The sequence below is a fragment of the Heterocephalus glaber genome, unplaced genomic scaffold (assembly GCF_053883595.1).
Source record: "Heterocephalus glaber isolate CG9 unplaced genomic scaffold, H.glaber_assembly_v1.0 deba00001831, whole genome shotgun sequence".
NCBI classification, from domain to species: domain Eukaryota; kingdom Metazoa; phylum Chordata; class Mammalia; order Rodentia; family Bathyergidae; genus Heterocephalus; species Heterocephalus glaber.
The window spans coordinates 923,433-995,521 of NW_028258491.1; the positions used below are offsets into that span (position 1 = coordinate 923,433).

Sequence of the window (72,089 nt, forward strand, 5' to 3'; positions counted from 1 at the left end):
TCATTGAAGCCAAGAGTTGGTTCTTTGAAAGAATCAACAAAATTAATAAACCTTTAGTCAACCTTGTCAGAAAAAGGAAAGAAGAGGGCCAAATCCATGCAATTAGGAATGAAAAGGGTGAAATGACAACAGACCCAGAAGAAATCCAGATGATCATCAATACCTACTTCCAGAACCTATATACCAATAAGATGGACAACACAGAAGAAATGGACAGATTCCTAGATACATATGAATTACCAAAGTTGAATGAAGAAGACCCAAAAATTCTGAACAACCCAATATCAACCAATGAAATTGAAAATGGAATTAAAAACTTATCACCTAAGAAAAGCCTGGGCCCCGAGGGCTTCACTGCTGAATTCTACAAGACATTTAGAGAGGAACTGCTGCCACTACTGTTTAAACTCTTCAGTGAAATTGAAAGGGAAGCAATACTCCCAAATTCATTCCTGGAAGCAAGCATCACCTTGAGCCCCAAAGCAGAGAAAGACCCAACCGAAAAAGAGAACTATAGGCCAATCTCACTAATGAACATAGATGCAAAAATCCTTAATAAGATACTGGCAAACAGAATGCAGAAGATCATCAAGAAGATCATACACCCTGATCAAGTGGGATTCATTCCAGGGATGCAGGGATGGTTCAATATATGAAAATCAATTCATGTAATACACTATATCAATAGAGCCAAGGACAAAAACCATATGATTGTCTCCATAGACGTAGAAAAAGCATTTGACAAAATCCAACATGCATTTATGATAAAAACCCTACAAAAAATTGGAATAGATGGTCTCTACCTCAAACTGATAGAAGCCACCTATGAAAAACCAACATAAGAATGGCAATCTTATTTGCAGACAAAGTAGATTTTAAACCAAAACTAATTAAGAGAGACAAAGATGATCACTACATGCTTAAGAAAGAAACAATCCAAGAGGAAGAGATTAGAATCCTAAATATGTATGCCTCAAATATGAATGCTCCCAACAATACAAAACAAATATTAATGGACATGAAAAACCAAATAAGCACTAATACAATTGTAGTGGAGGGCCTCAACACCCCTCTATCACAAATAGACAGATCAACTAGAAAAAAATTTAACAATGAAATTCTAGAACTAAATGAAGCTATTGAACAAATTGACTTAATAGATGTTTACAGAGTGTTCCACCCCACAAAATCAGAATACACATTCTTTTCAGCTGCACATGGGTCATTCTCCAAAATAGATCATATCCTAGCTCATAGGACATATCTAAGTAAATGTAAAAAGTCGAAGTTATCTTCTGTATATTATCAGACCATAGTGCAGTACAATTGGAAATCAAAATCATAAGAAACTGCAAAACACCCACAAACACATGGAAATTGAACAACACACTCCTGAACAACCAATGGGTGATAGAGAAAATTAAAGAAGAAATTAGACAGTTTCTACAAGTAAATGATAATGCCAGCACAACATACAGGAATCTGTGGGACACAATGAAAGCAGTTCTATGCAGGAAATTCAGAGCAGTGAATGCCCATATTAGGACAACAGAGAGAACTCAGTTAAATAACTTAATGCAGAACCTCAAGTTCCTAGAAAAAGAAGAGCATAACAAATCCAAAACTCATACAAGAGAGGAAATTATAAAGATCCAAGCAGAAATCAATGCAATGGAGACTAAGAGAATGATACAAAAAACTCAATGAATCAAAGAGTTGGTTTTTTGAAAGAATAAATAAAATTGATAAACCTTTAGCCAACCTTATCAAAAAAAGGAAAGAAAAGTCTCAAATCGATGCAATTAAGAATGAAAAAGGTGAAGCCACAACAAATCCAGCAGAAATCCAAAGAATCATCAATACCTACTTCAAGAACCTGTACTTTAATAAAATGGAAAACACAGAAGAAACAGATTCCTAGATACACACGAATTGCCAAAATTAAACGAAGAATATATAGAAATTCTAAACATGCCAATAAAAATGAGTGAAATTGAAAATGTAATAAAAAGCTTACCAACAAAGAAAAGCCTAGGTCCTGATGGCTTCACTGCTGAATTCTACAAGATATTTAAAGAAGAACGTTCACCATTACTCTTTAAACTCATCAAGGAAATTGAAAGGGAAGCAAGGCTTCTCAATTCATTCTTGGAAGCAAGTGTTACTTTGATCCCCAAACCAGGGAAAGAGCCAACTCAAAAAGAGAACTACAGACCAATCTTCCTAATGAATATAGATGCAAAAATCCTCAGCAAGATACTGGCAAAAAGAATACAGAGTGTCATCAAGAAGATCATACTCCCTGACCAAGTCAGATTTATCCCAGGGATGCAAGGATGGTTCAAAATCCATAAATCTATAAATGTAATACACTATATTAACAGAACCAAGGACAAAAACCACATGATCATCTCAATAGATGCAGAAAAAGCATTTGACAAAATCCAACACCCATTCATGATAAAAACGCTACAGAAAATTGGAATAGAAGGTCTTTATCTCAACCTGATTAAGGCTATCTATGAGAAACTAACAGCCAACATCATACTACATGGTCAAAAACTGAAAACTTCCCTGCTAAAATCAGGAACAAGACAAGGATGCCCACTATCACCACTGCTGTTCAATATTGTTCTGGAAACATTAGCCATAGCAATTAGGAAAGAGAAAGAAATAAAAGGAATAAAGATAGGAAAGAAAAAAGTGAAACTGTCATTATTTGCTGATGATATGATACTTTATATAGAAGACCCAAAAAACTCAGTCACAAGTCTTCTAGACCTAATTGACAGATTCAGTAGAGTAGCTGGATACAAGATCAACACTCAAAAACAATAGCCCTCTTATACACAAATAGCAGACCCACTGAGAGAGAAATTTGGGAAATAATTCCTTTTACAGTAGCATCTAAAAAAATGAAACATCTAGGAATCAACCTAACAAAGGAAGCAAAAGACCTCTACACTGAAAACTACAGCACTCTGAAGAAGGAGATTGAAGAGAATATAAGAAAATGGAAAGATATCCCTTGTTTCTGGGTAGGAAGAACCAATATAGTGAAAATGGCCATACTTCCAAAACTACTATATAGCTTCAATGCAATGCCAATTGAAATTCCAACAACATCCTTCACAGAACTAGAGAAAACAATCCAAAAATTCATTTGGAAACAGAAGAAACCTAGCATAGCAAAAGCAATTCTAGCAACAGAGATATGGCTGGGGGCATCAGAATCCCCAATTTGAAACTATACTACAAAGCTACTGTGATAAAAACAGCATGGTACTGGCAAAGAAACAGATCTAAAGATCAGTGGAATAGATTAGAAGATACAGAAACAACTCTAAACATACTCAGTCACCTCATCTTTGACAAAGGAGCCAACCACTCTCATTGGAGGAAAGATAGCCTATTTAATAAATGGTGTGGGAAAAACTGGATTTCAACCTGTCAGAGATTAAAACTAAACCCATACCTATCACCGCACACTAAATTAAGATTGAAGTGGATTAAAGATATAAATATTAAGTCAGAAACACTAAACTTGCTGGAAGATAAGTTAAGTAGAACTCTTGATGATATTGGCATAGGAAAAGATTTCATGAACAAATCTTCAGTAGCATGGGAGCTAGCACAAAGTATCAACAACTGGGATCTGATCATATTAAAAAGCTTCTGCACTGCAAGAGAAACTACCAACATAGCTAAGAGACAACCTACAATGTGTGAAGAAATATTTAGCAGCTGTAGCTCAGACAAAGGTCTACTATCAAGAATATATAAAGAACTGAAAAAAATCAGACCTCTCAAATTTAAAGACCCAATTCAAAAATGAGCATCTGAAATGAACAGACATTTCTCAGACAAAGAAGTAAAAACAGCAAATAAATATATGAAAAAATGTTCAGCATCACTGGTCATTCAAGAGATGCAGATGAAAACAACACTGAGATTCCACCTCACCCCACAAAGAATGGTGGCTATCAGGAAATGAACCAGTAACAAATGCTGGTGGGGGTGTGGAGAGAAAGGAACCCTTCTCCATTGTTGGTAGGAAATTCGATTGGTGCAACCACTGTAGAAATCAGTATGGAGATACCTCAAAGAACTAGGACTGCAGGTCCCATTTGACCCAGGTATTCCCGTACTGGGAATTTTCCTCAAAGAATTAAAAGTATCATACCACAGCAATATATGTGCACCTATGTTTATAGCAGCACAGTGTGTAATATCTAAAGCTTGGAAAAAGCCCAAGTGCCCATCAACTGGAAACTGGATAAAGAAGATTTTTTTTTAATAAAATGAAATACTACTCAGCCATAAAGAACAAGAAACTAGAGATATTTATAGCTAAATGGATGCATATTGAGGCCATACTCTTAAGTGAAATAAATAGGGCACACATGTGTAAATACTGAATAATTTCTCTAGTATGAGAAATTGAAAGTGTAAATAAGGATGAAAATGATTAAAATGAATAATTGATAATTTGAAATAAGAAAAGGTCCAAGGGTTTGGGGATGGTGGAAGGGAAAGGGGAAAGAGAAGAAGGGAAAGAAAAAATTATGAGAAAAAAATGGAATCAAACTCTGTAAATAGGGAAGGGTGGAGGGGTGAAGGGTGCACAGGTAATGGGAGAAAAAATAAAAACTAAGATATATCATGTCCTTGTACAAACACCCAATGATAAATGTAAATGTATTTTATACCTAAAATGTACCAATAAATATATATCCTTAAAAAAAGCAGTTTGGGGAAAAAAACTGAAATAGAAACACATACATTCACTGGATTTCAAAATGTTTATTGTATTTACTTTTTTCTACCCTGAGTTCCTTATTAGAGCCCACATTGTAGTTCTAATAGGTCCTCTGCATTCTGCTTGTAGCATCCTTTGCTCACTTTAATCTCTGACTCTGCAGAGACCACAGCAGAGGGGCAGACATGGACAAACTCACTGTCTTCACAGAATTCCTCCTCGTGGATGTCACAAGCTCCCAGGAGCTCTAGGTTTTGCAAGGTGTGCTGTTCCTACTGATTTATCTGGGAGTACTAAAGGGAATCTTGTGACTGTCACTATCATCATGACAGACTCACATCTGGACTCTCCCATGTACTTTTTTATAAGCAATGTGGCCCTCCTATACCTTGGCAGCATCTCAGTTATTGTTTGCAGAGCATGGTGAATTCCATGATGGGCAGTAAGACCATGTCCCTGACAGAGTGTGCTGCACATATTTTCCTGGTCATAATGTGTGTAGCTACAGAATTTCCCTTCCTGGTGGTCACGTCCTATGACTGCTGTGTGGCCATTTGCCACCCTCTGCACTATGGGCTCATAATCACCCTGAGTCTGTGCTCCCAGGCTGCAGCTGGCTCCTGGGCCTCTGGTCTGGTCTACTCTGCTATACACACAGGTGCTTTGTTCAGGCTTCCCTTCACCAAAACCAATGTGATCCAGCAATATTTCTGTGATATTCCTCAAATCCTGAGGATTTCATCCTCAGATATTCAGTTTTGTGAATTTGTACTACTTGCTGTAACTGTTTGCCTTGTCTCAGTGTGTTTTCCCTTAAAGTTTGTGTATATGTTAATATATTTTCAACTGTGCTTAAAATGCATTCAAGGGCAGCCCACAACAAGGCCATATCCACCTGTACCCCACAGCTGGCCATTCTCCTTTTGTTTCTCATTCCTGGGTTGGTGGTTCTCTTGGGTCCCATTGCAAAGAAACCATCCATTAAGAATCTGCTGACTGCTATGTTCTACTGCATGGTGCCCCCATTCGGGAACCACATCATCTACTGTCTACACAAAAGGGAGATCAATGCTGCTCTGAGAAGAATGTTCAGCAGATAATCTGAGCTGCCACTCAAGGGTTCCCTGGACTAAAACAAAAATCTCAAATATCATTTAAAGTTGTTTAATTCATATTTGATGTATATTCTTAATTGGGATCTACACCTGTGGATTATCTCTTTCTAATTGTCTATATTTTTGTTGTTTGTACTTGTTTTGATTGAGTACATGTCTAGCTCTGAAATATATTGTGCAGTTTTTGTGTGTCTTATACATAAAATGTGAAATACCACACATCTGGTTTACATTGGTAAAATGTTTTGAAAATATTTGAGACAATATTGAGCTAAAAATAGTCTGACATCATGAGGAGCAAGGCATGAATTTTGTCCTCCACCTTACTGGAAGGCTGTGCTGATGAGACAACCTCAAGTCTGGATCTATCCATCCTGGAGAAGCGCACTGAGTGGTCCTGTGAGAGGACCCTGCTGTCTGCACTGTGCTCTTTGCACTCACTCTTCCACTCAGGCTGGGATAAGTGACAAGGAGATTAGACAGGGGAACAACTCAGGCCTGAGGACACAGTGGGGCAATAAATAGTGGGACAATTGCCAGCCCCTTTGCTAAATCTGATAAACCCTTTCTTCATTCAGTAAAAATAAGACACAAAAAAGCTGACTTTCCAAAAGATTGTAACTTGGAAGTGTTGGTTTATCCCTGTAATCCAGTTGAAAACATGCAGGCCATGCTAGATCAGTTCAAACTTTTTGTAACATGAAGAGCACGAATCAGACTGAAATATGGAGGAAGATAGAAAGATAAATGCTACTGGAGTTTTCCTGGAGAGTAACAGATAATGCTTGTACTGTGGGGTGCATTTTTCTCATCAAACAGCGCATACAAATTGATTCACTCAAAATGGGGTGTATTATTTTTCTGACTCTCAAGACCTGTATCTGAATCCTGGTGGATAAAATGCATTTTGTGTGTTTCACAACTAAATCCAAATTTCCCTTCTTTTTCATCTAGAAGCCCTGTCTAGGAAAACCTAAGCATCGAGGCACTGGTGCCCATTTATCCCCAGTCCAGCCCTGGAACAACAGGTGCATCAGGCTCCTTGTATGCAGAAGCAAGTTGTGTCTGACCCCATGGGCCTCCTGTCATCCAGAGCTCATGTCCTGCTGAAGGTCTGGACCTGGCTCACCCTCCTCAGATGCCCAAGATACCTCAACTTTCAATATTTCATCTGCAAGGAGGCTACATCTGTTCTTCTCCTGCTTTAAGTATAGGTGGTAGTTAAAATTGTATGTATGTAAGTTGCAAATCTTGATGTGATTTTTGTATTCGTTGAAATATTTGCCCCAACCAAGGTAATACATCCACAGATTTTTTTCAAAATATGTCTCTACCTGGGTCATGTACCTGTTTTCAAAGAAAAAAAATTACTCTTCAATCATATATAACTAACAGCCTTGCAAAGGTAAAAGGTTAACATTTCTGAACCTTTGAATGTTTTTGTATGAGTTAATTTTGTCATATTGTTTATTTCCATTGCAATTTATATGTAAACTTTCTGTCCAGGTTTGTTTTTCTGCAGATATTTGAATGAACAAGTAGACTGATTTTTTTTCCATGGTTAATTAATGAAGTTATTTCACTCTGGTTCTTAGTTGTTTTGACTTTACTAAATATCAAATTTTATGTAAATATATAATTTCCTACTTTTCTTTCTGAAAGATAGCAGATAGAAAAATATTAACATTAGGTTTAGTGAGATTTATAGCTCATGCATTATAAGCTTTATTTTAACTGAAAAAATATTCTAGCCATATTTAGGTCAAAAATAAACTTACTGAGAATATAACTTCATTATTTCTAAAGGCTAGATGCAAGAATGCTAATTGTTTTCCTAAGTGGAATACATGCCAGAAAACTTATAGCAGTTATTTGATAGGAATGGATACATTCAAAAAATACTAGATAATCTGTGGAGAATTTCATATTTGCTTATTTCCTCCATTTGATAAGGCTTTGGTATAGGTGATTCCCAGCACTTCCATTTATCTTTCTTCTTTGCTTATTTCTTCTCATCCTTCTGTCTTTTCATTTATGTATTTGATGTTCTTTCTTTATCTTCCTTCTGAGAATTATCAGTTATTTGATAATCCTCAAGGACTTTTTGTCGTTTGTTTTGCAGTTTTCTTCACCACTGCTTTGATACCAATGTTGTCAATATTGTAGGCAGTGACACCAACATTGATGACACAATCCACTGCATGGTGTGTAGATTCTCTTGCATTATGCTCATATCTGTATCTGACAGTTTGTACAATTTCCACTAAAACATTGTCAACAATGGATTTAGCTGCACATTCCAATCCCTACTAGACAGCTGAAAAATCCTTGAACACTACTTGCTGCAACAACCATAGCACCATCCAGGGTAGACTTTCCATCTTCATCTCTTTTAGGAGATTCTGGAACAAATTTGCTTCCATGCTTCTTAACATGTGGACCTAATTCTTTTCAAACATAATTTGATACAGTGCAAACTCCATAAACCAAGAACTGGCTTACTTTGGCTGCTCCTCCTGTAGCCTGCTTGGCCATATAAAGTCCCTTGCTGACAGCTGGACTAACTTCCACTGGTTTTTCTTCTGGCTGAATCCATTCTCAGCGTTTAGAAGCATCTTTTTAGATTGTTGTGCCAGTAAATTCAGCACCTTTGACTAAACCCCAACTCACACAGGAAGCACCTGACAAAATATTTTGAGCCATTTTCTCACTCCACTCAGGTAATTCTTTGGCTTTTTCTTCTGAAACTGGCTCACAGGATGCCATGTGACTCAGATTAACTTCTTCATTTGAAGTATCTTTGGTCTTTTTCTTATATTTTCTTTTATGATGCACATCTTTGTTGCCTTGGCCTAATGAAGGGTCTAAATGACTCACACCACTACAAGAGGCTTCTTTCACTTGGTCAAAGGGGTATCTTGTTCTTCTAGGGATTTGAAATTCATTTTCTTCTTCTGCTCTGTTCCAGTTGGCCTGGAGTCGAGGTCAGACATTTGTCTTAAAAAATCCTCAAAGAGTTCTGTATCATCTTCTGGTAGCTCAGAGGATAAGACCACATCCACAAAGCATCCTGCTGCTTGTAAAATTGTATAAGGAAACATGTAGACTCTGACAGAACATTTGAGAACTGGAAATCTATCAGGAACCAGAGGATACAACCAGTCACAAACCTGAAGAAACCCAGGAGGGTGGTTTAGAACTGTATCAAGAGAAGTATCCAAGAACCTCCCAATTTGAAGGTACTCAGGATATGAAGGTGGACTGAACTCCCCAGAAGGATTTACAAAAAAATCTGTACTCCATTTGGTATCAAAATCAATTCATCTGCATCCATCCCTAAAGTTTCAAGAGGAGTTGGCTGAGAATGAGTCCTATAGAAATCTTCTACAAATGATGAAACTTCACCAGAATCTGTTCCAGAATATCCAGACATTCTTTCAGTAGACTGATTTCAGTGATTTTGGAAACACACCCAGTGATGGTATTCTTCTGTAACAGTTTTTATGTTTTTATGTTCTGAGAGATCTTCACGCATTTCTTCATGCTGGTTGTGCTAATTCATAATGTGGCCCAGGGTGATTTTACTCTGCACCTCATCCACACTGTCACCTTTTGACTTTTTGGCAATTGACATCCTAACAAATGTGAGGTGCTGTCTCCTCCTACTTTTTATTGCATTTCTTGATGACTGATGCTAGTGATAAGTTTTTATATATTCATTGGCAAATTTTTGTTTCTTTTGAGAAATGTCTATGTAGGTACTCTGCCTATTGGATTGAATTATCTGTTTTGTTTGTATTGAGTTGTTTCACTCTCTTATATATTTGCATATTAGTCACACATCAGTATATTTTTTGCAAATATTTTCTCCCAGTCTATTAGTTATCTCTTCACTCTTTGAATTTTTTCGTCTTGTGCTGTTAAAAAAAAATTGATTTAATACAGTCTCACGTGAGTTCCTGTCTGTTTGTGTGATTCACTTTTTGGCCAGTGCTTTAGGAGTGCTATACGAAGGGATTTGCCCAGCTGAATGATGGGCTCAGTTTCCCCCTATTCCCTTCCAGTGCTGCACAGTACAAAGACTTAGGTAAAGTTCTTAGGTTCATTTTTGCATATGATATCAGATAAAGATGCTGTTTCATTCTTCTAGTTGTGAATATGAAATGCTTCAGTATAATTCTTGAAGAGATTATCTTTTCTTTCTCTGTCTTCTGTCCTCAAAACTTCATACAGCATCAATTAATTTTTAATGAGGGTTTATTTCTGGGCTCTCTCTCCTGAATTATGTACCAATGTGTCTGTCTTCTATGCTACTCTCAGGGTAATTTGATCACAAAAAATTTTAAGACTTAAAAGTCAAGTAATATGATGATTCCAGCTCTGTCACTTTTCTTCAAGATTGCTTTGAATAGTCACAACCTTTTATTGTTACATAGAAATCTTAGCATTTTCCTCATGAAAATTAATGAAGAAATTTTGAAAAGAATTGCACCGAATCTGTAGATACTTTTGGTATGATGGAATCTTAACAATATTGATACTTCCAAACCAAGAACTCAGATACTTTTTCATGTATTCATGTACTATTTCATTGATATTTTACTGCTTTCAGTATTCACATCTTTCACTACTTTGAATTTACACAAATCTACTTTATGCTAATATGCATAGGATTTGTATGTGGTTTCTGTTAAGATATTTTTATTAGTGTACAAAAATACAATTGCATTTTTCTGTTTATTTAAAACGTTAAAAAAAGAGGTGGATCATTTCTAACAGTCCTGTGATTGACTCTTTGGGATGTGCTCCATGAGAGCATGTCATCAGCAAACAGAGTTTCACTTCTTCCTTTCTTTACTTGGATGGCTTTTACTCTATTTTCCAATCGCTTTCATAGGGTTCCCAGTGCTGCCTTGACTGGAAGCGGACAGTGCACATCCTTCCATTTCCTCAGATCTTGATGAAAACTTTCCAGGTTTTCATCGGTGACTGGAGGTTTGCTGTGGACTTTCATGTATGTCATTGTTGCACTAAGGTACACTTCCTATGCCAAAATCGTTGAGAGTTTTTATCATGAAAATATGTTGAATTGTGTGAAATGACATTCTGAATCTCTTGAGATTATCTATGAATTTCCTTCCTGTTGTTAATTTTGTGTATCGCACATTGTTTTGCATAAAATCAACCAAATTTGCCACCCAAGGATAAATCCCACTTGATTATGGTGAATGTTGTCTTTAATTCAGTTGGAATTCAATTTGCCAGTACTTTGATCAAGATATTTGTACATGTGTTCATGAAAAATATTGGTAGGCAATTTTGTGCTGTACTGACCTTGCTTGTCTTTTGCATCAGTATAATGGTGGACACATGAATTTGAAGGGATTCCTCCACATCCTACTGTGCCAGCCCAAAGGAAGTCTAGAGATGGGCTACAGCCCTAGTTATATCAGCCCCACAGTACCAGCCCAAGGAACAACCCATGCTTTTCATAATCTGTAGAGCAGGGTCAGTTTTACTGTGGAAGTGGCTTCTTCCATGAGGCAGGCTAGATTTGGAGAAGAAATTCACTTCAGTGCCCCATGTGTAGAAGTGGTACAGTCAAGGACCATTCGAAAAAGCTGCATATTGGATAAGACTGAGACACTGTGGGAGTCAGAAATCTCAGAACACCTCCACTACAGTGTCATGGTCACTCTGCCCCAGTGACTTGGTAGGAGATGATGAAACAGATCAGGAGACAAGCTTAGAGGACCTGAGCTGTGGAGCAGCTAGGACCTCAGGCTGTGGAGGACACTGTGGTGAGGTCCCCCATGGGGTGAGGAACCAGCTTGTTCCATGGGGGCTGTGAGGCTGCTGGATCTGAAAATGCTGGGGCTGATGTTCTCCTGACACCAACTCCAGAGCCAGTGTTGGCAGCTTCACTCCCAGGCTGCCTCTATACCACACAGAACTCAGGTATGTCTGTGCAGTGTCTGCCTGAATTTTTTATTCATTGTTATTACAAAAGAAAACACTAAGAAATCTGCATGAAAGTGAATGGGATACAGTGCCCAAGATCCTTCTGAAATGGAAGGAATCCAGAGACGGAGGTCTGGGTAGGGAGAAGAGGGAAAAGGGCATGGAAGAAGGCTTTGAGCTATGCTATGCACATGCACCAGGTACAGGCTTCACAAAAAGAATGTGAACATTATATACAGCAAATGTGTTATAAGAAAGAAATCACATCTCTGTAGTTCATTGACTAATTTGATTATTTAAAAATGCTAATAGGTGAAATTTTACACATACCAATGAAACATGAAAATATATCAGATACACACAAAAAGCACCCTTGTACCCATCTCTAACACACACACACACACACACACACACACACACACAAAGATGTGGTAAACAATGCCTCCTTGGTGATCCTTTCAGTTCCTACTACAGACTTTTGACTCAGTTCACACAGGAAGAGTGGCCCCTGTGATGGGGGCTCATTCAACTCTGAGCAGCTGTGTCACAGCTCTGTGACCACATCACAACTCCACTGTGGTTCAGACCTAAAATGCCCCTCACAGCCTCCCGAGTGTGATGGTGATGGATCTCGGTGTTGCACTCAGAGTGGGTTCACTCACTGAAGAGCTTGGGAGCCCACTGTGCTGTTTGGAGGCCACCTGGATATAGGAGATTGCTGAGGAATGAACTGCAAGGGTGGATTCTTCTCCCTGGCTCTTCCTCCTGCCTGTATGGGGTGCACACTTTCCTCTGCCATGGCTTCTGCCTGTCCCTTGATTCAGTGCATCAACTCACTGTGTACAGGGTCATCTAAAAACCGTAAGTTGTGGGTATTGGGTATTTGGTCCAGTGATGGAAAAAATGACTAATGTACCTTCTCTGAGAAACTCTCTGGTATTTCTTTTAACCAAGTATGATTGCCTTAGAAGTTAAACTCCTAACAGGTAACAATTATAAAGTTTTATAGAGAAAATTTGAGGTCAAGAACATAAAACATTATCATAACCATCATGATGATGTTATTCTATTAAATGATGTGAAGAAATTTTACCCAAAATTGTAGTCTTTCAATAAAGTATCACCTGAAAAGGACACATCTGTTCAAAGATGTATTTTATGTGACATTGTTTGGACCATATAATGTTTGAGCATTTTTTAAGTATTGTAAAATAAATATTTAAGATATATATATATATATATAATCATTTAAGCATGTCTTGAAAATGTATATGTATCTTTGAAGACCTGTAGATTTGGAAAACAATATTTAATATATTTTATACATCATGACGCTAGCAATAATGAGTGTCACAAATTAGGTTGAAACTGCCCCAGGAGGCAGCTTTCTCTTATTTTTTGTCATTGCTTAGTCTGGGTGTTTCTGCTAGTCATGCACAAAAGTTCATTTTTAGTATTAATTGTAGAAATGAGAGCTATAGCCTGTAAGCCAGGGAGGGGAGGTGAGACTTATGAGAGTTAGGGCTATAGACCCTCATCTTCCTTGAGCAACAAGGAGCCTTCAGAATGAATAGTCTGAGCTCCACCCAACCAACAAGCAAACATACATATTTCTTTTTATAGACTTCATCCTCCACAATCTTTTCCTCAACATGCTTGAGCTTTGCAGTTCTTACATGTACTCCCTCTTTATCTTTCTAGCAGGGCAAAACTTTTATCATACAAAATCCTCTCATATCAAAAGGATATCTTATAGCCTCCTTTATATATTTTTCACTATCCTACTTACTATAAACTTTTTATAATAAACTTTGTTGTGGTTCCCTGGATTTTAAAGTGTCCTTCTGTCTCTGTTTTTCCTTTGGTCTCAGACTTTTACATTTCTAAGCTTGACTGACTGCCAGCAGACTTTCACATAACCTTGAGTTGGTCCTCTTGTCACAAGCAGAAAGCAGAGAGAAGAGCAAGTTAACTCCATAAATGTAATTTAAGAATTTATAATGCACAAGAAATGTTTGAAGCATATTAATTAAACAAAAATACCAACTTAAACTGGAAGCTAAGAGTTAATTTATCAAGTAGCTAACATTCACAACAATGAGCTCCTCTTGTGATGCTGGACTTGGCCTTACACCAGAGCAGGGGCATTTAGGGTTAAGTTAATTTTTGTTGGGACTCAGGTACTTGCACCTTCCTTTCTGCTTGTTGCAATAAGGTTTCCCTCATAATCAAATTTGGAGCAGCACTGATTAGTCCAGTTATATCTATCTTTTTTTATATTAGGGCATTTTTGCTTTGGTTCTTTCTCTTTATCTTGGTTATTGTCTTTAAAATCCTTTAAAAATGTGTCCATTTGCCACAATTTTAATATTTTTTTAGGCTTTAATGCAGCAGCAAGCACTGTGCCTTATAGAACCCTATTCCAACAGTACAAAAAAATTCATCACTCAATCTGAAGAGATGCTGCAAAGCACAAGAATTCTCTTCACTTTTAAAAACCTTTTTCAAACAAAGATCAAATAAATCACATACAACTCCAATTACAAAGGTAGAAAGGCTCCTTATCTTTCTGAGTTTGCTGGCATATACACCTCAAGTAAGTGACATGGTTTATGGGACTCATGTTCTTACCTCACCTGTCTTAGATATAGTTAAATGGGAAAATCCAAGACCACCACTTTCTAATAATAACACCCCACAAACAGACAAAATTTAACTGCACCTCCTGGTGCTGTAAGGAATATAGAAGGGTCAAAACCACTCTGGCTATTCCAGTGGGTGGCACTGGTAATCCTACAAATGGTACTTCCTGACAAAACGAAAATCTGGCTCAAGAAGCATCCACAAGCTTTTTAGATACACAGTCAACTTAGTTTTAATGAGTTATTGTTTTATGTGCATCACATCTATCACATTTAGCCATTTAGAGTCCTAAGAGGAAGTCCAACACCTTTTCTGTTTCCATTCCTACAGAGCTTGATGAAGATATTACTAATCTCCAGGGTTGGCCACAGGCCAAGAATTGAACATCACAATGGGAGCAGGCAATGTCTTCTTAAGTCACCTTAATAATATTGCCTACTGGATCAACTCTGAGACTTGGTTTTCTGGCCTCAACCTTCATGTTGGATTCTTATTACTACTGGAATTATCTTTTTGCTGTTTTTCCTTACAGTTCTCAAGGCCTTTTGTTTGCTGTTCCAGTGGACACTTTGTGCTGAGGCCATGATGACCTTCCTGCATAAGGCTCAGTACCCATCACACTATGTTTCTCTTTTCCTCCCCATGACTGATTTTATAAAGCAAAAAGGGGGAAATGTGGGGGACCATGGCAGGAGTGAATGATTAAACTGAAAGGTAAAATGTGGGACAAAAGTGCACAGGCTCTATGAGGAGGGAATGGTTAAAATATGGGACAAAAGCACACAAATAATTTCACTGCAAGGCAAAAGCACACATGCTGTGTGAGATTTGAATGGTTAAACAAGAAGTTTAAATCATTATAGCATGTTGTCTCTGTCCATATCCTTCACCTTCCCCCAAGGAAACTGCCCAGCCTTGAGCCAGCTCCTGGCCCAAACTGCTTTTCTCCTGTTCTTTCTCTTACACGAAGATTCTAAATAAAAGCTGGAGCATTCTTCACAGTGTGCTCTTCTTTCTCCCAGAGTCTCCCTGATGGCTGGGCTCTCTCTCTGTCAAGAAACAGCCCCTCTGGGCTTCCTAGTGACTGAACCAATTCTTGTCACCCAGTAATCTTCTCATCCTCCATGCTGCCAATGGATGATCACTGTGGCAGATGGTCTTATGTGGCAGAGGACCCAGGAAGTCTGTAACTCAAATACACAGCTTGCACTATATGCTATTTTACTTTTCCAGTCCCTGTTTATGAAAAAAGTCAATTTTCTACAGTCCCAACAATATCACATTGAGTTTGAATGTTTTGCATCATTACATTGATGACACTTATTCCAGGTTCTGGGAAATTGTATTTAAACACTCACTTTAGTATATTTGGAGATTTGTACCAGAGACATTCTCATACATCTTCCTTTCCAAAGTTTTCATCCTCCCAACTGAAATTTGATACTCAGGAAACACTAACTTCACATTCCCTTAACCCTAATACAGAGATTATTAATTCCTAATTTACTTTTATGCAACATTTTTGAATACACACTGTTCTGGCAGTTTGTATAAATAAGAATATAGGTTAACAGCATTTATCTGACTTGTACACTATGGGCAATCAGGAGATCTACCAGAACAAAACATCAGGATATGGTTTAGTGCACAAATAAGGAAAGCAGTGAAACACATCCAATGGTTTCTTAAGTGCTGAAGTCAGTATGATTTAGCTAAACTTAGCAGTATATTTATATGATACCATTGCTTCTTATATAATAAAAGTCATGCTTCATTTCAGGAATGACATTTCAAATATATTACAATGTTTTATAATCTTCCAATTTTGTGAAAAACACAGATGTTATTCCTATTATGCATTTTAAAGAACTGAAATTCAGGATAATTAAGCAGTTCCTAACTAGTCTTGCTATTGATGTTCAGGGCCAAAATAAAACAAATTTTCTGATGTAGTTATTATTGTAGCTTGCTTGGCAAAAAAGAAACTGTGTGTAAAACTGACATGAGATTGTGGAATAATATGGCCAAGAAATGTGCACTACACACAGCACAGGGGCACTTGTCAGCCACCTATGTATACTTATCTAACTTATCAGCAATAAATTAATATCAGTGAACTAGCAATACCTTGTTCCACAGGGACATTTTCTGGTGTGTATTCTACAAAATTTCACTTTGACAAAGCCAAACATTTTGATTGATTGAGTCACCGAATGTTTTAATTAATTAATTAATCAAAAATTGTAATTTTTCCCAGCATATTAATCTATTTATGTAGAGATTCTACAGCCTTTTCTTTCATAAATATGTATTATTGATTTTCCAACTTTTAATCATATGTGTACAAATCACTAAATTTTAGTTATACCACATGCATTGCAGATTTTTTTTCCCAATTCGTGTCTCTTAACTAGTTTAATTTAAATACATTTAAAATTTTCAGGTTCCTCCTTTATGGTTTGCTCTTTTTTAATGTATTTTCTGTTTGTGAGCACATTCAATAAATATCCCTTGTAACTTCATGCCCAGCATCTGAGTAACATAGTGTAATATGTGAGTTCCAGAAGCCTTGGGCATCCCCTACTCCTGGCTCATATTTCCTACCTTGGTCAGCTTTCTCATCTATGCCAGTAAATATCTGCCTGCAACTTAAAAGAGTAGAGTTTTAATTTTGCTCTTGATTTCAAAGCATTCAGTCCTTTATCACCTAGCTGTAAGATAGGAACATCATTGCAAAAGGATGTGGAAAAACCAGGAAACAGTAAGAAAACAGCACAAGAGAAGAAGGGGTCAGGGACTGGACATAGACCTTGAGTCCATGTCTCCATGACCCTGACACACCCAAAAATGTACTTTACTAATCCTCTAGGTGGCTCCCCACACAGTCAGGACTTCACACTTCAAAGAATGGCAAAATACTGGAGCATGGATGCCACTATTAGAAACCACGATAATATATACTTATTTGGTCCAAGTATGGAAGTTACGACTGATAACATCCAGTTAGTTGGGTGATTCTTTACATTCTTATTTTGCTCACTATTCTAATCTTGGTGAAACCACCTGGCATGTACCAGATATATGAGCATGCAACACCTAGAGAGACAGGGTATAAGAGGAGACAATTAGAATGCTTAGGGAGAGGTAATAACTAAGCAACGGAACACACTCATCAAGAGCATTCATGATCAACCAAGCACATGGAAACATACCCTGAATGAGCCAGAAGAAGGACTTCCATTGTTGACAAAAGTAGCTGAGGTGTTGGTTTCTTTCAGCAGAGATTCTACCATTGGCTGCCACCCACTTTTGCCCTGTTTACCCAAAGATAGTGGGAAAAAGTCATGTTATCTAAAACAAATTTAGAGACAGAATTGGAGTTTTCTGGGCATCTGTAGTATTTGCAATAGATTTAGTGATAGTATCCAATGTTTGAGATAGATTTCTTTTTGTAAATTTTCTTAAATTTACTCCAAGTCAGTGTGGGAGCATTTACCAAAAGATGACCACTTGCATGTGCTAAACTATTCTTTACGCTTTAGTGCAAATTAAAAGTTATAGACAAATAATCAATTTCAATTAGCCATGGAGTTAAAATGGTACTGATAGAGTCTCTTTCCAGTCATTGCCCCATGAACTTGCCCACATGAATGATGTGTCATTACATCCCTCTCAGATAAAATGCATCCTGGGGGAGGCACAGAAGGGAGCTCCCTGTGGGATGCCTTGGGCCTTCATTTCCAGCTCTAGGGAAGCACTAGTAATATGCACATGTCAGGCTCCATTATCAAAATCTAAGATACACTTGAATGGTACTGAAGCTTATGACATCAGGGATATGAATTTTTCTCTAAACTACTGGATTATCTTTCATTTGGGTTTCTTATTCAATTTCTGGTATAATTTACTCATAAAGCCATCATATAAGTTCTGCCTGGTCCTAAACTAAAGCTAGCAATCTGAGTGTTTGGACATAAAAACCTAACCCTAAAGGATGAAATATTGCACTTTCTATATTGACGAAACTCATTAGATGTAAACCAGAGCATCTTTAAAATCAGGAAAATGCTTCTCTCTAACCTGGTGCGGGGGCTTGCATGCAGTCCATGCCCCAGTGTTTGTGTGCCCAGCTCCTCAGTGGAAACATAACAGCAGATGACAGAACCTATGGATGCGGGGCCTAGTGAGAGTTAAATAATTCATGGATAAAGTCCTCAGAAAAGAATAACAATCAATTGTTTACCAGAAGAGAGGGTTGTTTAAATAGACCACACTGGAGTCTTCACAAGTTCTCTTCTCTTTTGTTCTCTCTCCTCTCCCCTCCTCTTCTCTCCTGTCCTCTTCCCATTGCTCCCTCTCCCATCAGCTGCTCACAGCACCAATGCCAATGCTGTGCTCTCTGACCTCCAGAACTGTTTGCTAAAATGCATTTGAAAAATGAAGTACTCCCCACAGGTACTGTGCTGTGCTGAGCACAAAAGAGACCAAGACACAGAAGAGCTAAACTTCCTCAAGAACCTATGGATTATAAATTCCTACTGAACATTGTCTTTCCCTGTATAAACCAAGGACCAGGAACTTTCATGGACAGAGGACACAATTCTCCATCTCTAAGCTTGAGAGAGCTGTGCAGTGTCACCTGCTTCTGAGGAGAAACCTCCTGGCCAGTGCAGTTCATGGGTTCAGTTGAACAAGAAAAATATTGCCTTGCATTGATATAGGCTTACAATAGGAGTTTTATCATACATTTATATAATGTTTGGTGTTCTTCATTTAGTCCAAAGTAAATAAATATCTTACAGTTTTTTAAAGAATAATTCATTCTTGAAAACTGAATAGCTGTGAATGAATTTTTCATGCTCTGATTTTAATTGTTCTAGGCCTCTGTGTGGGTCATGCATGATTTTGTAACATTTTGTACTAGTTATTTGGAAAACACCAACCCACAGAGTGAAATTGCTCTCCCAATCATCACAGCACACTGTCCAAGGTCAAAATTTTAGGTGTTTACTTTGTACAATTATTATTACTCTCATAATCAGTTGTGAGCTTGGAAATTCATTGAATCTGGAGTCAGGTATGAAATATACTTTAGTGCTTCATTTTTATTAATGGTCACACACATAAACTACTTAAAACTCTATTGGAAATTTCATTAGTCTCAATGGTATGGCCAAAGAATCCTGGCCAATTTGAAGCTGTAGGAAATGTGGGCCCCTTGGAGCTGGGATCACCTGGTCCCTGGAGCTCATCAGAAGTGTGACACCAATGCGTCTTTGGTGAACACTTACCAGGGTCTCAGGTATTTTAGAAGCAGGGCTGTACACATGGTCCACACTGGGAATCTCAATGAGATGTGAGTTTGTATTTTCTAGCTGAAGAAAGAAGCAGGAGCAAGGATCTCATCAAGTCTCTTCACATTGAGCAAAAGCAACACTGATTTTGGTGAGGTTAGACTCACTGCCTCACTGCTCAGGTAAGTTTTTACATGTTAATTTATGTATTTCTATTAACATGAGTAATGCACAAGTCACATACAAGCACCTGTGAAATACTACACAATCTTAAACTAATGTTACTATGTCAGCCCAATATGACACATGTGTGTTGATAGGATAGACTGTTTCAGATTTTAGTGTTTATTAGTGGCAATTAGTTCTTAAAATGCTCTCCCAGATCTGTTTCAGATCAAACAGAAATTGTCCAGCTCAAAAAACAGAAATCATACTGATGGAAAATTAGCTTGGAATTGAGCACTGGGCCATGTGAATTTAAGCTGAATTTAAAGGGATAACTAAGAAGTCTATAAGAAAATGAAATTTATTAGGACATTTCATTAAAATCAAATGACATAAGCAAAAATAGTCTTCAAATTAGTAAAGAAAAAAGTTGAGATTTCTACTATGGCCATTATTATGGGCAAATTTGATAGTAGCTGGATTGTATAAGGGACTAGAATGATAAACCTGACCCTTTAGATATATTATTACACTTCCTGCATTTAATAATTTATGAGGAATTAGCAACCACACTCATTCTGTTTTCCATTGAACTGTTGTGAGCCAAATAATTTCAAAATGTCCCTGATGAAAAGAAGTAGTAGGAATCCCTGCATTCCCTGTCTGTGCAGGACTGAGATGCATGGTGAGGAACAGAAGTGAGGGATTAATTAGCACAGGGAAATGGGAGATTTTGTTTCCACTGAAGAGGAAGCACAGTCATCAGAAGAGATGGAGGTGACCAGGCTTATAATAACCCCTATTTGACTTTGGTAAAAGAAATTGAAAATAGCCACCAGTGTTTTTATCAGTAACTCACACCATATCAGTGTTATCAACTCAATCAACTAGTGTTACAGTTGATAGTCACATTCTGAGCTCAAAGGATTTCTCTTTATTAGGGAAATAAGACTGAAAGAGAGGCTTGGTGTCATCTAGATCAATACCATTGTTAAAGGAAGCTCAGGTTCATGTATTAGATCTGTTAGGGAAAACTGAGGAGAGCATCAGCCACAGAAGGACCATATCACAGTCATTCTCCAGGCCAGGACCTACAAAATGTGCAACAGATGAGGGATTTCCAAACCTGTAACGGTCAGTGCCATTGCAGAAGCTCACGTAGACAAGTCCTAGGAAAGCAACAGAAAACTGAAGCAAACGGGAAAAGCAGGTGTCCAACAGAATCAGAAAGAAATATTTTAAATGTACTGAATAAATGAATGATTGCTGAGAATTAATTTTACTTTAATACTATGAAACTAGAGATAGGTTATATATTAGGAACTTGGAAAAGGAAATTGAAATAGAAATATGCACATTCACTGGAAAAGGAAATAGAAATAGAAATATGCACATTTACTAGATTTCAAGGTACTTTATTTTATCCACTTATTGTCTCCTGAGTTCCTAGTTAGAAGCCACACTGTAGGTCTAATGGCTGCTCTGCATTCAGCTTGTAGCATCCTCTGCTCATTTTAACCTCTGACTCTGCAGAGACCACGACATGTGTGCAGACATAGACAGCTTCACCATCTTCACATAATTACTCCTCATGTTTGTTGCAGGCTCCCAGGAGCTCCAGGTTCTGCAAGTTTTGGTGTTCTTAGTGATTTATCTGGGAACACTAACAGGAAATATTGTGACTGTCACTGTCATCATGACAGATACACATCTGCACTCTCCCATGTACGTTTTTATAAGCAGTGTGTCCCTCCTAGACCTTGGCAGCATCTCAGTTATTGTTCCCAAGGCCATAGTGAATTCCATGACAAGCTGTAAGACTATATCCCTGACAGAGTGTGCTACACAGATTTTCTTCTATGTTCTTTTTGCAGCTGTGGAATTTCTCTTCCAGGTGTTCATTTCCTACGACCACTATGTGGCCATTTGCCACCCTCTGCACTACAGGCTCAACATCACCTTGAGTCTGGGTTCCCAGACCTGAGCTGGCTCCTGGGCCTCTGGTCTAGTCTACTCTGCTATCCACACAGGTGCTCTGTTCAGTTTTCCCTTCACCAAGAACAATGTGATCCAGCAATATTTCTGTGATATTCCTCAAATTTTGAGGATTTCATCTTCAGATATCCAGTTTTCTGAATTTCTACTCTTTGCTGTAAGTGTTTGCCTTGGCTCAGTGTGTTTTGCCTTTATGTTTGTGTCATATGTTAATATATTTTCAACTGTGCTTAAGACCTGTTCAGTGGAATCCCATAACAAAGCCATATCCACCTGTACTCTGCAGCTGTCCATTCTCCTTTCATTTCTCATCTCTAGGGCTGTGACTGTCTTAGGTCCCATTGCAAAGAAACCATCTCTTAAAAATCTGCTAATTTCTGTGTTCTACACCATGGTGCCCCAATTCCTGAACTCCATCATCTACTGTCTACACAACAGGGAGATCAATGCTGCTCTGTAAGGAATGTTCAACAGATATTCTCTGTTCACAGTCAATAATTCTCTTGACTAAAACTAAAATCTCAACTATCATTTACAGTATTTTGATATTTGATATTTGTTCTTAAATTGGGGTCTGTACTTTGAGTTATCTAATTTTATTTGTCTGTGTACATTTTTTTTTGTCTGCATGAATTACAAATCTATGTCTCAATTTTCTTGTTCAGTACTTTCATGTATTATAAATGTTTCTCAAAAGAGGAGAAGTATGATGTACATTGGTAAATTTTCTGGAAAATGATTGGGATGATTGATTTTGAGGTAAAAACAAAGACAGGAACCATAAAGAGCAGGGCATGAATTTTGTGCTCCACCCTAATGGATGGCTGTGCTGTTGACACAACCTCCGTTCTGGACCTCACCAACCTGGAGAAGCGCACTGAGTGGTCCTGTGAGAGGACCCTGCTGTCTGCTCTGTGCTCTTTGCACTCACTCTTCCAGTCAGGCTGGGATAAGTGACAAGGAGATAGACAAAGGGACAACTCCGGCCTGAGGACACAATAGGGCGATCAACACTGAGATCCTTCTTGGCCCCTTCTGGTGCATCTGATAAAATTATTTTTCTTCCATAAAAAAATCAAGACACAAAACACCTGACCTTCAGAAAAACTGTAGTTTGAAAGTTTTGGTTTCTCCTTGTACTCAGGATGGAAAAATTAAGGCTAGGGTTGATCCTTGAAAACTGAATGCAATGAAGAAAGCAAATCAGCATGAAGACAGATACAACGATGACGGCTGTTGGGATTTATCAGCAAAGCATCAGACAGTGCTTCCAACATGTGGCACACTTTTGTCATCAGATAGCAAACACAAATGGTTCACCCAAAATTGAGAGTTTTACTTTTCTAACTTTGAAAAGCTGAAACTGCATCCTGGTGGACGAACCACATGTTGGCAATATTTGTCTCAGCATTGAATCCAAATTTTCTACTTGATTGTGTCATCAAGCCACCCTATCTGGGAAAACCTCAGCAATGAGCCTCTGGTGCCCATTTAGCCCCAGTCCAGCCCAGGAACATCAGGCCCATCAGGCTCCCTGCACCTCCATACTTATTTCTGCTTGAAGAAGCAAGTGGTGTTTGGCACCATGGACCTGCTTTCATCCAGAGCTCATGTCCTGCTGATGGTCTGGACGTAGCTCACCCTCATCCAATCCCTGAGATACCTCAATGTTCAATGTTTCCTCACTGAGAAGGCTACATCTGTTCTCCAGCATTATCTAGTTATAGGTAACATTGATAATTGTGTGAGTTTAAGGTGTAATTCTTGATTTGATTTCTGCATTTGTTGTGAAATATTTGTCCCAACCAAGCTAAACAACATATCCGTATTTCTTTTGAAAGTATGTCTGTACCTGTCATTTTCATAGCTGTTTTCAAGGAAAAAATCACTTTAAAATTTATACTCAAATAACACACTTACAAACTTAGGGAGTTAACATTTTTTGAATCTTTGAAGGTTTTAATGAAATCATTTTGCCCTATTATTTCTATCTAAATATATACATAGACTTTCTGTCCAGATTTTTTTTTTCATTCCAAATACTTGAATAAACAAGTAGATTCATATGTAATTTCCAGTGTTTATTTATAAAATTCTGTCACTCTAGTTCTTGTTTTGATTTTCAACCTAGAACTTTGTTTTGTATTGTGACTTGAAAAATCCATATTATATTTCTGCTTGGGTATTTTCAGATAATATAGTATTATGAGTTAGACTCTCTCTATGTTGAAATTAGTGTCTTCTCTCCTGAGTAATTTTTATTTCTAGATTTTTTCTTTTTTATAGTTTTATTTATTTAGTCATTTACAAATAACGATTGTATCTATATACAGGATGTGGTGTGATTCTTTCATGTAAATTTTACATGGAATCCTTCAGTGAAGTGAATAATCAAATGTATCATTCATTATACTTATCCTTTGGGGGTGTAAAACAGTTAAAATCTCCCATTTTCCATTGTATGAAAAGTGTGCAATGCATTGCTGTCATAGGTAGCATTCTGTGCAACCACAGGTCTCCAAAGTTTGCTCTTTCTGCTTGATTGAGATGCTGTACACTCTGGTCACTATTTCCCCCTTGTCCACAGCCCCCCTCTGCAGGAAATGTCACAATTTTCCTTGATATATCTATGGACTCCACTTTTCTCAATTCCACATGAAAATGAGTCATGCAATGTTTGTTTTCAGTGCCTGGCTTACTTCACATAGCAGAATATGCACCCTCCAGGTGCAGCCATCCTGGTGCAAATGAAAGGACCTCTGCCATTTTTAGGACTGGTTAGTATTCCACCAAGTGTATACGGCACATTTTCTTAGGCCTTTTCTGAAGAGTGAGCCCATGTGACCTCCATATCTTCAGCTACGTAAGCAATGCTGCAAAGAAGAAGAGAATGCAGACATTATTTCACTAGATGGGTCCCAGTTCCTGGGATTCATACCCAGGGATGGGATTCCTCTTTCAGGAGGTAACTCTGATTTTATTGTTTCGAGGCACATTGTTGTGCTAATGTGAAAACCCCAAAATGGGGCCTGGGGTTGATTTTACTCTGCACCTTGCCCACACTGTCATCTTTCATCTTTTTGGCAATAGCCATCTTAACTAATATGAAGTGCTTTCTCCTTGTAGTTTTAATTTCATTTCCTGATGACTGATGGGAATGAGACTTTTCTCCAAAAAGAAAAAAAAAACTTTGTCTGAAAATATATGCATTTAACCACATAGGACAAAGGGTGCAAGCAAGATAGGTCTCACATGGGAAGGGATCCAGAGGTGCAGGGTGGGGGTGGGAGAAGATGGAAAGGGGGATGGAAGAAGGAAATGAGCTGTGTTATGTGCATGCTCCACACAAAGAATCTGAATATTATGTACTGCAAATATGTTCTAAGAAAGAAATCATGTCTTGCAGAGGACTGTAATATTGATTATGCCCAAAGAAATCTGTAGAGTTAACACAACAACTGGTATTTATTGAAGTGAGTCTAGCTGAAGCCTACATGCTGAGATCAGAGTAACTTGCACCCAAATTCTGTTCCCACAATGAAAACCTTCAGACTAGAAGGACAATGGTCCAATTACAATCATATATTTTTTCTGTTCTATTCCTAATTTGAGAATGCTTTGTCTTATCCTTTATGAGCCTTGTTTACATTAATTTCCATAGAAATCACATGTTGCCTTTACCCCAATTGATTGCTAATAAAAGTCAGTGCCTGGGACTGGCCAGACCCTTTGTCTGTTGCACCAGCATTTGTCATCCTGGCACCCTGCTTTCTCTCTTTTAGTTCTGTCTCCTAGTGCATTCTTTTTATCATGCCTGCATTACCCACTGAGCAGGTGGATACTGTAACCTGACTACAGAGGTCTCCAGCAATGTCTGTGTAGTTCACTGACTAATTTGGTTGTTTAAAAATACAAATAGGTAAAATTTTACATACAATTTTACATGAAAATGAAAGTACATCTGAGATACACAAAAAGGACCCTTGTGGGGCAAGTAGAAAGGGGAAAGGGACCCTGTGCCCCACACCAAGTTGGCCTTGTCTGCATGGTGAGGTGGGCAAGTGGTGGAGGTCTCTAGAGGGGATGCTGAGTAATGATTTAAGTGATAACAAGAATTCACAGGAAAAAAATGCATTCTTCAAAGTGTAAGAATTAAAGCAAGAATGGAACTTTGGGCTGGGGATTTAGCTCAGTGGTTTCAGTGCCTGCTGCACAAGTGCAAGGACTGGAGTTCGATCCCTGGTACCAAAAGGAAAAAAAAAAAAAAACAGAATGGGTTGGTCATACACATCAACGCAATGACAAAAATTAAAAAATGTTGGCAACGCAAGAACTGATAAGTATGGAAACTCTCATTCACTGCTGGTGGGAAGGCAAAATAATATGTCACATGAGGAAAAAAATGGCAATTTCTTTACAAAGTGGAATGCAGTCTTCATAGTGCTTCTGTGTATGGATTCTGCAGATCTGGAGCCCTGAGTTTATTTCTGGGTCCTTCATTTGCAAGCATGATTACTTCTGGAACTGAGCTTGTAAACCAAAGCACCTGTACATCAAAGCAAATTTCCCAATAAGAAATAGTGAAAACTAAGATGATTCATTCCATGACCCAAAAATATTCATCTAAAATGATTAAAATACTATAATAAGATGGAATATAGAAAACAAAATATAAAGAAAAATAAAGAAATTAACTCCTAGTTACCTTTGAAAACCTTTCTGGCTATTGTGAGGGAAGAAAGAGAGAGAAGAATTATTAAGTAGGACAACTTTCATTATCACTAATGGAATCACTGCTATCTACTGACTCAGTGGAGTCTTTTTCTTTTGCTACAACTTTAATGAGGACCTGTCTAATGGCACTTCCTTTTGCCTCCTTTTGATAATTTGGCAGAATTGTGACATTGCATTGTTGTTAAGCAGATTCATTGCTTGCAATTACACAGCCTTATTTGGCTGGTGCTTTTCTACAAAATTTTGGACTGTTTTCCACATTTTCCACATCTTCACAAATCTCATTTGAAGTGACTGATTCTGTCCTTTTTCTCTCCTCCTCTGCAGACTCAATCTCCTCCATAACCAGTGGGTGTTGGAAGACCATCACCCCCAATCTGACAGAGGGTGGGGGGGAGGAGAGAGAGAGGCAGAGACAGAGAGAGGCAGAGACAGAGAGAGACAGACAAAGAGAGAAAGGGAGAAGAGTCATTTACTCAGTTGTGATCATATGACGTTTGTTGTCATATACTACTCATATTCCAGGACATCACTCATTTATTAGAAATGTTTCCTTGTCTTGGGAACACTCAACAAGTTACTCACAATGCAAGATTATATATATATATACACACACATATTCTAGAAAATACATGAGCCTTGAGGACGTTATTCAAAGACAGGGAGAAAAGAACAATATTGTGTGATTTCACTTGTATAAATAATCTAGTACAGCCAAATTCATAGAGATAGAAAGCAGCATGGTGGTTGGCAGAAGCTTGACAAAGGCAAGAAGGGAAGTGGGAAAATGGGATGGAGAGATAAAGAGAGTTCTGGAGAGCAGTTTCCAGTGTGAATGTCTATAGAACTGCTGAGCTCTATACTTAAAAGTTATGAGGATGGGAGATTTTATCTTAGGTGCATTGAAGTGTAATTTTAAAATTATTAAACATTAAAAATAAACTCAAAACACAATCCACACAATCCACACAATGGAAGAAAATATTGGCAAAACACTTCTGGCCAGTGACAAACTTAGAATACATGGACCCTCCTGTAACTCAACAACATCATTGAAAGCATCCAGTAAGAAATAGGCAAAGATCTAAGCATACAGTTTCTAAAGTACTTAAAATGATGCTTCACATGATTTGGCAACAGAGTGCAAATGAAGGCCAGAGTGAGGTAACAGTCCCACGCACAGGAAAAGATGGCATTAAAGTGGTAACAATAAGTGGTGGGGAAGATGTGGATAAATTAGGACATCCACCAATCTTCCCTCAACTTTGGGAAAGTGTGAAGTTCCTCACAAGATTAAGTGCAGAGCTAGCCCGTGACCTGTGAATGCTCTCTCAGGTGAACAATTCTACTCCCAAGAGAATTAGAAGCACAGGTCCACACCAAAATTTGTGAAAAATGTTCATATCAATTTGTTCATAGTAGACAAAAGTTTGAAAGAAACCAAATGTCTACCAATTCATGAATCAATGAACAACATATGCTATATAAAAGGCATGATCACAATTTACAATGACTGTTGAAAGTTTTTAAGATTGAGTATAATAAAAGACACATTGGTATTAAGCCACTTCCGAATCCTCCCCTTCAGTCCAGCACCCTAATCTCAGCCTGCTCCACTTACTGAAGCAGTTCTGGAAGTCCTCTTTGGAGAGTTCTCTGTGAGGTGTGATAAAAAATATGTGAGTGCTGCTGCCAAGCTCCATCCAACAGAATGGCAGCTCATAAAAACATGACACTGTGTCCTCACCCCTCTGAGTCATCAGATCTGACATCTTTTGACTTCAGCTCTTCCGCAAATTCAAAGTGATTGTGAAATGTGAATGTTTTGAAGCAATTTGAGATATCAAAGCAAATAGGAGAGCACAACTACACTCACTCACAAAAGGGGACTTCCAGAGCTACTTAAAAGTGACAGAATGGTGGCATAGGTGACTTGCAAGAGATGGGAAGACTCTGAGGGGCATTCATGCCAATGTAACCTTTACTGTGATAATCTCAAATTTGAACATTCTTTGTATACGTTGATCACTTTATATTATATTCTTTAACTATAAATCCAAGTGAAGTTCAGATGTAAGCTATAACATGGATTCACTTGAAAAATTATAGCAATTGAATAAAGTAAATCACAGAGACCTCATATTCTATGGTTCACTAATATCCAAATCCAGACAAGCAAAACTATGGAAGCAGTGGATTAATGGTGGCCTAGAGTTGGGCCGAGGAGACAAAAGTGGGAGGAGGATAGGGGAGAGACAGGAGTGGGCACAGGGCCTCCTTTCCAAGGTGATGAAATTGTCTCACATTCATGGTAGTTGTGATTGCAGGTACCTGTGAATACAAGGATAAACATGAAGTCTTACACATTGGGGTGATGCATTGTAGACTACATCCCTTCAAATAATGGCTCAAAATCAAATGCATTACAATTTTTGATTCAATGCACTGAAAAGTTAGTTTCCAGTTATACATCAAATTCACATAAGCTTTGTTCAGTGTGTTAAATACAAGTCCCAGGGGGGTGGAGGATTTAGCTCAGTTGTTCTGCCACCTACCTCACAAGTGCAAGTACCTGAGTTTGACCCCCAATACCAAAGAAAGAAAATACAAGTCCCAGGGATGACTATTTTCAGCTGAATTTTTCGACAATGCTTGGGTAAAGCAACCCCATGGCAGAGCCACAGAAATAGCACACATTAGTCTAAAAATGGGCCAATAAAAAAAAAGCAGGAGATTCACAACAACATGCCAAGAGAGACCCCACCACCCTGACAACACTGAGGCACAGAATCATAGCACACTGATGGTACCAGACCAGTGTTTTAGGGATTTACTAGAAGGTGAGTGAATCAACTCCAGAATCAGATGTGAACTTGAAATTCACAGAATCATGAGTGACATACAAAACACATTTGGATGATTTCTTCTTATTTAATATCTCACACATATAAACAACTTCTTTAAAAATCTAGTAGAAATTTAATTAGTCTCAATGATGTAGCCCAGAATGCTTGCCAATTATGGGCTGGAGAAAAAATGAGATCACCAGGTCCCAGGAGCTCATCAGAAGTGTGACACCCATGTGTTCTTGGTGAACACTCATGAGGCTCACAGGTATTGCAGAAGTAGGGCTGCATGCACAGTCCACACTGGGAGTCTCACTGAGAAGTGAGTTTGCATTTATTCACTGAAGAAGAAGCAGGAACGGGGGTTTCATCAAGTCTCTTAATATTGTGCAAAAGTAACATTCATGTTGGTGAGGTTAGACTCACTGCTTCACTGCTCAGGCAATATTTACAAGCTATTTTTGTGTATTTAGGTAAAAACTAAGAATTCATAAATTACTTGCAAGAACTTGTGAGGTACTATAAAATCTTAAGCAAATGTGAGTATTTCAGCCCCTGTGAGCTTATAGAATACATATACTATTTCATATTCTCGAGTTTATTTCAGACAATTAGTTCTTCAAATGCTCTCCAAGGACCTGTACTTCATAGATAGCCCAGGTTACATGGAAAAATCATAGTGATCGGAAATCACTTTGAAACTGAGCATCAGGACAAGCAATTTGGAAAGGTTAACTAAGAGAGTTACAAGCACATGAAATCTATGAGGGCATTTCATGCAAATCAAATGACATAAGCAAATATAGTCCTTAAATTAGTAACAAAAGTGGAGATGAATAGTAAGGACATCATTATGTGTAAATTTGGATAACAGCTGAATTCTATAAGATTTAAAATAAAATACTGATTTTAGTTATATTATTATATTTATCCCATTAATAATAATTTATGAGGAATTAGCAACCACCACTATGCTGCTGCCATTCTAGTGTTGTGAGTGACATAATTTCAAAATACACTGAGGAAAAGAGGAGTAGGAATCCCTGGATTTCCCTCTGTGGGGCACCAAGATGCATGGTGAGGAATGGAAGGGAGAGATGAATTAACACAGGGAAAATGGAGGATTTGCTTGTACTGAGGGGAAGGCACAGTCATCAGCAGAGATGGAGGGGACCAGGCCTCTACTGACCCCTCTCTGTGATTTTTGTGAAATGAATGAAAACTAGAAACAACTGTTTTTGTATCAGTAACTTACATTGTATCAGTTCTCTCAACATTGTCGGCTGGTTCCATTAAGAGAGTAACATTCTCTGCCAACAGGATTTTCTCTTTAGTAGAGAAATAAGGCTGAAGGAAGCAATCACATGGAATTAAAAAGATTACAAAACAATCTTGGAAAATATTTTTGTGATATACTGAAAAGCCACATGAATGTACAACTGTAAATTAATCATTTTTCTTATGCATGGAAAGGCAGAAAAATAGTAAATCTTTGTAATGCCAAAGTAATTATCTATAAAATATTTAGTAATAAAACTGCTAACATTTTCAATATTATAATTTCTCAGTGCTACTTTTAGCAATGAAAATAATGTCAAGATTATATCTTTCTATGTTACTAATTTTAGTACTGAAAAGATCATCTCCAAACAAATTGTTTATACTTTGAAGGCTTCAAAACAAGTACAGGTTTGACCAGGGATGTAGATTAGTGGCACAGCACCTGCCTAGCAAGCATGAGGCACTGAGTTCAGTTCCTGGTACAAAATAAAGCACAGGTAAATAAAGTAAATTTAAAACAATGATTTTAGAATAAGGAGATTTTCACAAAAGCTCTGAGACCAAGTAGAGGGCAGTTTGGAGAGAGTGCTGGGACCTCATCAAATGTTAGAATCCATTCCTAACAGAAGGTTGCATTTTGGAGGATAAGTTGAGGCTGATTTTGATTTGTTTTGTTTTAAGATAAAACAGGTGACAGGGAAGTACAAGATGAGGACAGGATGAAAACTGCCATTAGGAAAACAGAATTTTTACACCCAAATAAAATAACGTTTTGCATAGATGATGGTGCAGAGGAGGAAAGAAAGTGCTCACACACATGTCTAGAAGAGCTCCTGAAGTGAGAGAATGGTTCAGGTTGACTGGCCTGATGTCCTTTAGATCAAAGTCATTGTAAAAGGAGCCTCACATTCATGCCTTAGATCTGTTAGGGCAGAGTTGAGGAGAGCATCAGCCACAGAAGGACCACATCACAGTCATTCTCCAGCCCAGGACCTAGAGAACGAGAGATGGATTTCCTGCACCTGGGGTTGTTACAGAAGCTCCCATACAGTAGGTCTGGGATTGCCATGCAAAACTGAATCAAATGGTGTCCTGGGAGAATTAGAAAAGTCATTTTAAATGTACCAAAAAATGACAGATTTCTGGGGCTTTATTTCATTTTAACTACTATATATTTTTGTTTACTGAGTTTATTGGCACAAATTATGTATACATTATGATCACATTCATCTTGGGGAATCTGTACCTGTACAAGACATATCTTAGTTCTACTTTTCTCCCAATCCTCTGCCCTTCCTTCATCCCCTCTACCCCTCACTATTTACAGAAGCTGTTTCCATTTTGTTCTTCTTTTCTCATTTTTCCTTTCTTTCCTTTCCTCTGCCCTACCCCTAGTACTCCTTCCCCTTTGAATCTTTTCTTTCATTTCACAATATCAATAATACATTTTAGTCTTCATTTACACTTTGTTTCTCACACTAGAAACAATGTGGTATTTACACCTGAGTGTCCTATTTATTTCACTTAAGCGTATGGTCTTCAGGTGCATCCATTTAGCTATAAATGATGCCAGTTTATCTTGCTTTATATTGATCTCTTATTTCATTCTATAAATCTTAAGATGAACAGTATATCAGAAGTTTGGGGGAAGAAAACTGAAATAGAAATACACACATTCACTGGGTTTCAAAATGATTTCTTGTATGCATTTTTTCTATCCTGAGTTCCTGATTAGAGCCCACATTGTAGGTCTAATGGCTGCTCTGCATTCTGCTTGTAGCATCCACTGCTGTTTAACCTCTGGCTCTGCAGAGACCACAGCAGGTGGGCAGACATGGAAAACCTCACCATCTTCCCAGAATTCCTCCTCATGGATGTCACAAGCTCCCGGGAGCTCCGGGTTCTGCAAGGTGTGCTGTTGTTAGGGATTTATCTGGGAGCACTAACAGGGAGTCTTGTGACTATCACTATCATTGTGGCAGACACACATCTGTACTCTCCCATGAACATTTTTATAAGCAATGTGGACCTCGTAGACCTTGGCAGTATCTCAGTTATTGTTCCCAGAGCCATGATGAATTCCATGATGGGCAGAAAGACCATATTACTGACAGAGTGTGCTGCACAGATTTTCCTGTTCATACTGTGTGTAGCTGTGGAGATTGCCCTCCTTGTGGTCATGTCCTATGACCACTATGTGGCCATTTGCCACCCTCTGCACTATGGGCTTATCATCAGCCTGAGTCTGTGCTCCTAGGCTGCAGCTGGCTCCTGGGCCTCTAGTCTGGTCTACTCTGCTATCCACACAGGTGCTCTGTTCAGGCTTCCCTTCACCAAAATCAATGCAATCCAGCAATATTTCTGTGATATTCCTCAAATTCTGAGGATTTCATCTTCAGATGTTCAGTTTTGTGAATTTGTACTATTTGCTGTGTTTGCCTTGTCTCAGTGTATTTGGCCTTAATGTTTGTGTCATATGTTAGTATATTTTCAACTGTTCTTAAGATGCATTCAAGGGAAGGCCAGAACAAGGCCCTGTTCACCTGTACACTGCATCTGGCCTCCTATTGTTTCTCATTTCTGGGTTGGTGGTTTTCTTGGGTCCCATTGCACAGAAATCATCCCTTAAGATTCTGCTGACTGTCATGTTCTACAGCATGGTGTCCACATTCATGAACCCCGTCATCTACTGTCTAAACAATGGGGAGATAAGTGCTGGTCTGTGAAGAATGTTCAGTAGATAATATGAGTTCCTAGGCAAGGGTTTTTTTTTTTTTACTAAAACAAATATCTCAAGTATCATTTAAAGTTGTTTAATTCATATTTGATATATATTCATAAATTAGGATCTACACCTGTGGATTATCTCTTTCTAGTTGTCTGTATATTTGTGTTGTCTCTACTTGTTGTGATTGAGTACAAGTCTATGTCTCAAATATCTTGTGCAGTTCTTGTGTGTCTTATACATATAATGTGAAATACCACACATCTCTTTTACTTTGTTAAAATGTTTTGAAAATATTTGAGATCTTTTTGAGAAAAAAATAGTCTGATATCATGAAGAGTAAGGCATAAGTTATGTGTTCCAACTTAACAGATACCTGTTATGTTGACAGAACCTCAGGTGCTGGATCTGATCAACCTGGAGAAGTGCACTGAGTGGTCCTGTGAGAAGACACTGCTGTCTGTACTGTCCTCTTTGCACTTGCTCTTCCACTCAGGCTGGGATAAGTGACAAGGAGATTAGACTGATGGACAACTGAGGCCTGAGGACACAATGGGATGATCAACACTGACACCCTTACAGGTCCCTTTGCTGGATCTGCTAAAACCATTTTGATTCGCTCATTGAAAATTAGTACACAAAATAACTGGAATTAAAGTCTGTAAATAGAGAGGGGTAAAATTCTCAAATTTTTAATCTTGGAAAGCTTGCTTTCTCCTTGTGCTCTGAATGAATAGGTGAACCTCATGCTTTGTTTACTGAAAGTTATTCATAAAGAAAAATAGTTATCAGATTGTAACATGGAGCCAGATGAAAATATTATTGCTCCTGGGATTTACCTGGGGAGTGACAGGTAATGCTTGCATGTGTGGTACATTTTTCTCACCAAATAGTGCATACAAATACATTGTTTGAAAATGGAAACAGTTTTATTTTTCTGACACCCAAGAGCTGATCCTGCAACCTAGTGGTTAAAAGAAGTACAGTATTGGAAATTTTGTGTCTCAAAACTGAATCACAAATTTACCTAGATTTTTGTCCAGATGCACTATCTGAGAAAACCTTATCACTGAAGCACTGGTGCTCATTTATCCCCAGTCCAGCACTGGAACAGCAGGTGCATCAGGCTTCCTGTGTCTCCATGCTTTTTGTTCCTCACAGAAGCAAGTGGTGTTTGGCACCATGGACCTCCTGTCATCCAGAGCTCATGCCCTGGTTAAGATCTTGACATGACTCACCCTCCTCTGATGCCTGAGATGCCTCAACTTCAATGTTGCATCTCTGAGGAAAGGATGGGGAAGGGATCTGCTCTTCAGCTTTATTTAGGTAAAGGTGACAATTATGTATTTATATAAGGTGCAAATCTGATTTGATTTCTGTATCTGTCATCAAATATTTCCTCCAACCAAGCTTACTAACATATCCAGATTTCTTTTTAAAATATGTTACCTGCATCACCTGCATAGCTGCTTTCAAGGAAAAAAAATTCCTTTCAAATTCATATTTAAATGACACTGCTGGGAAGGTAGGATATCAAGAATTCTGAATGTTTGAATTTGAATTTCTTGGGCCCTATTTTTGTCTTTATTAGATTTATGTAGATTTTTCTGTCCAGATTTATTTTTTCCAAGATATGTGAATGAATAAGGAGATTGATTTCTACTTTCCACACTCAATTTATAACTTACTCTAGTTCTTTGTTTTGACTCTCTACCTAGAACATATGATTTTTATTAATGGATTTATAAAATTCTACATCAGTATTTTTTAGCATTTTCAATGAATATAGTATTATGAGTTAGACTTTTTCAATTATAATACCCAAGTCCTTTACACTAAGAAATTTTTGTTTCTAAATTTTTTGTTTGAGATAATTTTATGTATGTATTTATTTACACATAATAATTATACACATATAAAAGATGCATTGTCATTCCTCAAGGTTTTCAACGTGGAATTTTTTGGGAGGGTCAGTTAATACTTAACTTTCATGATATCTGTTATGTTTGAAGAGTTAGCAATGCTCTTATTTAACTTTCATGATACTTGTTACATTTGAAGAGTTGGGAGTTGAAGAGTCTCCTAGGAATGTTTTCACATGGTGTGAACACATGCTCTAAATAGGTGGCAGAGCAGGGTGAGCTCACAGTTAATGAAGCTAACAAAAGATCCTTGTTAGAAATTACACCAAGCATATAAAAATATTTCTCTGAATGCATAGATTTAGACTTTCAACTTACCTCCCGGCATCTGTGCAGTCTCATCCCACTGCCAGTCTCTGACACAGAGGCTCTGAGGCAGGAGTGAGGCTGGGGTGGGGCACTGCCAGGGACCAGTCTTTCACCTGGGACCTAAGGCCTCTCTCCATCTGTGCTGAGCATTTGGGACACCTGGGGACCCCTCTGCAGGCCACCTCCCAGCAAGGGGCCTCCACTGCTCTTCAGCTACTAATGAATCTAAGTGGTTCAAAGAGTGGAACTTCAGTAATTTAGTCATGAGTTAATACTGAATTTATTTCTTCCACGATAGAACCACATTTAATTGTATTAGTGAATTGTGACTTTTTCAAAGTGAAGGGAAAAAAAGGTCAGTACATCTAGATAAAGTAGTTTCTGATTGGATGGAACACAAGAGAGTGGTCTTCTTCAAAGCACTTGAGGGGGTGACAATCAACCATTATCCTGCGATGCAGACACCTGGAGAGGGTGAGGGAGTACCAGCAGGAACCGATGGGACCCAAGTCACTGACTCAAGAAAATTGGCCCAGAAGAATACCCCAGCCTCATGGTGGCACTTGGGCAGAACAACAGTCTCCTCCGTGACATCTTCTGCATGTTCCCACTAACTGCAGTGTACCAATAAAATTAACAGGAAGTTCAGTTTCTTTGGAAACTATAGGGACTGTGGAGAGAGGTTCTTTTTTTTAAATTTTCAAATTAATTTTATTGGTACATTTTATTTGTACATTTTAGGTATAAAATTCATTTACATTTATCATTGGGTGTTTGTGCCTGTACATAATGTATCTTGGTTATTTTTCCCCCATTACCTGTGCTCCCTTCACCCCCTCCACCATTCCCTATTTACATAGATTTCATTTCTATTTTTTTTCTTTTCTCATAGTTTTTCCTTTCCCTCTTTTCCTTTCCACTTCCCCTCCCTTCACTCCTTCATCTTTGGACCTGGAGAGAGCTTGTTAAGACTGCAGGACTGATCCTCCTCTGCTGGCTTCAACCCCACTCTCCTGGGCACCTGTCTGGGCTCCTAGCTCAAAGACTAAGCTATTGGTTTCAACAAGACACTGGCTTCTCTGGTAACATGAGTGACACTGAGGAAAGGGAAAAGAATCCTCACGTGCATATTTGAAAAAAAAAATCCTGATGTCAAGCTTAAGAGTTTTACCCAGTGTTTGTTCCTGCCTTTGTTTAGTTCCAGTAGACTCCCAACTTGCTTTGCTGAGCGGATTGGTGGTGGAAGTTGGAGGAGTCCCTAAGATCAAAAATTGGTTTAAAAAAGCAACAGATTTTAGAGTTGTGTAGAAATCCTAATAATTTCAAAATAACCTTTATCCTTGTTACAAAAATAAAGATGCTAACTCCTTTAGCTCAGTTTCCCACAATAACCTTTAAAACAGCAACAGATTCAGGCTCAAAAACTGCTTTTCACTTGTAGTGGAAGATGAGTGGGGAATGGGATGGCAGTGTCTGTGCTCTTCTCTGATGGTGCAGTTAACACATCAGTGACAGGAATGGCCTCAGAAGGGACAGCAGAGGCTCTGTGGAAAGCGGCAGAGAGCCTGCTAGTAATGGTGACAGGAGACAATGCAGAGCTGATTGTGGGGACAGAAGCAGGCTGAGGGGGCGCAAAGGGAAGTGGGCGAGGGGAAGCTCTTTTGGTTAATAGCCCACTTACAATGAGGTAACTGTATTTTTAAATACTTTAACCTGAGTAACATTTATAAATACATTATAGGAAACCTCACAGCCAGAATCACACCCACATCCCTTTGGCCAATGCCTGTGCTTTCCCCAACCTTCCTGTTTGTAGGTTCACAATTCTGGGAGAGTCCTGAGCCTGTGACAGGGAGACAGCATCCATGCAGACACTTTCTTCCCTCCTGCACAGACAGTGCACTGGCTGGAGAAGCTCCCCTCAGCACTCCAGACCACTTCCCAGCTGTTCAGCTTAGGTTTGTTGTGCACCAACAGGCTTGGAAGCATAGCACCACTCCTGGAGTGAGGTTAGGGCTTCCTACCTTGGCAGAGCAGTCAGTGTTAATGACATGCACTTTCACAATACTCAGTGACTGAAGTCCCAGCTGCTAATGTTAGTACATGAGCTTGGAAGCTCTCATTGTAGCAAGGCCTTCCAGTCAGGGTGGTGGCAGCATTTCTTAATAGAAAATTATTTTCACTTATCATTAGAACCAGTTCCAGATCCTGGAAATCCTGGAGTTGAGCACCATCATTGTCCTTTCTCAGCAGAGTATTAGGGAGTTTTCTCATCTTTTCCAGTTGGTCTGGGCTGACACCCAACTCACAGCAGCTCACTCTGAGCAGCTCTTGGTAAGTGAGCTCCTGTAGGTCCAGCTCAATTTCAATGAAATTGTTTTCTCACAGGGACAGGCTCTGAATCCTCACCTTAAGTACCAGCTCTTGCATATTAAATGGAAATGCTCCAGTGAAGAAAAATGGCTGGAAGGCTGGAAGGCTGGTGCCTGTACAGCAAATGTTCCATTTTGAGTCTGCAGAGGCATGGGTGGCTTGGACAGGACAGAAGAGAACAAGGAGTAGCTCTGACTCACTAGTGGCTGACAAACAGGCCTAGGTTTTGTGCATTCTGGTGTTCTGAGAGTGGCAGAAGGGATAGCCATTTTGCCATTCTGCACCAGTGCCAAAGAAATATGGCCCCTGGGAAAAGCCCCTGGCAGGGGGGCTCCCTGAGGGGCAGCAGCAGAGGAGAGCCATCAGCAGGAGGAGAGGCTGGAGGGATGGAGGGGCCTCTAGTCTGCCACCAGGCTGAATCTTCTGCTCCAGGGGAGTAGATGAAGGGGAAGGATAGCTTGGCCAAGAAGTTTGGAACAAAGGGCAGCTTGGACTCCTGCTGTGGGAGGTCATCCTCTTCCACTCCCATGATCTTCCTGATCTCTCTCTGAGATGTCAGCTGTACTGGTGCCTCCCCCTTGGTGCTCAGGATCTCTTGTAGGCTCCCAATTTTAGCAGGTATGAGCCACCTGACCATGGTTGCCTTTGCATGCCCAGTGTGAACAGGTCCTGCCATGGACCTCATTTTGGGAGTTGACATCCACCCTGCTCTCTACCAGCTTCTGCATCTCCCAGAAGTCCCCCAGGGTGGCGGCCTTGAGCAGCTGCTCCAGCTACTCCCTCTGCTCCAGGAGTGAGCACATCTTTCCCCAGCCTAGGCCAGGGCTGCCCCATCCCTGCATGGCCCTGTCAGTGCCACTGCCTTCTCAGCAGCCAGCTCCTTCTGACCATGGGCAGAGAGTGAGAGTGTGGGGCTCCAGCCCTGGTTGAGCCTGGCCCAGGGCCTTAGCTGCTACCAGCCCTCCGTCCACCACTCCAGTCTGCTTGCAGCCCAAAGGCCCGGGCCTCCTCCCTGGCTGTGCCCCTAAGGCCTTCAAAGTGGAATGTTGAAATGGGAGTAATTATCAAATCTGCCATTCATTCTACTTAAAGTTTTTAAGGATGAATGTTTAAAGTCTACTTTTGTTCAACTATTGAAAATACATCATGCATTACTACAACTGGATATTCACCATTCCGTGCAATAGGGCGCCAAAGCCTAATCTTTCTGTGTGGTTGAAATTTTGTACAGTTTGATCCTTATTGTGATTTCTCACTGAACCCCTTCTGCCAGAATCTGGTAACCATCATTTTATTCTCTAGGTGTATGAATTCAACTTTGTGAGATTCCACACGTAAGTGATTATACCTGGCATGTTTCACATAGCATGAGGCCCTCAGGGTTCAGCCATGTTGGTGCAAATGCCAGGACTTCCCTGATTTTAAGACTGTATAGTTCCATTCCATCAGTTGTGAGACCTGAGTAACTCCATTTTAAAATTTGGCCCCACCTTAGAGTAATGTGGCCTGGACATAAATTCTAGTTCCAAGAAAAACCATAAGATGTACTTTGGCCACCTGCCTGTGATAATGTTCAGCAGTCCCCTAACAACTAGCCTAGTGACAGCTAATCAGTAGCTGCCTCAATGTCCCAGATGCTCTTCTCGATGGCCTGCAACAGCTAATCAGTAGTTACCCCAATACCCCGGTATCCCAGATGTTCTTTTCGATGACTTGAGAAGCTGTTTGCAGTTCAGTGTGCAAGGCCCAACCAATTAGGTTTAAACTTTCAAAACTTGCTAAATGCTAGCCAATTGTGTGATTTGCGTGTGATTTGAAACCCCATGCCCTTTTGAAACCCCGTGCCTTGCTGTAACCTCTATAAAAACCCCTTGTGTTTTAGAGTCGGGGCTCTCAATCCTGACCCGCTGCATCCGTGTCAGATGAGAGTCCCTGCTCGGGCTTGAATAAATGACCCTCATGTGTTTGCATTGGAATCGGCTCCTTGGTGGTCTTTGGGGACCTCGCGATCTGGGCACAACGTAGTGTATGTGCTCAATTATCTCCCCTTTTCTGATGAGGGACACCTAGGTTGTTTCCATGTCAACAGAGGTGCAGTAAATAAGAGATGAGGATATTTCTCCAGTAGAATGTCAGTGTCTTGGATATGTACCAGGGATGGGATTGCTCTATGATACGTGCTTTGCCTTGTGTCTAGATGTCCCCCCAAAGCCTCATGCATCATAGATGGGGCTTTTTGGAGGTGCCTGAAATTAGAGTGTGTGAATATGGATTATAGGTGTGTGACAAGTGGATTTTGTTTTTTGGAGAGCTTTAATCATGAAAGATTGCTGAATTTTGTCAAATGATTTTCTCCATCTATTGAGATGATCTATAAATCAGTCCTTCATCCTGTCAGTCTGTTCTGTTACACACATTAATTTGCATGCATTCAACCAAATTTGCTTCCCAAGAGTAAACTCAAGTGGTAATGCTAAAACTTACTTTTAATATGCTGTTGAATTTGGTTTGTTTGTATTTTGTTGGGGATATTAGATGTATGTTCATGAGGAATACTGGCTGGCAATTTCTTTTCTTCTACTCCCTTTTTAAACTTTGGTATCAGGATACTGCAAGATATATGACTTGAATTTGAAAGAATTCCCTCTAGAAGCTGACCCAGCAAGCACAATGTAAGCACAGAAAGAATGCACCACCCCAGTGATAAACAAGTGACCAACATCAGCAGCACCAGGAAAAACAATGCTTATTGCAATCTGCAAGCAGAGTAGGTTTTACTCTGAAAGTGACTCTGAAAGCTTGGTAGACTAGCTTTGAAAAATAAATCTACTGCAGTGCCATCATATTAACAAGTGGCCTGATCAGAAGCCAATTTGAGAAGAGGCTTATTGGATAAGGCTGAGTTCCTATGGGAATCAGAGGTCACAGAACACATATTCCACCTCCTGAGTGGGATGCTGGACTGAGGCCTTCTGTGGGCCACAGGCTGTCATTGCTGAGGCTGCTCAGTGCACTTGCTCCCTGCCACTGAAAGCCAGGAGCTCAGGGGCTGGGCCTGTTCCCACTGCTGGCAGTACTCACCTGACTCTCAAGGCCTGCTGCAGTGGATTAGATACAACAGATGAGCCCCAGGCCAAGATCATCCAGCTGCTGAAAAGAGCCAAGTTGAGCATCATGAAAGATGAGCCAGAAGAAGCTGAGCTAATTTCCCATTACAGTCTTGCCTTGCTTATCGGGGCGATAACAAGAAGGCCATCCCTTACATTTACAATTTGATGGCCAACTAAGCATTTGTATCAGGTCAGCTTGAAAATGCAGAACAACTTTTTAAGCAACAATTAGTTACCTGCTTGGAGGGGGTATGAGGCAAGGAAACAATGCAATACCTGAACCTGGCCAGCATCTATGCTGCTCACAATAGATAAGAATTTGCTCTTGCTGGCTATGAATTCTGCATTTCAACTCTAGATGAAAAACTTGAAGGAGAAAAGGAGTTAGAAGAAGATGTTATGTCAGTGGAAGATAAAGCTAATTCCCACCTCCTCCTGGGCATGTGCCTGGATGCCTGTGCATAATACCTTCTGTTTTCCAAACAGCCATCACCAGCATAAAGGATATATAAAAAAGCTCCACAGATTTCTGAAGAAATACAAGGAGAAAGACTCCCATAGACAGTTGTACTGATAAGTGACCTGGCTACTACCTTCTGGCAAGACAGAGAAATCATCCTGAGCTGCACATTACTGTATCCAGTAATCTAGCTGCAATTTTGATACAGAGACAATGCACAAAAGAAATATACCAGGAAACACCGAAGCAAGCAGAGCTGAAAAGAAATGAGGTTTCTATGTAGCATGCTGTTGAGAAAAAGATGTCTGACTTACCTTTATCAAGATCTAAATCTATTTTTGTTGTAGGGAGAATAAGCTCTGCTAACCAACAGGAATAGTTATTTCAATATCTGTGGCACCCAAATCAATCATGTAAACCCTTTGTTCTTGATATTCAGGTTTCCTCCACATAGCCTTGGTGCAGGACAAGTTGTATACACTGCCACTTTTATTTTTAAAGGAAAAAAACTTTGACCCAAGTAATTGTGACTTCTAAGGCCTGATGTTAAGTGGTGGTTTCTGTTGTAACATGATTAGGTGGTGTTCACGCTAGTCTAATTACAGATTGAGATGGGCCAGTTTTCCTTTGGGTATGGCAATTATGCCTGGTTATCTCTACCGTAAGGTTTTGGTTCACTGATTTACTACCCTATCTTCTCTTTATCAATATCTGGCTGACCAAGCTACATATCTCATGGCTGAGGAGGATTATTGTGAGTTATTTCTATTACAAACTATTTCATGAAGCATGGTGTGGGATTTTATGCATAAAGGAGCATTGCCACCAGCATTCCACATGAAGTTTTAAAGTGAACATTGGGCACTTATGAATATAGTACCCACTTGATTATTAATAAAAGTGAACAGTGTTATAGGGAGTGGGGAAGGGGAGGTTATCAGGACCTCTGCCATGGGTCCTTGCCTATGAGCCATCACAGCATACAAATTCAAGGACAGACAGAAATGAGACTTAGAGTGAAGAGTCTTGGGTCCTGGTCAGTGCTCCTGATGGCAACAAAGACAAAATCCCCCAAGCATAACCAGTATTTATTGAATGCAATTGTGAGAAGGAATAGAGAGTTAGGGAGCTTTGAAGGCATCTAGTGAGTTACTGCTGAACACCTGGCTTGATGGCACCAGACAGGGCCATCAGGGAGTTGGTACTACTTATTTTGCTAGGATAGAAGAAACAAATACTGGCACCAGGCTCAACTAGCAAGCAACCCAGAAGGTCAATGGGAAGTGATAATTCAGGGAAAGGATTTTAACTGGGGTCACGCTAGCCTCAGCTGCATGTAACTCAGCAGAGCTCTGCCACTTCGTGGACCAGGATTTAGGCCTTGGTGTCAGCCATTAGCAAAGGAGCAATGCTAACCTAACTCTGCCTGCTGATGTGACCATTTGAGTCACACAGAGCTTCAGCCTGACTCCTGATATAAAACAGTATAGCTAAATTATGGAAGGCAAGAAGCAGGCACCACTCATAGCCCACTAGTACTGGGCAGGGATGTCTCTTACACCATGTGCCTGGTTTTTATGTGGTTATTGGAAATGGTGGTTGTTGGGAGAAATTATTCAACCTCTTGCTTTTCACTACTGAGCATTCAATATTCTTTGCAGCTGGTTCACAAGCAGTCCTCTTTAGAGATACACCTGGTCTATACTTAGACCTTCTCACTCAAATTAGGGTTTTACAAGTGTGGATTTAAAAATCAGTAATTCTAATGTGTGTTGCTGGTATAGTAGAACCACTGACCTGGATCCTAGTTAGTCCTGGATTTCTGATTTTGGAATCTAAGAATCCTCACCTACAAGTGAGGAATAAACAAGATTCTTTCTTAGCCATGGGGAAAGGAATCTGGTCATATGACTTTTAAATGAACAGACTACTATGTTGAAAGAGATTTATCACACTGCCTCAAAATATGTAAATACAAGAAACATAGATTGATGCTTACTTCAGGAGTCTTGCAGTTAGTCATTTTTCTAGCCATTTTTGGAGCGGGGGACAGTTTTTCTAGGAACTGCAAAGAAACACTGATATTGTTGATATGCCTGTGGGGGGGGGAGTGGAATTGGTAAACTGCTATTTTGAGTTCTTATGTATATACTGAAGAATCTTTTCATAATAAACTAGACACTCTATTACAATAAAAAAAACCTCACAGAACAAACACTTTGGTGTCTCTGGTGTCTTCTACCAGTGACATAGTAGGAAATCCTCACAAGAGCTGGTTGTGTAAAGGGGCGCTATTCACAGAATGCATGAGATGCTCAAGATGCAGAGACATCAGGTTGTGCAGGATTCAGTGTTGGCAGCAGCAGAGCTTTCTGTAGTGAGGATCTAGGCCTGTTATACAGGGTTCTCTGAGGGGCTGGGACATGGTGCTGGGCTGATGTTCTCACTCACATAAAGCCCTGTACCAGCAGGGGCTGTCTTTCCTCCCTCAATGCCACCTTCCAGAACTGAACCTAGTGATCTGTTGAAGAGTTAGATGGAAATTTTTCCTCTTTGGTTAAGAGAAATTATATCAAACTACTCACTTTAGAAAATTTTGGGCTTTGAATCAGAGACATGCTTACATCTCCTTCATTCCTAAACATTCTCATTTCAACTGAACCTTCTCTATTCAGTGAAAACTTACTTTCCATTCCCCTCTCCCTTATTAGAGAGGAAATCATTGACCTGAAATTTATTTACATGAAACACTTCTGTTTAATAACTGATCTCATAGTTTATATAAATAAGAATATTTTTCATCAAATTATCTCCAAGTGGATTATGAACAATAAGGAGATCTCCCTAAGCAAAACATTAGGACACAGTTTAGTGCTCAAAAAAAAAAAAAAAAAAAGGAATTCAGGGAAATACATGTGACAGTTTCAGAAGTGCTGAAATTTGTATGTTTTGGGCAAAATCAGGAGTACTTTTCTGTGCTACTGTTGCTCTCTATCAATATTAATATTCATTACAGGATTTATTTTTAAAATATTTTACAAACATTTCCTCAAGGATCTTTCAAATTTGGAAAAATATATTACTATTTTAGATTTTAGATAACTCAGATTAAGGACATGAAGTGTCCCTAGGCAATTTTATTATTGAAGTTCTGTGCCAACATGAAAATTCAAATTTTAGTATAGAATTCTTACTCTAGCTTGTTTGGTTAAAAAAAAAGCTGTCTCTGAAACTATCAAGATATTGTGGAATAATATGGTCAACAAGTTGGTACTACACACAGCATAGAAGCAGTTGTCACCAACCTCTGCATGATGCCATGAACTACAGTATTTGCTATAAATTATCAAAGTCAATGAGCTAGCAATATCTTATAACATAGGGAAACTCTTTTACTGTACAGTCACTTTCCTTCAGGAAACCAAGCTCAACACTGTGTGCATCCTGTGTCTTGGTCTGTTTCATCCTCAGCATAAAAAATGCCAATGGAGATGAATTTACTTTTTCAGTGTATTTATTTATTACACAGTTCTGGATTTCAAGAGCATGGTATGGGCACTGGTGCTGGTGAGCAGCTGAGAGCAGCTTGCTCTATTGAAGCAAACTTTTGGTAAACAGATCACTCCTAAGGCAATTATGAATCACTTCTGAGGATTCTAAGCCAAAATTTATTTGCCTCTCTTACACCTTTCATTATCTCTCCTTCTCCTCACATTGGGGAACCTGTGTTAGGGAATGGACCGAAGAGAAGCCTCAGCATCATATTAAATAGGAGTGTTTTTACTGTAATGTACATAAATTATTTTTATAATGTTGGAAACTGAAAAATTCATTTAATCTCCAGTGACATACAAATAATATCTGAATTCTTCCTCTTTATTAAGTGTCACACACATAAACTACTTCTTAACAAACTCTATTGGAAATTTAATCAGCCTCAATGGTGTGGCGAAAGAATCCTGGCCAGTTAGAGCCTGCAGGACGCAGGTGCCCCTTGGAGCTGGGATCACCAGGTCCCCAGAGCCCAACGGGACTGCAACCCACATGCATCCTTGGTGAACACTCAGGAGGCTCACAGGTATTTCAGAAGCAGGGCTGCATGCACGGTCCACACTGGGTGTCTCACTGAGAAGAGAGTTTACATTTTAGTCATGGAAGAAAGAAGCAGGAGCAAGGATCTCATCAAGTCTCTTATTATTGAGCAAAAGCAACATTCATGTTAGGGTAGACTCGGTGCTTCATTGCTCAGGTAACTTAGTACATGTTAATTTCTACATGTCTAGGAACATTAGTGATGCATAAGTCATATATATAATATATATATATATATATATGTATATATACCTGTGAAATTCAGAGTTTAAAATCGTAAGGTAAGGTAACTATTTCAACTTCATCTAATGTATGTGTACTTATAGAATAGACAGACTGTATCAAATTCTGTTGTTTATTTTAGGTAATTACTTCTTCAAATGTTTTCTTAGGGGCTGTGTTTTGTATGTGGCCCAGGTCCAAAGGCAGAAATCATAGTGAAGGAAATTTACCCTGGAAGAGAGCATCAGTGCATACAAATTTAATATTTCCTTGAGCTAGATTTGAAAGGGTAACTGAGAAATCTATAAGCTAATAAAATTTATGAGAGCATTTCATGGAAATAAATCCATGTAAACAAACATAGTCTTTACATTAACAAAAAACGTTTGGATGTTAGAATAACCATTATTATGGTCAAATTTTCATAGTTTTTCAACTGATTTCATATTGTACAAAAATCATAATGCTAATCTTTGGATATATTATTATATTTCATGCATTTCACAATGTATGCAGAATTTGTGATTACACTCATTCTGTTGTCTACATTTTAAAATTGTGGGCCAAATAATTCTGAGGTATCACGGTGAACATAGACAACAGGGAATAATCCTTGGATTTCCTGTTCTGCTCATGATCAGGATTTGCTGTGCAGAATGGAAATGTAAGGTGAATTCAGTTCAGGGAAACTTGAGAATTTGTTTGCGCTGAGAAGGGGAGATGGAAAAGGGGAACCAGGTTTTGAATGATCTTGCCTGTTATTTCGATGTAGGAAATTAAAGTCACTGTAGTATGATTTGCAGCACTGATCTACACCATGTTAGCTGAATCTGGCAGCACTGGTTTTAAGACTGACATTCTGTGCTCAAAGGATTTTTACTTCACCAGAAAATAAGGCTAAGAGAAAAAACACATGTAATTCAAAGAATTGTCAGACAAAAAATTTCTCTAAGATATATTTGTAAAATATTGAAAAGCCATATGAATGTACCACTGTAAGTAAATCATTTCTTATGCAAATAAAAAGCAGAATTGTGAATGTTGTTGTAATGGCAAGGGAATTACCTATAAAGTACTAAAGTGCAGATGATACTATTTTCAATATTATAAACCCTCAATTCTATTTTTACCGATGAAAGTAAAATAATAGTGAGACTAGACACTCCAGTATAACTAATTTTAATACTGAAAAGACAATTTGTAAACAAATCATTTATGATTTGAATGATTCAGAACAAGCACAGGTAAATAAATTAAATTTAAATAATGATTTAAAAATAATGAGATTTTAGCAAAAGGCATGAAAGTAGGCAGAAAGGAAAACTGAGTAAAAAGTTGGCAACTAATTAAATATTACAATGTATTCCTAAGAGAAGGTTGCATTTAGGAAGATGACTTCAATAAGTTATTTCTTCCTTTTACCTTTATTTCTTCCTTTTGGTTTTTTATAAAATAGAAAGATGAGGCTGTACAACATGGGAACAACTTATACACTGCCAATGGAAAAACAGAGCTTTTATTTCCTACATGAAATAACATCTTGCATAGATGATGGTGCAAAGGGGGAAAGAAAGGGCTCACACACAGGTCTGGAAGAGCAACTGAAGTGAGAGAAAGGTGTGGTGTGACTGGCCTGCTGTCCTTTAGGGCAATGTCATTGTCAAAGGAAGCTCAGGGTCACACATTAGATCTGTTAGGGAAAACTGAGACCAACAGCCACAGAAGGGACCCATCACAGTCATTCTCCACCCCAGGACTTAGAAAATGAGGAGCAGATGTGGGATTCCCAAAACCTGCGGTTGTTACAGAAGCTCACATACGATAGGTCAGGGAAAACAAAGCAAAACTGAAGCAAATGGGAAAAACACTGGAGGTGTGCATTAGGACTATAAAACACTTACATATGCTGAATAAGAAAAAGATGGCTGGGACTTGATTGCACTTGAAATACATTACTGCTTAATTCTCTCATCTTGTGAAAGTAGATACTAATAGGATATTTATCAGAAGATTGGAAAAGGAAATAGAAGTAGAAATATCCACATTTACTGGATTTCAAGATACTTTACTATAGCCATCACTCTATTCTGAGTTCCTGATTAGAAGTCACACTGTAGGTCCAATGGGTACTCTGCATTTTGCTGTAGCATCGTCACTTCAGTTTAACCTCTGACTCTGTAGAGACCACAGCAGGTGGGCAGACATGGACAACCTCACCATCTTCACAGAATTCCTCCTCATGGATGTTGCAAGCTCCCGGGAGCTCCAGGTTCTGCAAGGTATGCTGTTCTTAGGGATTTATCTGGGAGCACTAACAGGGAATCTTGTGACTATCACTGTCATTGTTGCAGACACATGTCTGCACTCTCCCATGTACTTTTTTATAAGCAATGTGGCCCTCGTAGACCTTGGCAGCATTTCAGTTATTGTTCCCAAGGCCATAGTGAATTCTATGATGGGCAGTAAGATGATATCCCTGACAGAGTGTGCTGCACAGATTTTCCTGTTCATACTGTGTGTAGCTGTGGAATTTGCCCTCCTGGTGGTCATGTCCTATGACCGCTATGTGGCCATTTGCCACCCTCTGCACTATGGGCTCATCATTACCCCGAGTCTGTGCTCCCAGGTTGCAGCTGGCTCCTGGGCCTCTGGTCTGCTCTACTCTGCTATCCACACAGGTGCTCTGTTCAGGCTTCCCTTCACCAAGACCAATGAGATCCAGCAATATTTCTGTGATATTCCTCAAATTCTGAGGATTTCATCTTCAGATGTTCAGTTTTGTGAATTTGTACTACTTGCTGTAAGTGTTTGCCTTGTCTCAGTGTGTTTTGCCTTTATGTTTGTGTCATATGTTAATATATTTTCAACTGTTCTTAAGATGCATTCTGTGGAAGCCCGTAAGAAAGCCATATCCACCTGTACCCCACAGCTGGCAACTCTCCTTTTGTTTCTCATTTCTGGGTCAGTGGCTCTCTTGGGTCCCATTGAAAATAAACCAACCTGCAAGAATCTTCTGACTGCCATGTTCTACAGCATGGTGCCCCAATTCATAAACCCCATCATTTACTGTCTACGCAACAGGGAAATCAATGCTGCTCTGCAAAGAATGTTCAGTAGATAATCTAATTTCGCACTCAAGGATTTTCTTGACTAAAACAAAAATCTCAACTCTCATTTCAAGTTTCTCCATTCATATTCGATGCATATTCTTAAATTAGGATCTACCCCTGTGGATTATCTCTTTCTAGTTGTCTGTATATTTTTGTTCTCTGTACTTGTTGTGAATGAGTACAATCCGTGTCTCAAATATATTGTCCAGTTCTTGTGTTTCTTATACCTGTAACTTGAAATAATACACGTTTAGTTTAATTTGGTAAAATGTTTTGAAAACATTTGAGGTGATTTTGAGCTAAACATAGTCTGACACCATGAAGAAGAGGGCATGGTTATGTGTTCCATCTTACCAGACACCTGTGCTGATAGGACACCCTCAGGGGCTGGATCTGACCAACCTGGAGAAGCGTAGTGAGTGGCCCTGAGAGAAGACCCTGCTGGCTGCACTGAGCTTTCTGCACTCACTCTTCCACTCAGGCTGGGATAAGTGTCAAGGTCATTAGACAGGGGGAGAACTCAGGCCTAAAGATACGATGGGGTGATTAAGTTGATACCCTTGCCAGTCCCTTCTGCTGCATCTGTTAAAACCCTTTCCTCACTGATTGAAACACAAGACACAAAAAATATGATGTCCCCAAAGACTGTAACTTGGAAGTGTTTGGTTTCTCTCTGTAATCCAGATGAAAACATTCAGGCCATGCTCAATCAATTCAAACTTTGTTGCCATGAAGAGCATGAATTGGAGTGAAGCATGGAGAAAAATAGATAACTGATACTCGAATTTCCCTGGAGAGCAACAGATAAAGCTTGTACTATTTTGGTGCATTTTTCTCATCAAGCAGCATATACAAATTGATTCACCCAAAATGGGGTATAGATATTTTTCTGACTCTCAAGTCCTAAATCTGAATCTTGGTGGATAGAACACATACTAACAACAATTGTGTTTCTCATAACTGAATCCTAAATTCCCCTCCTTTTAATTTTGAAGCCCTAAGAAAAACTCAGCATCAAGTTGCTGGTGACCATTTAGCCCCAGTCCAGCAGTGGAACAATAGGCACATCTGGTTCCCTGTGTCTCCGTACTCATTGCTCCTTCCAGAAGCAAGTGGTGTTTGGCACCATAGACTTCTGGTTATCCAGAGCTCACATCCTGGTGAAGGTCTGGATGTGGCTCACCCTCCTCTGATGCCTTAGTTACCTCAACTTTCAATGTTTCATCCCTGAGGCTACATCTGTTCTCCAGATTTATCTAGGTAGAGGTGACATAGAAAATTGTGTAGTGTAAGGTGCAAATCTTGATTTGATTTCTGTGTTCATTGAAATATTTGCCTCAAACAAGATAATATGTCCATGGGTTTTTTCAAAATATATCTCTACCTGGGTCATCTGCATAACTGTTTTCAAAGAAATTACTCTCTGAATCATATATAAATTACTGTGTTACAAATGTACAAGGTCAACATTTCTGAGCCTTTGAATGTTTTTGTTTGAGTTTATTTTGCCATGTTGTTTATTTCTCTTTAAATTAAATGTAAACTTTCTGTCTAGGTTTACTTTTCTGCAGATATGTGAATGAACAAATAGACTGATTTTTAATTTCCATGGTTAATTGATAAAGTTATTGCATTCTGGTTCTTACCTGTTTTGACTTTACCTAGAACACATTTTATTAGAAGATTTATAAAATTCTATACTGTAATTTTTGTATATTTTTATGTAATATACTATTACTAGTTAGACCTTTTTCAATTTTGAAAATCAAGCCTTTTCTCCTGGGTAGTTTTTATTTCTGGAATATTTTATTTTTATGTTTATTTATTTAGTTATTGACAAATAACAATTTTAAGTATGGGATGCAGTAAGATTCTGCGATATAATTCATACAAAGAGGGTTGTTTAAATGTGATGACAACTGTATCACTAATTACACGTATCATATTTGGTGTGAAACATTTGAAATCTACTTCATTTCACAGTTGAAAAATATATAATCTATTGCTACTATGGTCAACCTTGTACGCAAATATGTCCTTAAACTTGTTCTTTCTATTTAACTGAAATGTTGTGTACATTGATCAATATTTACCCATGACCAATCAATCCCTTCTGCCTTGATTTGATAACTTAATTTTACTCTACAGACGTGTGAATTCAGCATTGTTACATTCCCCATATAAGTGAATCATGGAGTGTTTGTCTTTCTGATTTCTGGGTGATTTCCTGTGGCAGAGTCCTCCAGGAGCAGCCATGTTGGTGCACAGGAAAGGCCTTCTCTCATTTCACCTCACTACCTTTACCCCTCATCTGATGAGGGAACCTAGGTTGTTTCTGATCTTAGCTATGTGAACAATGCCATAATGAGGAGGGAGTGGAGACATTCTTTCAGTAGACCGATTTCAATGCTTTTGGAAATACACCCATGGATGGGATTCTTCTGTCAGGTAGTAATAGTTTTTATGGTTTTTATGTTTTAATGTTCTGAGGGATCTTCATGCTGTTCGCCATGCTGTTTGGGCTAATTCAAAATGAGGCCCAGGGTGATTTTACTCTGCACCTCATCCACTCTGTCACCTTTTGTCTTTTTGGAAATAGCCATCCTAAATGAAGTGATGTCTCTCTGAAGTGGTGATGTCTCTCTCCTAGTTTTACTGCATCTCTTGATGACTGATGGTAATGAGACTTTTTTCATGTGTTTATTGGTGACATTTTTGTCTTCTTTTGAGAAATGTCTATGTAGGTGTTCTGCCAATTCTTGGATTGGATTATTTGTTTTCTTCATACTGAGTTGTTTCAGTCTCACATATTTCCATATTACTCATATATCAGTATATTTTTGGAAACATTTTTTCCCAGTCTATGAGTTATTTCTTCACTTTGTGAATTTTTTTTCCTGTGCTGTGAAAAACTTTTGATTTAGTGCACTTTCATTTGAATTGTGTGCTTGTGTGATTCACTTTTTGGCCAGTGCTTTAGGAGTCCTATACAAGAGGATTTGCCCAGCTGAATGATGGGCTCAGTTTCCCCCTATTCTCTTCCAGTGTTGCACAGTACAAAGTCTTGGATGAAGTGCTTAGGTTCACTTTTGCATATGATACCAGATAAGGATGCTCTTTCATTCTTCTAGTTGTGAATGTGAAATATTTCACTATCATTCTTGAAGAGACCGTCTTTTCTTTCTCTGTCCTCTGTCCTCAGCACATTATAATTAATCAATTGGTTTTGAATGAGGGTTTATTTATGGACTCTCTCCTGAATTATGTACCAATGTGTCACTGTCTTCTATGCTAATCTCTGGGTAATTTGATCACAATAAATTTGTATGAGACATAAAATTCAAGTAATATGATGATTCCACCTATGTCATCTTTCTTCAAGATTGCTTTGTATAATTGCAATCTTTTATTGTTACATAGAAATTTTTGCATTTTTTCATGAAAACAAGTTGAAATTTGAAAAGAATTACATAGAATCTGTAGACAGTTTTTGCTTGATAGATATTTCAACAATATTGATTCTTCCAATCTAGGAACTCAGAAACCTTTTCATGTATTCATGTCATCTCCAGTTTCTTTCGTTGACATTTTGTGACTTTCAGTATTCATATCTTTCATTACTTTGTTTACATTTACACATGAATTGCTATTTTATGCATAGGAATTATATGTAATTTCTGTTAAGATAGTTTTCATTAGGGTACAAAAATACAATTTTTTTCTGTTTATTTTAGAACTTTATAAAATGTATCATTTTTAATAGTCTCCTCATGGACTCTTTGGGACGTGCTCCATGAGAGCATGTCATCAGCAAACAAAGAATCTCACTTCTTCCTTTCTTTACTTGGATGGCTTTTACTCCATTTTCCAATCTTTTTCATAGGTTTCCAGTGCTGTGCTGACTGGAAGGTGAGAGTGCACATCATTCCCTTTCTCCAGATCTTGATGAAAACTTTCCAGGTTTTCATCATTGACTGGAGGTTTGCTGTGGACTTTCCTGTGTGTCTTTGTTGCACTAAGGTAAACTCCCCCTATGCCAAAATTGTTGAGAGTTTTTATCATGAAAGTGTGTTGCATTCTGAAAAATAACTTTTTGAATCTCTTGAGATTATCTATGAATTGTCCTTCCTATTGTTAATTTTGTGTATCATACATTGATTTATACAAATCCAATGAAATTTGCCTACCAAGGATAAATTTCAGTGGATTATGGTGAACATTATCATTAATTCATTTGGAATTGTTTGCTTGTATTTTGTTGAAGACATTTGTATCTTTGTTCATGACTGATACTGGCTGGCAGTTATTCTGTTTTTGTAGCATCTTTTTTCTCTATGGTCTAGGATAATGCCAGACACATAAAATCACCTTGAACCTGGTCTAGTGGTCCAATAAAAGGCCAGAGAGGGCCTACAACCCAAGTGAAAACAGTCCAGCACCACCAGCCCTAGGAAAAATCCATCCTTATTATAATCTGCAGAGCAGTGTCAGTTCTACTGTGAAAGTGGCTGTTTCTATGAGACAGACTAGCTTTGGAGAAGAAATTCACTGCAGTGCACCATGTGCAAAAGTGTTATAATCAGTGGCCATTTGCATAAGAGGCATATTGGGTAAGACTGAGATACTGTGGAAGTCAGAGGTCTCAGAACCCCCCCACTTTGGCGTCATGGTCACTTACCCAGGTGATGTGGTAGGAGATAGTGAAACAGACCAGGGGGCAAGCTCAGAGTCCTCAGGCTGTGGAGGGCACAGTGGTCAGCTCCCCCATGTGGTGAGGAACCACCCTGTTGCATGGGGGCTATGAGGGTGCTGGGTCTGAAAGTGCTGGGACTGATGTTCTCCTGACAGCAACTCCAGAGCCAGCACTGGCAGCTTTGCTCGCAGCCTGCCTCCATGCAGCACATAACTCAGGGACCTCTGTGCAGAGTCACCCTGAAGTTTTTAATAATTGTTTGTACAAAAGAAAACACTAAGAAATCTGCAATAAATTAAATAGGATACAGTGCCCAAGATACTCCTGAAGTGGAAGCAATCCAGAGATTGAGGGTGGGGAGGGAGAAGAGGGAAAGGAGAATGGAAAAAGGAATTGAGTTGTGTTATGCTCATGCACCAGGTACTGGCTCCCCACAAAGGATGTGAACATTATGTACAGCAAATGTGTCCTAAGAAAGAAATCATGTCTGCGTAGTTCATTGACTAATTTGATTATTTAAAAATACTACTAGGTAAAATTTTACATACACCAATGAAACATGAAAATATATCAGAGATACACAAAAAGCATCCTTGTGCCAATCTCTAACACACACACTCACACACACAAAGATGTGGTAAACAATGCCTCCTTGGTGATCCTTTCAGTTCCTACTACAGACTTTTGACTCACTTTACACAGGAAGAGAGGACCCTATGATGTGCATTCATCCAGCTCTGACCAGCAGTGTCACAGCTCTGCAACCACATCATCACCTCCACTGTGGTCCAGACTTAAAATGCCCCTCACATCCTCCTGACTGAGATGGTGATGGATCTCAGTGCTGCACTCAGAGTGGGTTCATTCACTGAGCTCAGGAGCCCACTGTGCTGTTAGGAGGCTGCCTGGATAGAGCAGGCTGCCAGGGCATGAGCTGCAAGGGTGGATTCTTCTCCTAGGCCTTCTTCTTGCCTATTGCCTGCAGAATGCATGTGTGTGAACTTTCCTCTGCCATGGCTTCTGTGTGCCCCTTGATTCAGTACATCAGCTCACTGTGTACAGAGTCATTTAAAAGTCATGACCTAAAAAAAGTATAATCTCTCTCTAAGTTGTGGGTGTTGGGCATTTGGTCCAGTGATGGAAAAGATGACTAACGCACACTTTCTGAGAAATTCTCTTGTATTTGTTGTTATACATTATAATTGTCATAGAAGTTAAATTGTTCACAAGTAACAATTATAAAGTTTTACAGAGAAAACTTGAGGTTAAGAAAAACATAGCACATTATCATCAATTATGATGATGTTATTCTATTAAAGGATATGAAGAAATTTTACCCCAACTGGCAATCTTTCAATTAAGTGTCACCTAAAAAGTACACATCTGTTCAAAGATGTATATTTGTGATATTTTTGCACCATATAATGTTTGAGAATTTTTTGAGTATTATAACATAAATATTTAACATATGTAGAATAATCATTTAAGCATAAGGTTTGAGAAGGTATTTGTATCTTTGAAGACCTGTACATTTGGGAAACATTTAGTATTTTTAATACATCATGAAGCTAGCAATAATGACTGTCACAAATTAGGTTGGAACTGCCCCAGGAGGCAGATTTGTCTTATTTTTCATCACTGATCAGTCTGGGTGTCTCTGCCAGTCATGGAGTAAAGCTCATGTTCAGTATTAAATTTAGAAATGAGAGTTATAGCCTGTGTCAGTCAGAGAGGGGAGCTGAGACCTGGAGAGGAGCAATCTATGAGAGTTAGGGCTGTAACCTCTCATCTTCCTTAAGCAACAAGGAGCTTTCAAAAGAAATAGTCTCAGCTCCACCAAAACAACAAGCAAACACACATATTTCTTTTTATAAACTGCATCCTCCGCAAGCTTTTCATCAACATACATGAGCTTTCCAGTTCTAACATTATCTCTCTCTAGCAGAGAAAAACTTTTATCATACAAAATCCTCTCATATGAAAAGGATATCTTCTAGCTTCCTTTATATACTTTTTCTCTATCCTACTTACTACAAACATTTTGTAACAAAATTGGCTGCAGTTGCTTGGATTTTAAAGTGTCCTTTTGTCATTGTTTTTCCTTTGGTCTCAAACTGTTACATTTTCAAACTTGACTGGCTGCCAGCTCACTTTCTTTTAACCTTGAGTCAGTGCTCTTGTCACCAGCAGAAAGCAGAGGGAAGAGAAAGTTAACCCCATAACTGTAATTTAAGATTTTATAACACACAAGAAATGTTTTAAGCATATAAATTAAACAAAAATACCAACTTAAGTTGGAAGCCAAAAGTAAATTTTCAAGTAGCTAAGATTTGTAACTATGGGCTCTTCTTGTGACTCTGGGTTGGCCTTCACACCAGAGCATGAATATTTTAGAGTTGACTCCATTTTTATTGGGGCTCAGGGAGTTTGGCCTTTCTTTCTGCTTTTTGAAATAAGGTTTTCCTCATCCAATTTGGAGCAGCACTGATTAGCCCAGTGATGTCCTTTTATACATTTAGGGCATTTTTGCTTTGGTTCGGTCTCATTATAAGGCTTATTTTCATTACAAACCATTAAAGATATCTCCCATTGTCAGAATGATAACATTTTTAAAGCTTTAAAGTACCAGCAAGCACTGTGCCTTATAAACATCAGTTCCAACATTTTGCTAAGCCTTAATCATTTTAGTAATAATGACAAAAATTTTAAGTGCTGTTAGGACTCATAATCAGCACTGGCATTTTTATATGCTAGTTGAAGGATGTCTTCAACGTTAAGAGGCAGTAACTATAGATTATTTTTTAAATTTAGCTCATGTATGTGGTTATTTGGTCACTGTGTCTGTTTTAATTTTTTCTTGCATCAGTTTCAGTGTTCTTAAAATTACAGTCTCGGGTGTTCTATAGCTTCTTCATGGATGTTCCACCTAGGCAAAGCTGGACACTCAAAAATAGGATGGGACATGTCTCCCTGTTCCCAAGGACCTGTTACATGCAAGTTTGGAATTTCCCAGATGAGCTCCAGACTGACAAAAAATGAATTTATTTTTCTAGACCGAAATTGGATTCTAGAACAGCAAAAGCAAGATAATGCTCACCATGATCAAGGGGGATTTACCTTTGGTATGCAAATTTGGTTGAATTCATGCAAATCAATGTGTGATACACAAAATTAACAATAGGAAGGACAATTCACAGATCTTAAGAGACTCAGAAAGTCGTTTCACACAGTTCAACACACTTTCATGATAAAAATTCTCAACAATTTTTCCATAGGAGGGTTTACCTCAGTGCAACAAAGACACACATGAGAGTCCACAGCAAGCTTCCAGTTAGTGGTGAAAACTGGGGAAGTTTTCATCAAATCTGGAGAAAGGGAAGGATGTGCCCTCTCCCATTCTAGTCAGCGCAGCACTGGAACCCTACAAAAGTGATTGGAAAATGGAGTGAAAGCCATCCAAGGAAAGAAAGGAAGAAGTGAGATTCTTTGTTTGCTGATGACATGCTGTCATGGAGCACATCCCAGAGTCCATAATGGGACTTGTAGAAATGTTCAACACAGGGCCAGCGACTTAGCTCAGTGGTTCTACCTCCTGCCTCTCAAGCACAAGGTCCCAAGTTCAATCCCTGGTACCGAAAAAAAAAAAAAAAAGAAAGAAAGAAAAGAAATTATCAACATATTTTGTAAATTTACAAAGAGAAGAAAATCAATGATACTTTTGTACACTCACAAAAATTTTCTTAACAGAAATTACATATGAATCTATTCATAATAGCGTAAAATAGAAATTCATTTGTAGATGTAAACAAAGTAGTGTAAAATGTGAATAATGAAAGCCATAAAATATCAATTAAAGAAACTGTAGATGACATGAGTACATGAACAGGTATCTGAGTTCCTGGATTGGGAGAATCAATATTTTTAAGATATCATATTAAAACAATCCACAGATTCAATGCAATTCTTTTCAAAATTTCAACATTATTTTTCATGAAAAAAATGATAAGATTTCTATGTAACAATAAAAGGTTGCAATCATTCAAAGCAAACTTGAAGAAAAATGACAGAGCTGGAACCATCATATTACTTGAATTGTAAGTCTCATACAAATTTATTGTGATCAAATTACCCTGAGAGTAGCATAGAAGACAGAGATATTGGTACATAATTCAGGAGAGAGTCCAGAAATAAATCCTCATTCAAAACCAACTGATTCAGTATAAAGCACTGAGGACAGACAACAGAGGACAGAGAGAGGAACTATGGTCTCTGGTACTGCAGTTCATGACCTTAACTTGTTCCATGATTCTGTTCTCAAACTGAATTGGACAGGAGCCTAATCAAATTCATTGGTTAGCTTCAATGTTGCCCTTATGGGGAAATTTGATTTGGTTCTTGTCCAATCTGATTTGCAACCAGAATTGTTGAAAGAATTAAGTTAGTGAAGCAAGGTACCACTGTACCAGACTTGTCCATAGGAAAGAGTTGTATAATTACAGTATGAATACTAAATAAATCAAATATTGTCCTATTGACCTACAGTAAATGGAACAACTTTATTTTTCTAACAATAGCACAGAACTCAACAGGAATAATGTAAGGATAACTATTTACCTAGACATTAATAAAGGACAGTTCTTATTCTAATAAAGTTGGAGAGAGTAGGAAATGTAAAAAGCAAGATTCAAAAAATTAATTAATGGAGTATGAGAAATAAGAGAGTAAGATAGAAGGTCCTATTAAGCAGTAAAAGCAAATAATAGTGACAAAAATATTCACTGGAAAAAACAAACAAGAAAAAGAAGAGTAAATATAAACAGCAAAAGCAAGAGATAAACAAAAGAAGAATGAAGAGAAAAAAGTCAGAAGAAAAAAATTAGAGGCAAAAAATAAAATTAAGACAAAAAGTGAGAAAAAATACATAAACTTAAAAAACTCTGATAAAAAAGATAACAATACAAAATAAGAAAAAAAGATTGAGTCAAGAAAATGTTATTTTGTTATTGAGGGAGTAATTCTGATGATCTACAGTCTTGGTATTAAGCTAGCAATGATTTTCCATGCCAAGCTTTAGGGCTCAAAAGCCTCATATTGAGGCTTATCTGTTTACTCCCCACCCCCCAGACTGTGGTTACAATTTCAAGCCAAGTTTACAATTTTTTTGCTCCTGTTAGTAGATGGGCAGCACAATCAGCTCTATTTTTCTGCTAGGCATACAGCACAAAGTGGGAGTTCAATTGGGCTCTTGGACTTTATGTTGACAGTAGTGGGTTTTAGTTGCCCCTTCACATCCCAGGTGTTGTCATCAGAGTCTGGTCCATTGAGTAGTCTTTGCCTCTGCTGCCCCATATTGTGATCCCTTTTGGGGTGATTCATGCCTACTCCATCACAGGTCAGGTCACTTATGTGGGGGAGGTGCTACTCCTCCTGCTCAGGTCAGCTTTCTCATGTTGGCAGGGTGAGGGTCGCTATGGGTCAGTTATCTCCCATCAACATGGTTATATTGATTGCATAAGCTCTTCAAAAAACTATATGGAGAATGGTTACAGCTTCTTCACATCTAGAAAGTGCAAACTACCCACTTGAGACATGAACTACATGGGCTGATGTGCACCAGAAGAAAGGAAGTGATTACAAGTGGCCATGAGGAAAGTCTGAAATGCTGTATGTACATATTCATTATGACCACTGGGATGATGTTTTCTAGGGTTTACAAAGACTGTCTCCCATACAATCAACAAATACTCTACTGCTTCACTCTACTATGTTTTCCCAAAAATAAGACCAAACCAGAAAAAAATGATGACCTGAGTGACCCTATCCTTGCCTTAGCTGCCTTTACAAGAGTAACCATGAAACAAGAGAATAGTGAGGTATAATCTTCTGCATGACACTGGCCTTCACCATGGTTATAATCAGTGAGGGCTAATTCTTAGTTACTTCAGCGAGGTCATATTTTCAGGGAAACATAGTATGTCACTATCCTGAATACTATGTGCACCTCAAAGCTTCATACTGCTATGGATCCACCACCTCAACAGTTGCACGTTGAAGTAAGCATTCTTTCTCTTAAGGAAAATTGTGGAAATTTCTAGAAAGTTCCAATATTCCCAAATTAAATAAAAATTATGATGGAATTAATCCCAGAAAGAAAAGTACCCTAAACTTTCACAGCTCTCTAAGTGAAAATTTCCAGCCTTGTATCTTTAGACAAAATGCATTTTATATGAAAAAGATCCCTGACCACTCATTACATGCAAATTGTCAGTGCACATATGTTGCTTTAAATGCTAAAATATCAAAAATTTTTCTAATTTTTGTTTCTAAATAGCACACTGAATTAGACAAAATGGTGTGGGACTGTAATCCCAGCTCTCTGGGCAGCTTAGGTAGGAAGATCACATGGTGGAGTCCCACTCGAGCAATTTGGTGAGTTAGTGAGACCCTTAGTGGGTATCTGAAATAAATATCTGAGGATATAGTTCACTGAGGAGATGCAGAGCACAAGCCCAAGTAATGCAAAAGTGAAAGATTATACATAAAAACATTCAGAGCTACCTGGATAAATATAAAATAAGGGGTCACTGATCTATTTAGTATGAAGAAAAAATGGGCTATGGGGTTTTCTATCACATGGAGACTCTGGTTGTGGAACTCCAAGACATGACCTCACTTCTTTAGTGATATCTCCAAACAGAACTTGGAACCCTTGCTAATGGGCATCATAATCAAGTACCAGCCATCTCTTGAGTTCACTTGGCCAAAAAACAGTCAACTGAAAACATGCTGAGCTGCTTCTCCACTTTGGGAGGCTGCAGCTTCAGGACCCTAGGCAAAGAAAGTATCTGTGAAAGATTAAGAAGATAGCTGACTCCATCCAGACACTGCAGGCCACACTACAGCAGCTGCACAACTGTCCGTCACCCCAGTGAAGGTCTCCCTCGGAGTTACCACCAGTGACCTACCACAATCAAGGTACCCCAATGAAGTCTCCCTAAGCCCAAATACCAACAGTACAGACCAAGGGAAGAACACAGGGCAAGTATCACCAGGCCTAGAAACACCCAGTAGCTCTGGGCAGGTCTCCCCAGAGCTGGGCACAAAAAACCTAGAGGGTCAAAGTCCAGGGTGGGGGAGACGAAAGTCACAGCCACTGTGGGAAATTGTAGAATGTAGTTATCTAGTTGTAAGAATAGATCACAAGAAGTTTGTTAACTGAGAAAATTAAGTCATTTCTGGGAAACTTCACAAGTCTGTTTGTTAAAAGAATGCCAGAAAACTTTAAGAGATGTTGTGAAAGTTTCACAGGAGAAAAATGGGTTTTCCTAGTTTTCTTATTTACCATTGCCCAGGATCAGAGGACCCCGACCCAATGACTCTACAGGTGGTGAGAGAGATACGACTCACTATGCACATCTGTGATGTTTGTGGTGGCTTGGTGGGCTTGATTTTGGCTGAAGTCTCCCTGCTCTCTTGGTACCATCTGATAAGAAGGATGCAGTGTGCTCTTTGATGTACGGGATTGCTGAACAGAAGTGGGGGACTTGTGAATTCACCTGTAGCTTTTATGAGTCACTTAAAGTCATTTGTCACCAGAGGTTAAAGTCAGAAAGATGATAGCCAGAATAACTAAGCTGCTTTCCTACATGTATAAAAGCCTTGCTTCTTCCCTTTGTGATTATCGAACAGTGTCAGAGGAAGTAAACTGCTGCTCATCCCCCGGGCTGTCTCCTTTTCTTTCTTTAAAGGTCGGTGCTTTCTGGGGTCTCAGGTCTCCCTTTAGAGAGACCACGAACAAGCCACCAGCCCCCAAGAGACACTGAGAAGCCTGGTGTACATCCACCCATGGCTGGCCACTGCTATTGGAAACAACTTCACAGAAAGCCTTGCAGAATTCCAGCCAGTGTGGTCCCTGCAGGTGGTCAGGCCACACTCATTCTCCAAGCCTTTTCTGCCTGTTTGCCTGGGCAGTCAACCTGTCTCTGTCTCCTTCCTCCTGGGCATCTCCATGACCCACACCTCTACCTGATCAATCCTGATTTTTGGAAGGGACACCACGACAAGGTCTCTTGAGAATTCCATCTCCTTTGAGGGCTTGTGTGATAAAGATCAAAATGTGTGATGTTTGGACAATAAACAGTTTTTGGGTAGATGAGAACACATTGGGTACATGAGAAAGGAGAGCTGTATACTGTGTCACCTCAGTTGGAGTTAGAAGAAGCCATTAGGCTTTCTGAGCTCAAGAAGGATTCTGAACTCTTATTTCATGCATCACCTTGTATGCCAGAACATCCTAAAATGCCTTCTCCAGGAGAAGAGAAATCCATCCACCAAAGAGGTGCAGGCTGCTAGAGAAAGCTGCATTATGTGAATGGCAATGTTTTTCAAGCCAAACACTTCAACAGGTGAGCTCACTGTGCTGTATGCACTGACTGTGTAGGGGGACTTGGCCACCAGGTATATAAGTGCACCAAATGTAAACTCTCAGTTCACAAGAAGTGCCAGAAACTTGTCATGATCAAATGTGGGCAGCATTATTTACCATCAGAGCCCACAATGCCAGTTGATCCATCATACATGGCTTCAGACCCTGCACAGACAGCAATCCCACAAAACCTTTCATCTCATAAGGCTTTAGAACAAGTTGATGAAGAGAATTCATCAGGGAACACTGTGGAACATGGCAAAGCTTCATCTGGTTTAGGTCTTGAAGACTTTGACTTGCTCCTCATGAATGGTAGAGGAAGTTATGGGAAAGTACTGTTAGTCCAACTGAAAAAATCAGATCATTTGTATGCCATTAAAGCAGTGAAAAAAGAGCTTGTCAACATTGATTAGGTGCAGAGAGAGAAGCATGTTTTATAGCAGGCATCGAATCATCCTTTTCTTGTAGGACTACATTCTTACTTCCAGACAGAAAGCAGACTGTTCCTTGTTCCAGACTATGTAAATGGGGGAGATATACTGTTTAATATGCAGCAACAAAGAATGCTTCCTGAAGAGCATTATGGGTTTTATTCTGCAGAAATCAGTTTAGCATTCAATTACCTTCATCAGTCAGGGATACTTTACAGAAATTTGAAATAGGAAAATGTATTACTGGCCTCAGAGGGACACATTAAATTCACTGACTATTGTGTAAGGAAGGCTTACAGCCATGAGATATGACCAGCAGTTTCTGTGGGACTTCTGATTTCCTGGCTCCAGAAGTTATAAGAGGAGATTACAGTTTCAGTGTGGACTGGTGGAATCTTGGAGTACTGATGTATTAGATGATGACAGGACAGTCTCCATTCCATCTTTGTCACAGCTTTGATTACCCTTATGAAAACTCAATCGATTATCTCTTGCAAGTAATTTTGGAAAGAGAAATTTTCATACCTTGTTGTCTGTAAAAGCTGCAAATATCCTGGAGAGATTTCTGAACAAGGACTCAAAGGAATGATTGGGTTGTCATCCTAGAAGGAGCTTTGCTGATGTTCAGGAGCACCCATTCTTTCAAAATGTTGATAGGGACATGATGGAGCAAAAGCAGGTGGTGCCTCCCTTTAAAGCAAATATTTCTGAGGATTCGGTTTGGACAACTTTGATCCTCAATTTACTGATGAACCTGTCCAGCTCATCCCAGATGATAATGACATCATGAGGGAGATTGATGGATATAAATATGCAGATTTTGAGTTGGATAATTGTCTTAATAGTTCTCATGAAATGGGGCATCTGACGATGATTTAAAAATAATTTCTTAAATGTTTAAAACTTTTAAATCATTCTAAATTTAAAACTAGATCATTAACTAAAATTAAGATGCTATACAGAATCTTTCTGTTTTAGTATCATTTTTATACCAAGGATTTGAAAGGCAACCATCATCATCTAAATGTAAATAAGTTATAACAGTACAATCTTAGTTTAATTTAATTTTAGTTAATGATCTAGTTTTAAATTTAGAATGACTTAAAATTTGTAAACTTTTAATAAATTATCTTTAAAAAATTGTCAGATGCCCCATTTCATGAGAAATATTACTTTTCCAAAGCTTGTGGTCATATATTGTCTTTTCTTCAAATACTTTCATTTTAAACTAATGAAAACAACAAAGGAGAATGTTTGTAGACATTCACATGTTCATTTCCAAGGCATGTATGTCTCTTGTAATGCCCAGAACTTGTTTTAAAGCAAAAAAGCAGTATTCGCAATATAAACTTATAGAGAATTCTAACATGTCAGAAATATGTTTATGATCTTGCTTTTGAGTATTGCTCTTTGCCATAGGGCATTTCAGAACATAGAATAATCACCCAGGGTGTATAACATGTTTATTACTGAGCCCACATTAGAATTCTTTTGGGCTTTTGAAGCTCATTTTGAGAAACACTTTCTGCAAGATATTCTTTTGTCCTCCATTTAAAGAGTAGAAAGTGTGTTCATAGTATAATATTTTAAGATGGTACAAGCAGAAATTTACAACTTTATGAACATTTTTGAACAAATTTTAATTGAATGACTTCATTAGATATCTTCCTTGTTCCCCTCAACAAAATCTTATCAGTTTTCTGCCAATGGTATCCAAATGATGAACACTGTTCTTTGATAAGGTTTTAACCATTATTCAGGGTGGTCTTTTGTTTTTAATTTTTTTAAGTGATAAGATTAACTGTATATTTTATACAGAATTACATTACAAATGTTTTCGTCTATTTTTGTAGTATGTTTGCTTTTTTTTTTTGGTATGGGGGATCGAACTCAGGTCCTTGCTCTTGCAAGGCAGGTGGTGGAACCACTGAGCTAAATCCATGGCCCATATTTTTGTAGTATGTAAATATTATGTCAGTTCCTTTCATGTCATATAGAAATTGTCTCAAAATAGTCTTTAGGGGAATAAGTCAGTTTATAGTCAGAATGGTTGGCATTCTGTGGTTCTAAAAATATTTATTTTGCATAACACTGTGGTCAGATCATTTTATGCATATATACCTTGGATTAAGTTTCAAGTAGTCTGTTGAGGGCTGGTATATTTACTGTATAAATTTGTTTTGTTTTGATTTTATCATGTAGAACACTGCCTTCATCATCACAATGTAATCTGTTGTGTTCTTCTTTTTCATGTTTACAGCCTTTAAAAAAATCATTTAATAAAATTTAAAGAACTATTGTGTATTCCTTGCTGATCATATCCTCTTGAGTCTCTTTTTAAGGGGTAGTCATTATTGAAACCTTTTCTTTTTTTATTAAACTCTTTTATGGGTACATTGTAGGTATACAACACAATTACATTTCTCATTGGGAATTGTACCTTTACATAATCCATCTCGGTTCTTATTTTTTCCCCATTCCTAGCCCACCCTTCATGCCCACCACCCTTCCCTATTTACAAAGACTTTATTTCCATTTTTTCCATTTCTCATCATTTTTCCTTTCTCTTCTTTCCTTTCCCCTGTGCCTCCCATTACCCCTACCCCTTTGGACCTTTTCTTCCTATTTTACATTATTGATCATTCATTCTAATCAATGGTACATTTTAGGTATACAATATAATGACATTCATCATTGGAAATTTGCACCTTTACATAGTCTCTCTTGGTTCTTGTTTTTCACCCTTGCCCAGCCCTCCCTTCAACCCCTCCAGTCCTCCCTATTTACAAAGATTTTGGTCCTATTTTTCCATTTTCTCATATTAATCCCATTCCCTTCTATCCTTTCCCTAGCCCTCCCACTTCCTTCCCCTTTGCCCCTTTCCTTCCTATTTCACATTACCTGTTATACATTTAGTCCTTATTTACACTTTCAGTTTCTCACACCAGAGAAACTATTCGGTATTTACACATGTGTGTCTTATTTATTTTGCTTAAGAGTATTGCCTCACTGTGCACCCACTTAGCTATAAATGTCTAATTTCTCATTTTTTATGGCTGAGTAGTACACCATTTTATTACAAAAACCCACATTTTCTTTATCCAGTCTCCAGTTGATGGGCATTTGGGCTGTTTCCAAGTTTTAGCTATTACAAACTGTGCTGCTATGAACATAGGCACACATATATCACTGTGGTATGATTCTTTTAATTCTTTGGGGAAGATCCCCAGCAGTGGAATAGTGGGGTCAAATGGGATTTCCAGTCCTAGTTCTTTGAGGTATCTCCATACTGATTTCCACAGTACTTGCACCAGTCTACACTCCCATCAGCAGTGGAGCAGTGTTCCTCTTTCCCCACAGCCCCGCAAGCATTTGTTATTGGTTGATTTCATGATAGCAGCCATTCTTTCTGGAGTGAAGTGATATCTCAGCATTGTTTTCATTTGCATCTCTCAAATGACCAGTGATGGTGAAGAGTTTTTCATGTATTTATTTGATATTTCTACTTCTTTGTCTGAGAAATGTCTGTTCCTTTCAGATGCCCATTTTTGGATTGGGTCTTTCAATTTGGGAGGTCTGATCTTTTTAATTTCTTTATAGATTTGAGATAGTAGACCTTTGTCTGAGGAAGAGCAGGTGAAGATTTTTTTTCCACATTGTGGGTTGTCTCTTCCCACTGCTGGTGGTTTCTCTTGCTGTGCAGAAGCCTTTTAATAAGAAGAGATCCCACTTGTTGATTGTTTGTGCTAGTTCTCAGGCAACTGAGGTTTTGTTCATCAAATATTTTCCTACACCGATGTCTTCAAGAGTTTTACCTAACCTCTGTTCCAACTGGTTCAGAGTTTCTATTTTAATATTTAGATCTTTAATCCATTTTGATTTTAGTTTAGTGCATGGTGAGAGATACAGGTCTGGTTTTAATCTTTGGCAAGTTGAAGCCCAATTTTTCCAGCACCATTTATTAAAGAGGATATCTTTCCTCCAGTGAGAGTGTTTGGCTCCTTTATCAAAGATTAGATGGCTGAGTGTGTCTGGCATTGTTTCTGCATCTTCTAATCTGTTCCACTGGTCCTCAGGTTTGTTTCTTTGCCAGTACCATGCTGTTTTTATCACAGTAGCTTTGTAGTATAGTTGCAGGTTGGGGATTGTGATACTCCCTGCCATGTCTTTGTTACCTAGAATTGCTTTTGATATTCTGGGTCTCTTCTTGTTCCAAATGAGTTTTTAGATTATTTTCTCAAGGTCCATGAAGGAAGCTGCTGTGATCTCAATTGGAATTGCATTAAATTTTTATAGCAGTTTTGGAAGCATGGTCATTTTCACTATATTAATCCTTCCTACCCAGGAGCAGGGGATGTCTGTCCATTTTCTGATATCATTATCAATCTCTCTTTTCAGAGTGCTATAGTTTTCAGAGAAGAGGTCTTTGATTTCTTTTGTTAGGTTGATTCCTAGGTATTTCAGTTTTTTGGATGCTATTGTGAAAGGAATTATTTGCCCTATTTCTCTCTCAGTGAGTCTGTCATTCATGTAGAGGAAAGCTATTGATTTTTGTGTGTTGACCTTGTAACCAGCTACTTGACTGAATTTGGTTATTAAGTCTAGAAGACTTTTGGTGGAGTTCTTGGGGTCTTCTAGAGTATCATGTCATCTGCAAATAATGACAATTTGACTTCATTACCTATCTTTATTCCTTTTATTTCTTTCTCTTGTCTAATTGCTGTGGCTAAAGTTTCCAGAACTATATTGAACAAGAGTGGTGATAGTGGACATCCTTGTTTTGTTCCTGGTTTTAGTGTGAAGGATTTCAGTTTTTGACCATTTAGTATGATAATGGCTGTTGGTTTTTCATAGATGGCTTCTATCAGTTTCAGGTAGAGACCATCTATTCTAATTTTTTGTAGGGTTTTTATCATAAATGCATGTTGGATTTTCTCAAATGCTTTTTCTATGTCTATGGAGATAATCATATGGTTTTTGTCCTTGGCTCTATTGATATAATGTATTACATTGATTTGTGTATATTGAACCATCCCTGCATCCCTGGGATGAATCCCACTTGATCAGGGTGTATGATCTTCTTGATGATCTTCTGAATTCTGTTTGCCATTACCTTATTAAGGATTTTTGCATCCATGTTCATTAGTGAGATTGGCCTATAGTTCTTTTCTGTTGGGTCTTTCTCTGCTTTTAGGATCAAGGTGATGCTTGCTTCCAGGAATGAATTTGGGAGTATTGCTTCCCTTTCAATTTCACTGAAGAGTTTAAACAGTAGTGGCAGTAGTTCCTCTCTAAATGTCTTGTAGAATTCAGAAGTGAAGACAATAGCACCCGGGCTTTTCTTAGTAGATAAATTTTTAATTACATTTTCAATTTCATTGGTTGATATTGGGTTGTTCAGAATTTTTAGGTCTTCTTCGTTCAACTTTGGTAATTCATATGTATCAAGGAATCTGTCCATTTCTTCTGTGTTGTCCATCTTATTGGCATATAGGCCCTGGAAATAGGTATTGATGATCCTCTGGATTTCTTCTAGGTCTGTTGTAATTTCACCCTTTTCATTCCTAATTGCATGGATTTGGGCCTTTTCTTTCCTTTTTCTGACAAGGTTGGTGAAAGGTTTGTCGATTTTGTTGATTCTTTTGAAGAACCAACTCTTGGCTTCATTGATTATTTTGTATCATTCACTTAGTCTCCATTTCATTGATTTCTCCTCTGATCTTTATAATTTCCTCCCTTGTATGAGCTTTGGGGTTGTCCTGCTCTTCTTTTTCTAGAAGCTTGAGGTTCAGCATCAGGTTAATTGGGCTCATTCTGTTTTCCTAATATGCGTATTCACTGCTATGAATTTCACTCATAAGACTGCTTTCATTGTGTCCCATAGAGTCTGATATGTTGTATTGTCATTGTCATTTAATTGAAGGAACTGTCTGATTTCTTCTTTAATTTCCTCTGTGACCCATTGGTTATTCAGAAGTGTGTTGTTCAATTTCCATGTGTTTATGAAATTTTTTGAGTTTCTTTTGCTATGGATCTCCAATTTCATCACACTATGGTCTGATGGTATACAGGGGATAACTTCAATTCTTTGAACTTACTGAAACATGTTCTATGTGTGAGTATGTGGCATATTTTTGAGAATGACCCATGTGCAGCTGAGAAGAATGTGTATTCTGATTTTGTTGGGTGGAAGACTCTGTAAGCATCTGTTAAGTTCATTTGTTCAAGGGTTCAATTGAGTTCCAGTATTTCATTACTTATTTTTTGCCTAGTTGATCTATCTATTTGTGACAGTGGTGTGTTGAGGTCCCCCACTACAATTGTATTAGTGCATATATGACTTTTCATGTCTGTTAGTATTTGTTTTATATAGTAGGGTGCACTAGTGTTTGGTGCATAGATATTTATGATTGTCATCTCTTCCTCTTGGATTCTTCCCTTTACAAGGATGTAGTGTTCTTCTTTGTCTCTCTTAATCAGTATTGGTTTGAAATCTACTTGATCTGCAAAGAGGATAGCTACTCCTGCTTTTTTGGGGGTTCCTGTCACATGGAGTATTGTTTTCCACCCTTTAACTTTCAGTCTATGAGTTTCCTTTTGAATTAAGTGTGTTTCTTGAATGCAGTGTATTGTTGGATTTTGCTTCTTGACCCATTCTTCCAGTCTATTTGTTTTGATTGGTGAATTGAGACCATTAACATTGATGGTTATAACTGAAATGTATTGACTTGTCATTGCCATGACTTTTTCTTTTTGTTGGGTTCTCCCCCTTTACATTTAATTTCTTGTCATGCCAGATGGATTCATTCTGCTTTGCTTCCTGGGGTTGTGATCCTCAATGTCTGTTCCTAGGATATTGTGTAAAGTTCTTTGGAGCACTGGTTTGTTATTCATGAATTTCCTAAGGTGCTCTTTGTCATGAAAGTATCTTATTTCTCTATTCTCTATCAATTTTGAAAAATAATTTTGCAGGGTACATCAATCTGGGTTGGCGGCTGTTTTCTTTTAGGGCTTGGAATATGTCACTCCAAGCTCTTCTTGCCTTGATGGTTTGTGTTGAGAAGTCTGCTGTGATTCTAATGGGCTTTCCTTTGTATGTGATTTGTTTCTTTTCTCTGACTGCTTGGAGAACTTTGTTCTTCTGTTGTGTTTCTGGAATCTTAACAATTATATGCCTATGTGCAGATTTTTTTTTGATCAAGGCTCTTTGGAGTCCTATATGCCTCACTTATCTGTATGTCAAGCTCTTTTCCCCTGCTTGGGAAGTTTTCTGCCATTATTTCTGTGAAGAGATTATTTATGTCTTCTGCACTCTCTCCTGTTTCTTCATTGAACCCAATCAGTCTTATGTTATTCTTCTTTGCATCATCTAGCAGCTGCTGGGTTAATTCCTCATGTACCCTTATAATTTTGAAGCAATTTTTCTTTTCCTGGTCACTAATTGCAATCTTATCATCTATATCTGAAATTCTGTCCTCACATTGGCTCATTCTGTTATGTAGACTTTCAATGGAGTTTTTCATGTCCTGGAAATCTATTTGCATCTGTTTTGTGGATTCCATTTGTTTCTTATTTTGGGATTCCATCATGTTCCTGAGCTCCTCTCTAGATTTATTAATCATGACTTGCATTAAGGGCACAATTTCTCCTGTTACCTGAGAAATTATTTCTGATTTCATTTTTTCCAGATCCCCTTTTGCTGCCAGTTCAGTGGGTCCAGGTGTTTGAGTGTCAGTGTGCTCCATCTCATTTCCCTTTGGGGTTGCTGTAGGTGATCTGGAAGTCTGGTTTTGAGACTTGTTTATGTGTTTTCTCATTTCGACTGGGGCAGGGACCTGTTAGTGCCTGCACAGATTACCTCCTCTGAGCTGGGAGAGGTGGGACAGGGGCCAGGAGCAGTGGTACAGATGGTGACTCAAAAGCCCTTTCCAGTGGTCTGAGAGCAGAGGGAGGGATGGTCACCGGGAAGCCCTTTCCTCTGGACCAGGATCAGTGGGATGGCAGCTCAGAACCCCCTACCTCTGGGCCGGGAGCAGTGGGAGTGATGGTGGCCCAGAAGCCCCTTTCTCTGGGCCAGGAGCAGTGGGACAGAAGGTGACCCAAAAGCCCTTTCCTCTGGGCTGGGAGCAGCAGGATGGATGGTGACCGGGAAGCTCCTTCCTCTGGACCAGGAGCAGTGGGACAAAGGCTCAGAAGCCCCTATCTCTGGACTGGGAGCAGTGGGACTCAGTACCTTGCTCTGGTGGTCTGGTGTCCTCTGCATCTTTGTAGTGTGGAACCAGGTGGCTGCCTTCTACAGCGGGGTGATTTGGTGTTTTCCACATGATTCGGGACCTCGGTAGGTTGTGCACAGACCTGCCTGTCTGCAGTGGGCTCAAAACCTTTTCATTTGTTCTCATGTTTTCTTAAATTGTCTTCACAGTCCCTAATGTGTAACCTTAAAAATATTATGTAACTGATTGTTTCTGGCCCCTTACAAGTATAGTATATGCATTTACTAAGTGAATTTCTGTTACTTATTTTTCCACTCAGTATTATGCATCTGAGATTCATCCATATTGACATACTTTGCTATGCTTCAAATCTTACACTGTTCTGTATCTAATCTATCGTATGAATGGACCATAAGCTTTAGGTCTATGCTACTTTAGGTAGATATTCGTATCCTTACTTTTGCTATTACAAAGGCTGCTACTGGTAATACTCTTACACAAGCCTATTGTGCATGGTTTTATGAAATTTTTTAGTGTTTGTTACCTGGGAAGGAAATTGCTAATTTTTACATTACTAGGAATTACTGTTGGAAAAACATGAGTTCCTTTTATTCTACAAAGTCATCAATGGTTGGAACATTTATGTTTCCAAAACGTTATGGCAATCTGTTGGATCTTTTTTTTGAGCACTTTTTGCTAATCATTCTGAAGTGTTCATGCTAATGAATTTGCACAAATGGCCTCATTTTCTGGCATTTTTATTTTTTAAGAGTTTTTGAATAGTTTGCTTCATTCATGCAAATAAGTGAGCAGAAAGAATTCAGCATGGTACTGTCAAAGAAGCAGACCTGAGGACCAGTGGAACAGATTAGGAGATGCAGAAACAACACCAGACACACTCAGCCATCTCATCTTCAATAAAGGAGCCAAACATCCTTACTGGAGGAAAGATAGCCTCTTTAATAAATGGTGCTGGAAAAATTGGGCTTCGACTTGCCAAAGATTAAAACCAGACCTGTATCTCTCACCATGCACTAAACTAAAATCAAAATGGATTAAAGATCTAAATATTAAAATAGAAACTCTGAACCAGTTGGAACAGAGGTTAGGTAGAACTCTTGAAGACATCGGTATAGGAAAATATTTGATGAACAAAACCTCAGTTGCCTGAGAACTAGCACAAACAATCAACAAGTGGGATCTCTTCTTAT

General features: G+C 38.6%; 3 protein-coding genes and 3 pseudogenes across 3 annotated transcripts; 4 read left to right on the plus strand and 2 right to left on the minus strand.

Annotated features, from left to right (window-relative positions):
• Window positions 1-7,906: 7,906 nt before the first annotated feature.
• Window positions 7,907-9,307, minus strand: LOC101716076 (spartin pseudogene; annotated as a pseudogene).
• Window positions 9,308-21,528: 12,221 nt separating this feature from the next.
• LOC147820622 (olfactory receptor 14I1-like) lies at window positions 21,529-21,921 on the plus strand. Its single transcript, XM_087204014.1, has one exon. The coding sequence runs from the start codon at window positions 21,529-21,531 to the stop codon at window positions 21,919-21,921; it is 393 nt and encodes a 130-aa protein (XP_087060140.1).
• Window positions 21,922-32,627: 10,706 nt separating this feature from the next.
• Window positions 32,628-33,050, plus strand: LOC147820623 (olfactory receptor 14J1-like). The gene has a single exon (XM_087204015.1). The coding sequence runs from the start codon at window positions 32,628-32,630 to the stop codon at window positions 33,048-33,050; it is 423 nt and encodes a 140-aa protein (XP_087060141.1).
• A 4,742-nt stretch (window positions 33,051-37,792) lies between these two features.
• Window positions 37,793-38,925, minus strand: LOC101715741 (ankyrin repeat domain-containing protein 40 pseudogene; annotated as a pseudogene).
• A 2,246-nt stretch (window positions 38,926-41,171) lies between these two features.
• Window positions 41,172-42,071, plus strand: LOC101715388 (tetratricopeptide repeat protein 19, mitochondrial pseudogene; annotated as a pseudogene).
• A 6,138-nt stretch (window positions 42,072-48,209) lies between these two features.
• On the plus strand, window positions 48,210-50,309 carry LOC147820624 (olfactory receptor 14J1-like). Its single transcript, XM_087204017.1, has 2 exons — window positions 48,210-48,632; window positions 50,223-50,309. Exons 1-2 carry the CDS (start codon window positions 48,210-48,212, stop codon window positions 50,307-50,309), a joined length of 510 nt encoding a protein of 169 aa, XP_087060143.1.
• Window positions 50,310-72,089: the final 21,780 nt, after the last annotated feature.

Excerpts from the sequence above, each read along its gene's own strand:
- LOC147820622 (XM_087204014.1), top strand. The coding sequence starts at position 21,529 with ATGTTTGTTGCAGGCTCCCAGGAGCTCCAGGTTCTGCAAGTTTTGGTG.
- LOC147820623 (XM_087204015.1), top strand. The coding sequence starts at position 32,628 with ATGGAAAACCTCACCATCTTCCCAGAATTCCTCCTCATGGATGTCACA.
- LOC147820624 (XM_087204017.1), top strand. The coding sequence starts at position 48,210 with ATGGACAACCTCACCATCTTCACAGAATTCCTCCTCATGGATGTTGCA. Across the intron at positions 48,633-50,222 it reads CCCCGAGTCTGTGCTCCCAG|AAGCAAGTGGTGTTTGGCAC; the intron begins GTTGCAGCTGGC and ends TGCTCCTTCCAG.